The sequence below is a fragment of the Fringilla coelebs genome, assembly GCF_963513975.1.
Source record: "Fringilla coelebs genome assembly, chromosome: 1".
NCBI lineage: Eukaryota > Metazoa > Chordata > Aves > Passeriformes > Fringillidae > Fringilla > Fringilla coelebs.
This window is the reverse complement of record NC_140028.1, coordinates 57,253,304-57,319,759: the sequence shown is the minus strand read 5'-3', so window position 1 is coordinate 57,319,759 and position 66,456 is coordinate 57,253,304. Positions and strand designations below refer to the sequence as shown.

At 37.5% G+C, this 66,456-nt stretch overlaps 2 protein-coding genes across 2 annotated transcripts in view; one reads left to right on the top strand and one right to left on the bottom strand.

The window, feature by feature from the left end:
• Positions 1-12,598: 12,598 nt before the first annotated feature.
• CD226 (CD226 molecule) lies at positions 12,599-32,079 on the top strand (the record flags this gene model as incomplete). The annotated part of the gene is given in 11 exon segments (XM_084204943.1): positions 12,599-12,769; positions 16,469-16,504; positions 16,507-16,646; positions 16,648-16,704; positions 16,706-16,760; position 16,763; positions 30,964-31,050; positions 31,053-31,066; positions 31,070-31,210; positions 31,214-31,302; positions 31,869-32,079. Coding segments are annotated over 11 exon segments (1,002 nt in total).
• Positions 32,080-51,444: 19,365 nt separating this feature from the next.
• Positions 51,445-66,456, bottom strand: part of DOK6 (docking protein 6) — a gene marked incomplete at both ends in the record, with an annotated part of 240,067 nt that continues 225,055 nt past the window's right edge. Inside the window, one exon of the mRNA XM_084213089.1 lies at positions 51,445-51,584. Coding sequence (XP_084069215.1) covers positions 51,445-51,584 — 140 coding nt within the window. The remainder of the gene's footprint in view (positions 51,585-66,456) is intronic.

The following is a 66,456-nucleotide window of genomic DNA, read 5'->3' as shown; positions in this document are numbered from 1 at the left end:
ATGTCTTTTTTTGAAGGACAGCACTTCCTTCCATCAAATTTTCTCATGAAAACTGGGAGCATAGAGTGGCTGCATCCTGTCTTTCTGCATGTTAACAAAGTGAGTTATAAAACGTCAGTGACCCTATATTTCCTGTTCACTGGCACATAGACTACCATAAATAGCCTTACAATAACCTTTAGTCTTAATCAATTTCATGAAAAAGAGATGTACATATTCTGACTTCATTCACAGTTAATTTTCAAATTTTAGGGATCCATCTGTCTTAAAGGATGGGGTTTTTGTCATGTTTGTGTTTTCAAAGAAAATGAAATGCTTAAATACCTTCAAATTCTAAGAACTGTAAAATAATTTTTTGCATTACAGAGGAAAGTGCAATTAAAGTGGAGATGGATTTCCTGAATAAGCTGCAGAATTTAAAAGGTAATATTCAACTTTCATCTAGTTTCCCTAATAAAAGGCACAGCCATGCAAGCTAGGAGTCTCTTGAAAATCCTTATCCAGGAGAATTCAATTACCATTTGTGCTAACTGCAGATATATCATGCTCTTACTTGGTTGCTTTATCTTTTATAAGCTTGTAATCAAGAAAGAAGTTATTAAATTCAAAAGAGGTAAGTGCATAAAATCCACTAATAATGAGGCTTTCAGATTCTTTTTTAAGATGGATGTGTCATCTAGTGCATGTTCAAAACTTTCACAGAAATAATTTTCACTTAAGTGGTATAATATTGTAGATTAAGCTTAAATAATTTCATTTTGATTGTGTGTGTTCATGCAAATAGAGACATTTAGTCATGACTTACTGATGAAGTTTTCAAACCTTTGAGTAATAGGTTTTCAAGCCTACTTGAAAATCCTCAGGAAAAATACTTCATTTATGAGAAAGGGACTATTTTTTGCTCTTCCAGCAATTTGGACTTATAGATTCTCCTCACTCAGCAACTATGCATCCCTGGATGATGTTTTTCATTGATTCCCCTGCATACCAAACTTGCAAATTACAGCAATTATGGGCTTGTGGCAGCAGTACTGGCCAGACTGGGATGGGGGGTTTTCTCTACTTGAGAGTTCAGCCCAGCTTTTTTTAAGGATTTCCCTTCACAGTAAAGTAGAAGCTGCTGTGACAGCTTCTCAAATCTGCTTTTCCTTCAGAGAAATGTTTTAATGTCTTCTAGGGGAGAAAAAAATGGTTATCAGCCACACAAAAATTACTGTCCACTGGGGAGTCTGGGGCCATTTCACATTTCACTTGAAGTTTCTTCTGGTTATGCAAAAAAAAAAAGTGATTCCTTCAATTCTCCAAGACGGCTCCTTAGGTAATTACTTACACCTCCACTGCTGAGATAGCAGTCACACTGCCATTGCTTTGGGATAGACAAGGAGTTGTGGTAAATGCAATTTCCCAACACTGCAGTTCTTCTAGGCTCCTGTCTTGGCTCCTGGGCTGCCCCCTGGAAGATGTGCATTCTACATTTATCACCTCATCATTATCATCTTTTTGTGATTACCTAACCTCATTCAGGAATTCTGTGTGGCTTCTGAGCTTCCTAAGACCTGGTTAGTCTCCCTGTGTTAGTCTCCCATAAGGGTTTGGCCCCATGATTGAGGGTCAGTGTGTGCCCTCTGGCCTCAGTTCCAGCTATTCTTGGGCACATCTTTATTCTTATTACTGGTATTTTAGGTGCTGAACATTAAGTAGTTGGGATTTTATAATTAAGTTTGGTATTCAGGGTATGTTGCCCTCCACTCCTCCTCCAATCAGCCACCACAACCTTTTAAAAAAAAAAAAGTAAAAATGGAAAAAGTGATTGCATTTTCACTGGAAGAGGAGAATTCTTACAGCACCCACTTTCATGCATCCAAAATGGTATCAGTCAGTGTTGAATTTACAGCCAACCTACAGGCTTAGGCTCACAAATGTCCTCATTGCTCTTAAACAAAACAAATAGACCTGCTTTGAATGGTCAGTCTGGATGTTATGTCTTCATTCCAGCTTCTTGATTGCTTGCCAACAGGCCTGTAATATAAATCTGTATTTTTTTAGATCCCAGTCCTTAGCATTTACTATGTACATGTAAGTCTTTGCTGAGCAGAACACAGGATGGCACACAGTGCAGTAGGTAATACATTAGGTACATACAAACAGTAGGTAATTCATTATTTGCTTCACATATGTGACTTGCAAATTTCCACTGTTGTTGCAGATCTTTCTTTAAAAACTCAGTTTTAGTAATGCTCCCTAATTGAGAATATCTTCAGAATACTGACCTGGAGTTGAAATACAAAGGAGGTCAGCAGCCACAGGGGGATTGCTTTTAAACCAAAATAGTCTCCCTCACCAAAATATCCTTCACTAACCCTAAATGGCAGTGCAGAGCTTCAGAGAGAGCAGAACAGGATACGGGGAGGATGTCAGCCTGTGGCCCTCTAGCTAAAAAATACTGGGAGTTACAGGATCACCTGTGTCTGTGGTTTAGATCCAGGGGGTAATAAAATGCATGTTATTGAGAGCTTTCTGGCCAATCTAGATATGTCTGCTAACTGAGTTTAACAACAAGGTAATAGCTCCTCAGTTTCTGTGTTATGCTGCATCACAGGCTGCCACTGACTTCAGACACCAGTTACTTATCTGAACAAAAAAACCCCAACAAAACAAACAAATGAACCCAAAAATAACTCTTTTGAGAGAGTACAGTTGTCATCTGGCTTGACATCTAAGTGAGTGGAGAAGGATGCACTCTCAGCTGGGGCAACACCAATCAACATGCAAGCGTCAGCATAGTAGTGCTCATCACATGAATACAAGCTAAAAGTCTTGTGGGCAAGCTCAAGGTGATTACACTTCTGAGGTGGATTTCACCAAATCAGGATAAGGAAAATTGTCATTCTTCTTGGTTTCCATTCTAGGACTCTGTAACTGAGGATTTGCAGAAGGACTTTCTCACATTGCTGTGGCAGCTGGAGAGTGACTCACTCCTTCTCAGCCGGAGTTTTTCTTGCCCATTAGGATATTTTTCCAGAAAGATGTATTTCACAGTTGAGTAACAGTACCTGAATAAAAACTTTTAGCTGCTTCCAATTAAAACCACTTTATCTGAACTTCAGAGCCTTCCAGAATCTCGAGTTTGGTGAATGGGGATTGGACTGCACAATCTTCAGAGGTCTCTTCCAACCCTAACAATTTCGTGATTCTGTGAGTCCTGTAGATCTACCAACAGGCTTTAGTGCATATATGATTAAATGCTCTGCAGTTTCAAAGTTTTTCATAAATGGCAAATAACTGTGAAGTTTCAAGGGCTAACACATGCTGCTCTTGCAGGTAGCAGCAGTGTTACTGGAATCCTCATTTTTTCTGAAAGTTTTGGTGAGATTTTTCATCTGTTTGTGTAAATTAAGACATCAGCTGCTCATTATTCCACAGCTCAGGAGACTGTTCCTTAGAACCTCTAGTGTTGCTGCTTCATGCCTGCAAGATGTATCATTTCCAGCATTAAAAATAAGTTTAAAAAAGGAATATTAAACTCACCTGCATGCTGCTTTCTGACCTAATAACTGCTACTCTGGAGTGAAAAATCTTGCATTGTCCAAAATTATTCTGCAATAATTAAAGGTTGGCAAAGCATCCCTCAAAAAAAATGCTTATTAATACAGGAGAAGGAGTGAAGCCATACAGCAGGAGGTTGCCAGCAGCTGGCACAGCCTGTGGGGAGCCTTTGGGGTTCTGTGCAGCCTGTGGCTGTCTCTCTGTCTCAGGAGATTTATAGGAGAAAAATTCTCTCTGCTCACTTTGGGTGTTTGTTGACAGTAATTTGCCATTGTATTGTTTCTATTTATTACATTTATCATATAATGACAGCAATCTTCCCTCTCCATTTTGATGAAAACATTTTTACACAGTTTTGTGGGGCAATATGATTGAGGTGTCACAAGAACACCTTAAGTACTGTTTTTAAAGCTGTCTTAGCAGCAGAAATTTGCATACTGTAAAAATAAAAGGATTAAAAAAATTGTAGCACAGCAATGAATTATAAGGTTTTGTATTCTTGTATGAGTATTACTGAGTCACTATGTGGCTAAAAATGCAGTTTAACATAGTGAGGTTTCTCCAATATACTCCTCAAAATATAGTATGACAAACGGGGAGCATGGAATTTTTTTTTTTTTTGAAGTAACAACAACTGATTTTAAGAAGCAAATGACCATAAAAATCAATAGAAAAATCTTATTTTAGGTGGTGTTCGACTAGGTCCCAGCAGGGGAAACATTATTGTATGGACAAAGTCACTAGGGAATATAGCAGGAATTGAGGTCAAAATGTAATCACCCAGAACACAGCTCTTTGGGGTGGATTATTTTATTCTCTCTCTGAACTGAAATACCTTTTAATGGTAACAAATCCTCCTTATCCTGTGCTGGGACTGTATTTGCCATAATGTATTAGAAGAAAGATCCTTAACAGCCTACACACTTTTTCATATGATTATCAAAAGTGTTCTGTGCTTTCTCTCCAACATGCTGGAATAACTTTATATTCAGTTAGAGACAAAATGGCCACTTGGAAGTAGTGGTAGATGGTAAGTGCTAAACTAAGGGTTTGAAATCTAACTAAAACAGAACATTTAAAGAAACAGAAAAGAAGAAGTAAGGGAGACAAAGAGAGAAAAATAAACATTAAAACAGGTAAAATAGCCTGGTGCTGTAGAAAATCAGTTCAAAGGGCCATCACTATAAACACCTGTGAAAACAGCAGCTATCATAGCTTGTTTGAATTTCAATTATTTAATCTTTATTTTCCTTTTTTTTTTTTTTTGTGTGTGTGTTTAGCAACAACCTGAGATGTTCCACTGCTGCTATTTTAGAAACATTTGTTGGCTCTTATTCTAAGAATGGCAGTTTTGTGCCGACCACTTGAACGTTGCATCATTTTATGCCAATGTGGTTGTAGTAGGCTAAGGTGGGTTTTTTTTTAATACCAGTGTAACATTATTAATAGTGACACTCTTACAAACATACCACAAAGAGGTGACTTCCAAGTGTGTGTTCAGCTTCTTATACATGAATGAAACAGTGGGCCAGGCTGGCTCCTCATGGCTGGTTCTGTCTTGTCATTAGTGCATGTTATTGCTGCATTCCAAAGGAGTTAATTTCTTCCTACAGAAATCCCCCCTCCCCCACCAGAAGTATAATCTATGTTTTGGTGAAATCATTGGAAATTCTTACTTGGTAATGTTAAGGGTAAAATTTTTTTTAGTTTCGTTTAATTCTGATTCCTGAGATTTTCCTTGCATATATCAGTACACCAGCCATGACAGCCTTTTTTCAAATGCAGCAGAAGGTCATGTAAGTGTCAGAAATTTCTGTTAGCAGAAGTAATTAATACTGTCAAAATCTTTTCAGAAAAGCAAACTGAGCTATTTAAGATGCTTTTAATGTTACCCGTCCTATACAAAGAAAGACTAATATCAGAATACCAGGAAATTGTGTCTGTGTTCTCAGAAGAAGTACTTATTCACCATTTGCTGAATTCATTCAGCAGCCATTTTCTATATATTATTTTATATGTATACATTTGACACAGTAGAATTTCTATTTCAGTGAAAGGGGAACATGTCCGGGTCGGCTGTTGTCTGTCTCTGCCCAGACACGCGTAGGGGTGGTTCGTTCAGATCGGGCTTCAAAGGACGAGACTGGACTCTCTGATATTTGGTCTTCAAAGTTGTTTATTATTTCTTATCTACAAAGTTTTCTCTCTGCCCAGCCGGGATCTGACCAGCAAGGCAGCCAAAGGCACTCTGACCACCCACGGGGCAGTTGTGTTTTTTAATAGTAAAACCTACGTAAATCATATTTACCTTTTATCCCCAATACCTTTCACCCTTGTTAGCAAGTGTACCTTCACCAAGAACCTATCCACAAGTGCCTACATCACACAGAAAATGGATGACAAGAAGAAGGAAGAAGAACCACGAGATAGGCCTAAATTCCTCCATAAACCCCCTGTACCAAAACCTCAAAACCTGTGTTTCACCTTGCAAATATACTGTTTTTACATCATTCAAACCCCAGTGATTCTCATATCCTCGTATGCAGGTGGCACATCCCTAGAGGGATCAAAGTCAAGCCACCAAGTGCTTTTGGCAATATTTCAAGACCTCCGAGCCCCCCAAGGGTTCTTGCGGTAGCTCTGGACATCCGGAGCGATGTGCTGAGTTCCCACAGCGACACACATGTGTTTGTCTCAGGCTTGGTAAAGAATGCAGTTGATCCAATTGTGTAAAAAAAGGTCCATGGAGACTGAGAAATACTGTCCAGAAAATATAATTTACTGTTACCTACAACAGAAAGAACAAAAAACAGCACACAAAGCATACAAAACTTTTAATCCCAGGAATCCAGGAACAAAATTCAGCTATAAGAATACAGTGTATCTTTCATTTTATGTTTTGAAAAAAAGCCCCAAAATATTAATTCTGTATAGCCACGTTTCCCATTGCAAAAGAGATATGGTTTGCAATGGATACAAACACTGGTGCAAGTAAGCTGAAAAATGCAAATTTTGTCTTGGACCTCTGGATCTGAGATGTTAATGTGAATAAACCAAAACCTGAATTTGTGTGAGTAACAGCCCACCATGTGCATGAAGAGCCTTCTCCCATAAGATATTTAGGAATTAACTGCCTGCTAAGTCAAGGTCTCTTGTTATTTCTGATCAAACTAAATGCAGACAACCAACTCTTTAAAACCATCCTAGCAAGGTTTACCTCAGATTATCTGTTGAAATTCCTGTCTGTCTAATGCATCAGATTATTCTGGTAAGCCTTTGAACACTCACACATCATAAATTCAGATCACTACCGTTAAAAAAAATCTCTTTCACTTTAACAAAAAATAAAAAATCCACTAAAAATGGAAAGACGAAGTTGTACAAAAAGAAATATCTGCAATTTTTCCACTTTGAGTCTTTCAAAATGACAGAATCATTTAGGCTGGAGAATACCTCCAAATCATCAAGTCCAGCCTCTGACCCATCACCACCCCTTCAATTAGACCATGGCAAGTAAGTGCCACGTGCAGCCAGTTCTTGAACACTTCCTGAGATGGTGACTCCAACGCTTCCCTGGGCAGTCTGCTCCAACGCTTAACAAGCTTTTCCATGAAGAAATTCTTCCTGATATCCAACCTGAACCTCCCGTGGTGCAGTTTGAGGCCATGTCCTCTCATCCTGCCCCTTGTTGCCTGGGAGTAGGGGCTGACCAGCTGACCCCCACCTGGCTCCATCCTCCTTTCAGGCAGTTGTAGGGAGTGATAAGGGGTCCTCCTTTTCTCCAGGATAAACACCCCCAGCTCCCTCAGCTTCTCCTCGTTTGGTTTAGTCTCCAGAAGTCCTGTGTGTTGTATTTAAACTGGCAGGGGCTTCGCACATGGTTTCGACTAGGGGGAGTTCAATTCAACCATCAAAATAAGAACATAATGTATTTGACTGATGGCAGCATCAATATGTTAGGATGGTTATGTTGGGATAGTTGATAAGCATTTTTTAAGCAGATATGCTACTTCACAGACATTTTATGATTCCTGTGGATTGTAGATGTAATTTTAAAAAAATCTGTCAGAGATCGGTGCCTCTTGTTATGAACATACAATGAAACAAAAGATCTATGCAGTCCCAGTAATTCAATTTAAAAGTTAAATCTGCCTAAAAAAACTTGTGATGATTTTTCAGGGGCGCTCTGAGGCCCTATAGATGTAATTAAACTTTCAGCTTCTTAGAAATTTGTGAACAAAATTACAGGCTAAATTTTGGAAAATCAAGAAAAATCTCTGATACTCCTTCTCAAACTGAAGACACTAATTGAGAATATGACTCACCACAGCTTTATGTCAGTATAAATATCATTGATTTCTTTGGAACTACATTAGCATAAAACAGATGTAATGTGTTGCAGGGGATAAGGCAGGAGTTTATGGCACAATTATGTTACTTCTACTGAAACAAATGATTGCAGCAGATATTCCTTGGCTCCGTTTATTCACAGTTGACTGTGATACCTTTCTTGTAAAAGCTCTACTGTTTTGTTTGGCTTTGTCTAAACAAATGAAGTTCTGCAAAGCAACAACATGCATAAGAAATATCTGTTTTGAATTTTAGTAGGAAATGGAATTTTACTTGAGGAATGCTATTTAGCAGTGTTTTGGGGGTGGAAAGGTAAAGAAAAGCCCAAACTAAAGCCAAAAATATCCAGTTTTATTCATTACAATAGAACAGATTTTTTATTTCTTTAGATTTTGGTTCTTTTTTTAATTTCATTGTAAATGCAAAGATTTAGTAGGATATAGTTGTTTTTACACGCTTTCTGTGTCATTCTTAAACCCTTTCCAAAGTTTAGACTGGGTAGCATTTGGTTCATGATTAATTCAGAAGTTTCCTAGCAAATGATTTTTGTTTTCTGTTTTTAATATCTCTAAGCAGGACAGTTTTAGGAGAAAAGTTCACTTGTTTGTTTTGAAGACTGCCTTTTTCAAGGGGCAGTTGTTTGAGTGGTTGGCTTTGTACCTCTTCCAACATTTAAATCCAGTCCAAGATCAAAAAGTGGAAAAGAAAGAAGTGGCCATGCATTCTGCCAGGGCATTTATCTGGAAACCAGGATATTTGTGTTTGGCATTTGGTGTTTGGGGTGGTCTTATTTGCTTTCCTTTTCCCTTTATGTGTGTGTTTGTGTGTGTAGAGGGGAGATTTTAGATAGCACTGTCTGCTTGAGTTGATCTTGTAGGGGAGATGGGCACTATCAGAAAATGATTAACTGTCACTTTGCTGTTTACCCAGCTTTTTCCCAGTTAAGGTCCACAAAAAGGGCTTAAGAAAAAGCAGATGCATGAGATAGCTTTGCTAGAAAGGTAACTTGTCAGGTCCTGGATGCATCAACAAAAAAGGGTTAAGAATGCCAAATAGGAAAGATGCATTGTTTGCTCTCTTTAACTTTCTGGCTCAATTTTGAAGGCCATTTAAAAACTCATAAGCTTCTTTGCCTTATAAAAGTTAGAGGTCTTGGAGAACTTTCTGGGCTGACAACATCCTATAATTAAGGATAGCCTCAACCTTAAGTGAACCGCCTCTGCAGGAAGTTTTCACATTCAGGCTGTGTTTGAGGGCATTGTTTAGGAAACAGCTCTGTAAGCCTCTGCCAGAAAGAGAAAAAAATCCAGCAACGTTCATTTCCTTAAGCAGACCTTTAACAGGGTTTTTTAGCAGCATGATGGACATAGAAAGAAGAGTTGAACTAGGAAAAGAATAATTCAGGAAAAATAATAGATGTACAAGGATGGCTGTACTCTGAAACAGAAAGTTCCTTTTCCTGTACCAAAACCAGATTTTTGTGAGAACCTTGAAGCCTTTCTGCTTTGATTTTTCTTTCATTAAAATTAAACTTTCATGTCTCTGCAAAAAACATCACTTCTTGCAAACTAATAAAATGAGAGATTTCAGCAGGAATACAAAAATTCAAGTGAAAGAAATAAACATAGTCAACTATGCAGAATTAGTACATTAAATACTTTGAGACCCAAATGTACTTTACTTTATTTTGTGAATTAGATTTTTTCATGTTTTTCAAAGGCTTTCTTTCATGTTATTACTGGATAGAAATTCTTAGACTACTTGTCAACAGATTTTGAATAAAAATCCAGTACTATCTTCCTATTGCAAAAATATAAGAGTTCATAAAATGTTTCTTAGGAAATTTCTGCTACATTATTGACCTAATCAGTAGCAAACTTTTACAGTCAAGATCACTGAAGAGAAGAGGCTTAGACTGAAGGAAAAAGTGTTGTGATAATTTTTAACATGAAACAATCATGTAAATAGAAATAGAAACAAAATAAATTAAGTGGATATTTTATTTGGTTGGTTTGTTGGGGTTTTCTCTCTCTTTTCTAAGTAGGCTTTGTTAATTGTCTTCACAAGTATCTTCATTTTTCCCTCCTATTTTTCATTTTTGTTTTATATAAATGCAGAGGAATAATCTGAATGGCTGCTTTAGAGGTTTCCCCTTCACACTCAGACACATGAACTTCCCTCAAGTTTGACAAGTCCTCACAGGCAGACACTGCAGTCATGAACATATCAAAAGAATGTTACTTACACATGGAATTTGAAAGCTTCACCAACTTTCTTATCTCTGACCAACACACCTTTCATTCAAGAATTGGTAGCAGTAGTGCTTCATGGCGTTCAAAAATTGCTCAGCTGTGATGCTTCTTCCTCTGCTCAAATCAGAGGTTTATACCATTGGTACATCTCACCACAGCCATCTGTCACTAAATGCATCTTTTACAGGTTCAGATGGCACCCATTGCACATGTATAATCTCCCTGGAAAAGCTGTAAAAATGCTCTTCTCTTAGTGCCCTCTAACCTTGACATCACAGTGTCACAGCTTAACCTCATCCCAGAGCTCATCCCCACACAGCCACTTGCTCACTCCCCAGCCAACGGGATCAGGGAGAGAACTGGAAGGGTAGAAAAGCTAGAAAACCCATGGATTGAGATTAGAGAGTTTAACAGGAAAAGCAACAGATGTGTGTGTGAGTGGAAGAAGTCCATTCCCCCTTCCCACAGCAGGCATGCTCAGCCATCTCCAGGTGCAGTGGGTCTGGCTGAGGTGGAGGCAGTTCTCCCATAGCTGCACTCACAGTGACTCTGATGGTGTCTGACCCACCGAAGCACCCCCTCTGAACAGATCTTTGGGGATACCTGGAACTGGAAGCCACCTGCTGTGACAGGAGCTAGAGATGACAGAAAGGTGCTGCTGTTGTCCCAGCGCTACCTCAGACCCAGGGGGAGGTGCGCTGGTGAGCATTTGCACCTGAATTGCTCACCTCTCTTGTACACTTTTGTTATTAATATTGTTACTGCTGCTGTTTGTTTTCTTATCTCATTGCTGGTTCCAGGAAACTGTTCTTATCTCAGCCTGTGATCTTTACCTCTTGTGCCTCCAATTCTCCTCTCCAGCCCAATGCAGGGGAGGCGGGGAGGAGAACACTAAATTGGAGAATACATTCCTAAACCGAAACACTGACCCATTGAGGTATTCAGTGTTATGTCAGGATGAATAGCCAAAAATATTAGTAATTTTCCAGTTCCAAAAATGCAGGAGCATCAACATTTATTTAAGATTCCTGAATTCATATCCTCTTGCAAATGTTTTTGGTTTTTTTTTTTTTTTGGTTGAAACATATTATCATAAAACTATGGTTTATATAACATTGCCTCTTGCAGGCCAGTGTGTTTAGGAATAAAAAAATTATTGAGAATTTGAGCATGTAGATTCCATTTTCTTTATTTTCTACATTTGGAAAAGTCTTTAAGATTCGATTTTTTCCCTCTCTGAATCATCTTTATCAAGATATCCCCAAAATGTATCCATATTTAATTTACAAATATTTTCTTTCTCTTTGTAGGAATGTTTAATGTCCATTTAACTTCTCCTTTGAGATGAAAGAATACATACTGAAGAATCCTATCCCTAATGTTTTTGAATAAGGCATGCCTATAGATTAATCCTGTTTGGGGTGTTTGATTGTTCAATTAAATTAGATGCAGAATAGGAAAAGGCAAATTGAATTCTTGTGCCTTTATCCATCTGTACCATTCAGCCATCTCACTTAAAGGAACAGAGAATGGAGCACGGAAAAAGATTTTTCTTGATGGCGGACCCTCATCCACAGAATTTTTGCTTGTCACTGAATTTTTGCTCTGGATTAGTTAACCTGGCTTCTACAGGGTCAGAGCTAAACTACAGGGGTGCTCACAGCAGGTGTGAAATTGCTAAATCCTCCCTCTTCCCAGCCCACTCTCTTCATTACCTTCACTGAAAAGTCATTGCAACTAAAGAGCCTTTTTGTCCTGGCCTTTTTCCAGTTGCTCATATTTGCTGGTAAAGGGATGGTGGCTGGGGTGGTTTGTTCCCTTTCTGAGTGTCTCCTACTTCACTGCACTGCCACACTCAAGGCCCTTCTTTCTGGTGGTAACAGCCTTCTGCAAGAATATTCACCACTCTTTCTCCCTTATTGCTACAGGCCTATCTGTTAAATCTTAAATACTAATGAATCATTAAAAAGGGTATTAACATATTTGCTGGCCCTATATGTGTGTCTTATTCTTCACAGTTTTATAGCAATTTCTATTAAAAACCTCATTACAGAGATTATTGTGACATGCTTTGAAACAGCAGCATTCATTACATATTATCTATGTATTGGAATTTGGAAAATTAATGCACCAGGAAATGAAATGACTCACCCAGGGTCTCTGAAGATGTATGTTCAACTCATGATTAAGATCCAAGCTGTAGATCTGCATTGTGTTTGCTGCACAATCTTTTTTTGCTGTTTCTGTTTTTTTCTTTAAACCATATCAGTTTTACATTTGGCTGGAAAATTCCACTGTGCTGCTTGTGTTGTCAAACGATAATTGGCATTTGGCCAATTACTTTAGTTAAATGTGGCTTGTTTGTGAGCATTCCTTCCCTCTGCTTGGGGGTTCAAAACATGGAGAGAAAATGGGATAACTGGGACAGAAGAGCCAGGCTGTGGGGAAGGATGGGTGGAGAAATGGAGAGTCAGAGACCAAAGAACTGCTCAGGTGATGGATTGACTGTGAGATGTGCTGCTGCTGCTGCTGCTGCGAGTCTTGTATCCACAAATGGTCAGTGTGACACAGATTTTCCAGCCTTTCAGTTTGAGTGGGATAGGGAGAAAAGAGGGTTAGAGGTAAGGGGGGAATGAAGAGAGGCTGTGAGGGAGCTGCACATTGGGTTTTTCCTCACATCACCTGCTCTGGTGTGTCACTGCCCAGGTGGGTAGTGTGGAGGTGGCAGATATTTATTTTCACAGGCTACATCTTCTGAACAAATATGATGTTTTATGTGTCTGCTTCCAAATTGTGTGAGTGGAGTCAACTCCCACAGCACCTACGGCTTTCTGATTTGTGTCTTGCAGACATGTTGCCCTTGTCTCTCCAGGGGACTTGTACTGTTGTCCAGAGGGACTTCAATTGCAGCCTTGAGGGGGCAGACCCAGCAATGCCCTGGTTCAGGGTATTTTTTTAGCAGGTATGATGAGGGATCCTTCCTTGGGGCCAGCTGCCCAAGAATTCTTGACATTTGTAGTAATTTTGTCTGTTGTAGAGCAAACAAATGTCCTTAGACATCAACATATCGTCAATACTTAGTCATCATAAGGAGTTAGAAATTTATTTCTTAACTTCTGTTTTCCTTTCAATGCCAGATGGAGAGAAATGAACAAGAAATTCAGAGCAATAAAATTGCAATTTTCTATATAGACAGATAAGTGAAGAATAATTTTCATTTAAGGGAATATGTCTTCATTTTGGAGATGTCCTGAATATATCTTAGCTTTGGTTTGAGAAAACAGATGTGTGGAAAAAAATCATCTGTAATAATAATCGTAAAGAAATTAACATATGCTTATATTTTTCATTCCACTTTAGCTTTTGTGGAACACCACTCATCTGTAAACTACTATATGCACATGTATTATTGCATAAAGAATAATATTTCAGGTTAGAGATCCGCTTTTTTTTTTTTTTTTGCCTCTTCTGCAACTGCAGTGTGAGAACTGCCAGCCAGAAGGTTGAAGATTTAAATGTGGGATCCATATAGTTCCAATGTAGCAGATTTAAAGGCTGTAATGCCACAGAACATCCAGGAATCTGACCAATTTGACTCATAAATCCTTTCAAATACAAAATCTGCTGTATAGTGTCTGAAGCTTCCCATTTCCTGCTTTTCTTATCAGTAATGCTTCTCTGTTTCCTGAGACAAACTAAATGTGAGTTAATCTTTTCATCTGTTTGAAAAGATAACTTTGTCATGCAAATAAATGAGGCCCAGTCTCCAATTCAATTCTCTTCCATTTAGATTTTTATACTGAGCACCAGAGGGACTACTGACTATCTAGGTATACCTTGTGAATCCAGATTTTGGATTGTCCTTGACAATTTCATTAGCTCAATTAAAATGTAAGTAATTAATACTCTTAGGAAATAGGAAGCTGCTTAGAAAAATTGTGTCCTGTCGTAAGACTTTCTTAATCCTCAAAGCCTGCACTCCTGTGAAGTTCCAGTACTTGAGGAAATTCCCAAAATATTGAAGTAACTGTGATAAAAACAATACACAAATAAATAAACAAAGTCAGTAAAATAATTTGGAAAACTAAGCTCAGGCTTTTAACAAAATATTTAGCATAAAATATTTCTCTGTAATCTAGGAATTTTTTCAATTTGTAACATATCTGGTGAATCTGTGACTGTGGTGAGGCACAGGAGTAGTCCTCCCTGAAAAATTGTGGATGTCCCATCCCTGTAAACATTCAAAGACAGGTTGGATGGGGCTCTGAGCAACATGGTCTAGTGGCAGGTATCCCTGCCCATGGCAGGTGGGTCAGAACCAGATGTTCTCAAGGTCCCTTCCAGACCAAACCATTGTATGACTCTGTGATTCTATGGTTCTATGAATTCAAAGAATACCACTTCCTCATAAAACAAAATCCCAATCCTGTTTAGAGGAATACAGGATCTGCAGCAATTTCACTTACCTACAACAGTGAACATGATTTCCCACGCAGGGAAAAATAGAAAATCACTTGCAAAAGCAAATAAAATCACAAGAAAATAAAAAGGAAAAAAAAAAGTCAAGATTTATTGACATCTCCCACTGAAACTCAGATTTCTTCCCCACAGAGTTGCTCTCTGTAAGAAGAAAATTTTAAAAATACTTGAAATTTCTGTGAAAATTGTTGCAGATAACTGGACGACAAGAATCATGTCAGCTTAAGAGATTGAAAAGAGTAATCTTTTAAAGCTTTTTCTAAATTTTGACAACAAGACACATTATTAATAATATATTTATATAAGTATGTTAGCTTTTGTTTCTAAAAGTAAGTAAATTCAGGTAGTAAAGATTTTTGAGTTAAAAAGTTGCATAGATGATATTTCCTTATTCATCATTTGGTGGATTCTGTTTGTTGGTAAGGTGAAGTAGAAATAAGTGTAACTGTAACAATGAACAATGTGGAATTACAGTGGCAAAATGGAGTCATTGGAAAATTGAAAATCGTAGAATCATGTAGGTTGGAAAAGAACTGTATGTTATATCATCCTAAAAGATGCCTAGTTTTGTACAGATAAATATATGCACATTCTGATTTCCAGTCAGGTTGCTACATAGTGGAAGATGTTTTAAGCAGCTGTGATGATGAGTCCTTCTCTAGCTTGTGCAGGCTATTATTCACCTGAAATATTAATGTCTGTTGTCAGCTTTTGTTCAAATTACACTTATTTATTCATTAGAGAATTTTAATGGGTTGATTCAAGCCTAGTTTTGACTTCAAATTAGTCATATTATTCCAATTTCAAGCAGCTCCATAAAAATGTGGTTTGCCAAAGTGCAAAAATACTTGCAGTTGTCCCAGGAAAAATCCATTAAAAATGTAAGAGTGAGGCTTGTTTTGACAAATTTCAACATGAGTCATGAATACTCAGGATTCTTACACCTTTGAACATGAATTTTCAAGCTGCATAATTTTGATCCCAAAATAATATCTCATGACATATTATCACAAATAAATCCTCCGACCTTAAGATGTTGCTTTTTATAACCAGTCACCAATTTATGACCTATAGAAACTGTCTTATCTTCTCTTTAGATTATTTTAATCCCTGAATAATAGATAAGTGTTGAACTGCGGTGTCTGAAAAAAACCAGTCCATTTTGGATACATAGCATGGAAAATTTCTGTTTTCTTCTGGTGATAAACTCTGAAGATCCCTGCTTCATCAGTTATAGTATCCATGCATCTTGCAATAGATTCATTGGTAATGAAAACTTTATTCTGAGATTGATTTTGGTGGGAATTTAGACAATTTCTGATGCAGCTGCACTGAGGCCTCCAACTTGGTGTTTCTCAGAATGTGAAAGTAAAAAGCACATGGTGTTTTTCAGATTCCAAAAGTGAAAATATCCTGTTAGGGGGTACTAGATATGCAGAGATTGAATAAAATCATGTCACACTGTAGTCACTGGTTCCATGGTCTTTGAAAGGGACTACACAGTTCTTTTTATTATTGGCCTGCAGCTTTGTGGAAGTACGGTTGCTTTCTTATTCCTAGTTAGCATCTTTGGTTTTTTATCATATCATAAGAGATATAATCAAAATTCACTACTGGGGCTTGGATAAATTTTAACAGTATTCACAAAATAAAAGTAATAATAATTTGTAGGCTTGGGGTTTTTTCAGCAACTTTTTTTGCAGTGTTTGGCTTGTAGTGCTATCAAAGTTTTTTCTAGGTTTCTCTATGAATTTAATTTTCAGTTATGTTAATACTGAAACTGAATTTCTGTGTGTGCTTTAGCCAACATGGAAGCATAGTTTGCAGATTCATCTGCAAAGCTTACTGAGAAAGTGAAAATGCAGTGCATATATCCAAAAAAAAAAAAAAAAGAACTGTCATAATCCAGACATCCTGGATGAAACTTAATGTAGCTCTTAGAGAAAATACAGCTGTCTTGAATCCAATCTATAGCATACATACCAAAGACAAATACAATAGAAGAATTTATTTTGAAAATAATGCTCTTCATCAAGAGCACTTTGGAAGATGATGGTCTCTGTTATAACCAACATTTTCTCCATTGTAACTAACCCAGATGGAATTTTGAGAAAGGTAATAGAAATTACTCAGGTCGTAAAATATCTGATTTAAAAAAAAAATTCAGATATATGCAAGACAGAAATCTGTGCCAATTCAGGGAGCATCTGGTGCTGCAACTTTTTCTTTAAGAGAAATTTTTTTAAAGAATGGAAAAGGGAAGAAGGAGAGAAAAAGATTAGCTATGCCCATGTACTTTCTGTGTATCTGTCCATGTACTTTCCAAAAACCCTGTAATTACCTAACCACTCATCCCATTCCTTTCCCTTTCAGTCCTATGACTAAGAAGAGAAAGAAGTCTTTTCTAGTAATTTTCCATGCATGCCTAATCAACATGGGTCAACTGAAAACCAGAAACTTAGAAGAATCATTATGTACATACGACAGAATAGCCTTCAAAAGATAAGCAGTTGGTCTTATTGTTTTGTTGATTTGTTAGTCATAATGTAGAAAAATTATAATCCTCTTTCCCATTCCCCCAAGTGAAAATAGATGCCCTTCAACATTTGATTGTATTTCCCAGCTAGAAATAAAAGATCAAAAGGAAATTTCAGTTCCTAGCATTTGACAGACAGGCAAAACAGATCTCCTATTTGGTTCAATCCCACCTGACTTCTGACAGTGCAAAGCCCTTCTACACAATGGGTCCATTTTCTATATAATTCTGGAAGTTAGATGCAGTAGAGATGTGGAAGTTCTTGTAGCCTGTTTTCTGGCCAAGGCAGCACTGATACCAGCTGTTTGTTCCTGGATGTCTCTGCTAGAGCTAATCTGAAATGGTGCAAGAAACAAAGAAACAGTGCAGTCACCTTCATGAGGAATGATCTTCTTCTGTCCAGCACCTCCATTAGGCAATCACCTTACAGATTTGAGTGCCCTCTAAGCCACACAAAAAGTGGATTTGATACCAGAGGTAAGTTTTTTGGAAATGATTCTGTAGGGTTCAGTATTCTCGGCATGTGGGATTTCTCTCTTGGTTTGAGCACACTAAAAATGAAACCTTAATCAACAGCAAACCCCTCATGTTTCAAGTATGTCTATTTAAATCAAATACAAAGGTAGACAATAATTTTGAATAGAAATTAATCCTTTTCCATTTAAAGAATCAAGATTTCTGAGAACAATCTGGTTCAGCTCCTGGTAGATATGTATAAACATGATCTGATTTGAGGAAAATGAAGTGTATTGCCAGTAAAGATAAATATTACAACTTTAATCTACACTGCAAATTAAATGTTATTAAAACCAAACTCTAGAGAATGTATTTTATTTATGAAGCAGTCATAGTAGAACTGTTTTCAGTCAGGCTTTATCTTACTTTACCAGAACCTTTGTCGGTACAAAGTATTTTAACTCCTGGACATGTTGCTGAGACTAAATAAACAGTAAAATTCACATCCATGTAGACAGTATTTTAGCTTGCTGCTGACACCAGATACATGTTTTTTCTTGTCTTCCAAATTGTAAAATCAGGACATTGATGTTCATCTTTAAAGTGGTTTTTTTTCTGCACCAGGGTAAGACTATTGAGAAAGCTGAATGTTAGTCTCATATTTTACTGTATATGAATCTTGTTGTAAAAGATTCACATAAAAAATAATTGGGGTCCTGGTATATTAAGTGCTTTCTAAGGTATCTTTTTTTCATAGAATAAAGAAATCTGGCCAACATACAGGAATGATCATTTTGTAGGTAATTAAACTTTTTTTCCAATTTTAGTGTGGGGTATTTTTTGTTTGGATTTATAAGTTATTGATTCTCAATAGACATTACTTTTCTAAAAGCGATAATTTATCTACAGTCCCCCAGACAAATAAACAACTCACTGCAAAATCCATTTCTTCTTCTTCAGTTAATCAACAAAAATTTAATAGACTAATTTCTTTTTCTTGTGATTTGCATGGTGTCTAATGCATTGTAGTTCATGCTTTTAGTTTTAAATATGGATTGGCTGAGCTAAAGTTGTGAAGCGTGTGCCAGTAAAAGCATGCAACTTTGTGGACACATATATTCAAAATGAAACTTAAGCTTGCTCTGTGAATTGGCTCTGTGAAGTTAAGTAGGTATTATTAAAGTTTTTGTGTCAATCAAAACTGAAGCCTGGTTTATAATTTAAATCATGCCACCAAGGCATTGAAAATTTTTAGGATTTATTCATAATAACCTCTTACTGTTGGACACAGGGACATTCCTGCACCAGCTTAAGCAGGTAACTATGCCATTGAGGAATCTGCAGTGCATACTTCAATGAAAGCTGACAGGAGACTATAGATGTAGAATATATGATGGGATTCCAAAATTTCCATTGAAAGGAAATAGCAGAAATAAATGGAAATAATGCCATATGGCATTATGCTCATGATGGAGATTTCTTAACTAGACTAAATGTGAAATGTTCTTCACATGTCAATCATATCTACTGGTATTTACATAAATTTGAATAAAGTATCTTGGGTTAACTTTTACTGTCTTGCAAAACAACGAATGTTTCTGCACTCAATCGGTTCCAAGTTGCTCTAATGCTTCATTCCCGGTAATCAACAGAAGTCATGAGTCTGATTCTGCTTTCCCATGTGCTTTGTATAATTTTTAAAAATTTGAATACAAAGTGAGTAAATTTAGTGTGATTCTGATCTGCATAGTTTGAATCCTTGAGTGCTGACCCTTAATGAGTAAAGATTTCAAAGAGTATCTAATGGTGACAGCAGTGCCACTAGATCTAGAAACTCACATGGTAACAAAACCCTGACACTACGAGATGAAGATGTTCAAAAAGGTTGGGGATCATGGCTTGCTTTTCAAAACAAAAACAGAAAGAGAAGAAAGAAATCAGGTATTTGAAAAACATTAAGCATGTTTTTCTTGTTATTTTGACAATATCTCTTTTCCTTTAGACTAAAGGTGTCCTTATAAAAAGAATGTCCGTGGTGGTTGCACTCTTCCATGCGGGGTAAAGATGTATTGAATGAATAAGAGACCACAACATATTTATAGTGTCTGAGGTGTCAAAATAATACTGGAGAAAATCTATTTAGGACTCTTCTTGTGGCTCAGTCCCTGGTCACAGAACAGCAATTCACCCCACCATGGTCTGGGTGGGGTGAACCCAGCTCTTTTTCAATCAAGGACAAAACTGAGGAAAAAAAAGAAAAGTGATGGCTGAACTGGCATAAGGACCTGAGATCCTAGGAGACACAGGAGACTATAACTTTCATTACAGAGATCATCTCTTGGTGTTCTGTCTTCCTTGTTGGTAGATGGAAGACCCTAGAATTGTTGATAAATCCCCACTTATATAAATTTTTTTGATGCAATCATTCTAGTGATAGATTTTTTTTTTTTTTCACTAGATGTGGTCTTAACTTAGTCCTGGAGATTTATCAGAATATATAATAAAAATCTTAGACATATATTGTTCCTTTTGCCATGAATTTTGGCTGAAGCTTTCCTATGGCATTTGTGAAATAGGTGAGAGAGAACTCTTGCAGACTGCACAATATTATCCATGCTTTCTTTATGCCCAGTGACTGAAGCAGTTACTGAAACAGACTGACAGAAAAGAAAAAATATTCAGGATATTATATCAGAAACTTGACAGGTTATGTAGCTACAGGATATTCTTACATGTGGATAGAGTGCTGAAATCCTGCACCATAATTACGAAGAACTTGAGAGTTCGTGCTGCCTCTTTTACACATGAATGTATGGGGAAAGAACACTTAGTTATCCCACAGGAAGATACTTGCCAGCTGGGTGAATCTGAGGCTTCTTTTTTTTTCCTCTTTGCAGAGTGAGCATATATCCAACAGTTTTCAGAAGTGAATTCAAGGGACTTTTTTTTCATCCTCAATGTTCCCACATTTTATGAGTCACAAATCCTCCTGCACTAAGCAGACAAAACACTTACTTTCAGAGAAAAATTCTTTACATATTTTCTAAGATACACTGATTATGTAAGAATAGTCAGTATCTTTTTTTCCATCATTCTTAATGAACAGTTTAAAAGTCATCTGTAGTTTCTTAGGTACAATGGGTAGGGATGTATGTCTGAAGACTGATTTCAAGTTCAGTGTGAGGAGCAGAGATTGAAGTCATTATTACTAGAAGAAGTATTACAATTGAAGACGTCACACAGGAATTGTGTGAAGAGATCATTAAAGAGATGTTAATTCATGCACTTGCTGACTGGAAGAAAAGGTATTTGAAGCTGCAGATGTTGAAACTTTATGTTTTTTTTTAATTTCAAATGGAAGAGAGCAGTGCACTGGGACAGTCCATTGGACAGGGCTGCATGGAGGTGCATCTTATGCTTTTCATACCCAGGTGACCACATTAAACAACAAGTGACATTTCACCAGTTGCCAGCCATGTATCTAACAGCAGCAAAGCAGCAGCAGGAATTCCTGCAATCCTTCTTTTTTTTGTTTTAAACTATCAAATTTTGCAAAGAAATGTGTGTGAGACAAGATATGAAAAAAGATATGTCCGCAATCTTTGGAACGTGAAAAGGAAACATTGAATGACTTTAATTTACAAAAGTGTTGGAAGAAGTATTGGGAAGATTCCTTTTCTTTATATGATGTGCACTTTCTTTTTCTGGTTTATCTGGTATTTGATTACCTTTGGCCACTTGAGGTATGGATAAATTTATTTACTTTATCCTCTTCCAGACCTGTCTTTAGTCCTTTGGTTCTTTTCTGCTCTGTTAAAGCCATCAGTACAAAAGTTACTCATCTGTGATGGTTTTTTTAAAAGTATGAATAAAGTATCAATTTACAGGAAAAGAGTTTAAGGAATTATTCTGGCCAGGAAATTCAGGTTTTGTCATGTTATCTACATATCTGCCTTAAAGTTCTTAGTCTCTTGTTTTTCAGCTCTAATTGACTCCATAGAGCATTATAATGAGGGTGCATAAACAGAAAAACTAAGATGTCAGCAGACAAATTTTGGGTTAAAAATATGATTTCCATTAATATCTGTTCATCTAGAACTTAAGAATTCTCAAACCTGAAGTGTATTCCTGTCTTGTTCCCAATCTGGCAAAATAAATTAGTGATAATTTACATGCAAAATGTCTTCCAGGTCCAGGGCTCCGTTGAACTTGACAGATATATTTTAAGCTTCCTGTACAGACACTACGCACAACTTTCTTCCTCTTGCTCTCTCATATCTGTGATGATACATCGTGTACCATCACTGCTTGGTTAGAACTTTCTATTGTCATTGCCCATAATGATAATCTTACCCTTTTCTGCCTTGCCCTTATTGAAAGCATGAAGATTTTCTTTGTCAGCTGCTGTTCAGCGCAATAATTTTCCCATTTCCAGACCACAGTATTAATGCCTCCTACACAACCACAAACTATCCTCTGACTCATGCTGCGTTGAGAAGTAGTGGCTCATCTGGCTTCATGTGCTTCACACATCCTTCCAAAACCTCTTGGCCTTATTAATAGTTAGCTCTCTAGGCTGCATTGCTTCAAAATGCAGTAGGCACTGAAAAAAGTTTTAAAGTTTTCATTGAAATGTAATTAGAATGTTGATTATTTCAAATTTAACAGAAGCAGAAATGATTGAACAATTTGCAAAGAGCTTTGTTATGCAGAACTCAATCAGCTAAGATTGGATCAGAAATCTTAAAATGGATGATCAGCAACTTTACAATGCAAATTTGACTTAAAATACCCATAAACTGATATTGATCTACTATGCACCATGCTTTGCTACACATCTAGATAGAAATTTGAAAGTCTTTAGTAGTGAAAAATTATATGATACATCAACTAATTAAAAACTGGCCTTTATGGCAGAACAGTGTGGTATGTTTATTTACATTAAAAACAAATGAAGTTATAATTACCTGGAATAATTTTGTCCCGTGTTTGTATATTTGCCTTTACAGAACTGTTAATTTTAACAGGAATTTCTATATATTTGGAAAACTCTGTTTATTTTCTCAGGAATTGCATTTTGCTTAGGTGTTAATATAGTGTTAGTTTGACTGTAAAATTTCCGTGCTATGCTCTGAGTGGAATGGGAAAAAATTATTTAGATGTAGTGGCTTTTATAACCACAATGTGAATTACTCAGACTTGCATAATTCCTTAGGGCTTTTTGTTGGTTTTGGGGGACTGGGGGATGGGGTCTTCTTTTTATTTTTTCCCCTTCTTTATTGGGAGTTGTCTGGTTTGGGGTTTTGTTTTTTTTAATTTGTGGGTGAATTGTTGTTTCTGTCAATCAGTGAAAATGGACCATGTTCTCAGGGGATATGTTTTGCTAGGAACTCAGAATAAGAATGGAAGTTCATTAATAGAGTATTTAAATGCCAGATGTACCATGAAGTACTCCAAATTTTTAAATAGAGTGATCAACCTCTTCTGTGATAGCAGAGACAGAGCTTTTCTATTCTTGGCTAGTGTGATGATATCCATGCCACTCAGCACTTACTTCTATATTAATGCTCTTCTGCCTGCCAAAAGCAGCACGTTGCATAGCTTTTTTTCAAGTCCCTATTCACCTGAAATAACTTGCTTTCTATTTATCTCTGTCTCAATTTAGAATGTGATTCATAGGTCTACAGTGAAAAATTATCAGACTTTTAAAGCACATGGAAGCAAGAACTAATCTTGAGGGACCTTCATTCTTTGGCTCTTGGATGCTGAGCTCCCCAGAGCCAGAATTATCTCTGTATCTTACACGGTGTCAGCCGCATTGTCAGCACCTAATTAGAAAGCAAGAAGACAGAGACAAGTGAAGATGCCTTTTTCACACTTCTGCTGTGATTATTGACCTGTTAAATGCTGCTTTTCCTACTTTTTATCTTTTATGATGAACTAAAGACTGGATCTCCCTTCACTATAAAACGCTAAAAGGAAAGAAACCAAGCCAGCTCTGTTGGGAGCACAAGAGATAGCTCCTCTTCCTTTCCGAAGGAAAACTTAGATCAAAAGCAGTTGTAGAATTGTGGAAAACTCAGGCTGGAAGAGACATTCCAAATTCATTTCATCCATCTCTGCCTTCTGAGGCAGGAGAAGCATATCCTTAATGTGTCTGAGAAATTCCCACATTGGAAATGCATGCATAAAACTCTTGTGAGGTCATACTAGCATGTGACCAGCCTTACAAGGAGATTTTTTCCTGTTATAACTAACCTAGATATCTCTTGGTTAATAATGATTTAATTAATTGTTGTTCTCTGAAAAAAAAAGAGAAAGTGTCATGTCACCAACCTTCATCCTTCATTTTTTTTGCCCAGAAGTTGTGGATGTCACATCTCTGGAAATGTTCAATGCCAGGCTGGAAGGAGCTCTGAGCAACTCGGTTCAGTGGAATTTGTCTCTACCCACTGCAAGGGGGTTGAAATTTAACCATTTTTAAGTTCCTTTCCTACCCAAGACATTTATGATTCTATGCTTCTGTGATACCTCTGCACTAAGCAAACACAGTTCTTTCAGCTTTTCTTCTCAGTTCATGATTCTAAATTTAATCGGCTCTTGTTCTCATCTGAATTTTCTCCCATTTGTCTAAAACCTTATTAAAATAAGATAAATAGTATGAAGTCATGCTCCGTGTAAGGTCTTGCCACTTCTAAAGGAAGCAGAGAAATGCTTTCTTTGTCTTGTAGGTAAGTCTCTGTTGACATACCTGAAAAAATTTGTGTTTTGGAAACAGACAACATGATAACATTTTCAATATTATTTCTCTAGCAGTCAGAGCATCCAGACCCTTTTATTAATCTCTGGGGAGGTTTTTTTTTTACCTTTTTCCCCCATTTTCTTCTTTTTAATTCTTAACCTTTCAAACATTCCGTTGTTACTACGAGTAATGATGCTGTTAGGTACTCTTGGTTACTTTGTTGGCATTGGAATGTGCTGTGTTAAGGAAAAAGTTGTAACATTCAGTACCCATGAGGACTGCTGCGCTTTTACCAAAGTAAGACAAGATTAGAAGGCGAGTTTTATATGTTCCATACGAGCACTGCTGTGATGAACATGTGTCAGATGGCTGCTACGGCTGTTACCTGACCTTTATCTCTTTTGGGATACTTTGGAGACGACCCTCACATTCCCTCTGTTCCTCTGCTGACACATCCTGCTGTCTGGGGAGATTTGCTGCTGCCAGGGTAGACCTCAGGGTGCTGCAGTGACACCTGCTGCTTTTTCACATGGGCACAAAAGATCAGTCCAGGAGAGATCTGGAGCACATCAGGCACAATTACATGGTGCCAGAGGGGGAGAACAAGGACGTAGGCAGCTTAGGTGGCATCTTCTTCTTGATTCTGCTGAGGAAGGGAGAAGTCCTGGGAAGAGAAGGACAAGTCCAGGGGCCAGGACTGAGTTTCATGGCTACTGTCAAGAACAAGTTGCTTTTTATCACATGGGCTCTTTTATTGATCAAGGAATGCTAGAAAGAGACAGGACCCACCTGAGGACAGAGGAGAAAAGCATCCTTGACAACAGACTGGTGAGGGGAGCTTCAATAGGAAAGCAAGATGACAACCCACATGCGAGCAAGGGAGTGGGTTGGGCTGACAAGTGAAAGGTGTGCAATTATATGGGCAGAAAAACACCTTGAAAACAAGAAAACACGGTACAAGGGTGCCCATTCCAATTATGCCTACAGAAGCAGGGGAATGCTAAGGGAACACAAGTGGAATCTAATGGGTTAATTTATTTTTTTTTTTCAGGGCAAGTATTCTGCTACCTCTGTAAGCCAAAAATACTTCATCTTCTCAGCTACTCTTCATAATTTAATGCTACTGCAGCCACCACTTGGAAATTCAATTTAAATAAAGTATGGTATTATCTCTACTATCCAGCATAACTGCTGTGACACCCAGTAGTTAAATCCAGATCCAAGAATTCTGTAACTTTGTTTTTTGTTTCCCATATAGTAAATGTGATGGATGAAATTTTGAGATAATGCAATTTGGAAATCATCATAGGATGGAATTGCATGGGAAAATAGAAAGTCTACAGTGACAGCTTTAAAGTATTCACAATTAAGGAGATAGTTTTGTCTAGGACAGATGGAATAATATTTTATTTGGGGAAATACAAGATAACTTATTGAATTAACACAGGCAGACAAAAAGCAGAGGATAAAAGGAATTAAAGATTCAGATATTTAAACTTCCAAATACTCTAAAGGAAATCACTAACAGGTGAATGCTATTTAATGTCTGAAATGTTCCTATCTGCAAAAGCTTCTGCAGCTGCATATATTTCTGATGCTGAACCTTTCTTTCAGCTGGCCTTTAAGACAGGAATAGAGTTTATAAGTCAATAAGGACAAAAAGAAATGTGAATATATTGTGAATACTGACGATGTATTGATTTTTTTCTGTTTTCCTACCAGGTACCAAGCTGCATAGCAAACTTATTATGAAACAAATTAGGTATTTCTTTCTTCACCAGTGTCCTGAGTGCAGTGTCCTGTGTTAACTCCTGTCTGCTCCTCTAACTCCTGTTGCTAGTAAAGTTCTCTTCATCCTGAACCAATGAAATTCCTGGATGGGATGAAAGTCTGGAAATCTGACCTCTCAGATCTTCAAGACCTTCTGCATGTAAATCTTGTCATAGTGCTCTGTATGATTTTAACAGATGATTTCTTCTCCAGCAACCAAATTCTCCTTGCTGGAAGTTCATAACTGTGTATACCTGAAGAGAGAATGATTTTCTCATTCTTATTAGAACTGTACTCTTTCTCCCTCCCTCTCTTTGACTTCTCCCTTTTCTTGCACTCTGGGCCACTAAAGTTCAGCTGACAACAGGAAAAAAATCAATAAAAATGGAATATATACAAACAACTGCAGTTGGCAGGTGAATTACAATTGTGTGCTCAATGCTTAGTGTATAATGCAGAATTAATAATTTGTACACAAAGAGTCACCAAATTTTTCACAATATAATTTAATATGTATTTAAAGGGATGTTTTAAGGATATAGGATTATAAATACTTTCATTTCAACTTTCATGATCAGAACAGCTGCAGTTACGTAAAATGCATTCTTCAAACACTACAGTACTGCTAGTTTCTAGTCTAATTGTAGAACTGGTGTCAGTAACTCATTAAAACTGAAAAAAATCGTTTCTAAAAACCTGTGATTTTAGAAACTTAACGAAATCATGTAGTATGTGCTAATACAGTTGGAAGACATCAGTTTAGGACCTAAATATAATGCCTTATTTAGTCTATTCAGGAGGGGTGAAAGGGTCACTCAAAATATTTTCTCTTCTGAAAATTGATTTACTTGGTGAAAAGAAGAGCCCCAGAGAAATTTTTCTTCCTAAAATTTTAAGCCTCCTTTTCGAGTGCAATTATTTTCTTTTGTCACTGCTCATGACAAGCAGATGAAGAAAACTGTGTGTGTGGAGCTCTAGCAAACCGAGTGGAACCTGGGAACCTCTCTCTGCTGTAGAGCTGAGATTGCTTTGCAGTTTTGAAAAGTTTGCTTAGGTCATTAGTTATTTCTGATAGAGAGCATTGCTTTTTAAGAGAAGGAAAGAATTTCTGAAGAAACAGTATCAACTAACCATTGGAGGCCAAAACAACAACAACAACAAAAACCAAACTGAAATAAATCCAAAACCCCAAACCAAACAAAAATGAGGTGGACATGAAAAAATTGAGAAAGTCTGAAAATCTCTACCAATGAATGGGGACCAGACTTTCACATAAGAGTTATTTTGACTTCTAAGTGCTTGTAGCAAGGGCAGGAGGGGATGGGGAGAAATTATACCATTATTTTATTATTCCTTCAGAAGATTTTCTCAACTTCAAATATTTCCCTGCCGCAGAATTTCAGTTCAGTTGCTTGATTTTTTTAAATCTCGGAGAGCTCCTTAACACTCTTCTATGCCTCTATATTCCTGATATTTGCTTTCCAAAAAAAACATTGAAAGATAATATATTTTGAAAATATGAAATGTTGCATTTTTTTCTCCTTTAAATACCCAATATCAGATAGGCATAGGTACAACTGCAAAATATGATGAGATAACATGCTGCCAAAAGAGGCTGGTGGAGGATAACAAGCATATGAGCTCTTCCTTCCTAAGGAGAGGCCTCTGGACCTATCCTGAATACTGTCACCTCCTCCTACTTTCTGTTCAGGAAGGAGGATGATGTGACCATGGGCAGAGCAGACAGCAATGGCAGTGTCTGGCATGAGCAGCAGAAGGGCAGAGTCTATTTTTATCCGATGCAACAATGAACTTTTATTGAACATTTCAGAACAGCTCACACGTGGCGTGTCACCCGGATCTGTGCGTGGCAGGGGTGAAGGGCTGTGGGTGTGCTTCTTTCCCAGAGAAGGGTTTGTGGGAGCGGGAGGTTTTCATCCCACACGTACCAGGCTGAAAGCAAAGAAACTCTGTTTAGAAAGGTGCTAAATAAAGTAAGTGACTGAACAGAGGAGAAAGAGGATGAAAGGACTATGCTGATGCTGCTGTCAAAATAAAATGGGACAATTGCTTAAAACAAAAGCCTGGAATGCTGTAGCGTACTTAGAGGATTTAATTAGAACTACGTAGGCCTGATTTGCCATTGTTTGTGCCTTATATAATCATATAAATTGTTCAAGGTACCATATTATAATAAGGGGAGATATTAACATTATTCATCAAGAGAGAAAATACATTAATGTTGCTGCACACTTTCAAATTTGCAAATTTGCAAATATGCAAATATGCAAATATGCAAATATGCAAATATGCAAATATGTAAACAAATAAAGAAATTTAAAAAATGTTATGATGTCTGTGTTTGGAAATGGCCATGATAGAATGTAAAGCAGCAAAGACTCTCCAAACTGCTTCTATTTTAATTTGGCTGCATGTACCTTGTTCTCATTAGGAACATAATATTTCTTATTTGTATATGTGCAAATTATACCGTTATATCAAGATTTCTACATGGAAAATCTTCACTGAATTCGCAAGGCAACCTTAGCTTTGTAATGTACCTGTTATAGTATATTGCAATGTTGTAATATTATATACTATCAAGCAACTGGGATATATTTTTTGGCAAATATAACATGGGATAATTTTAACAGAGAATAAATTTTAAGACAGAAGGGATTTTCATCTGTCTGGTGGAAATGTTTTATCTCTTTGTTCCCAGTTGACCATATGTGCAATGTACAATTTTCTAGGAAATATATGGCAAAGCAGCAGGGAAGAAGGCTGGTTGTTATAAGGTCCTATCATTAGGGTCAGGGGGAAATGCTCTGGAAGGTGGCAGGCAGCATCATCATACACAAAATTCCCTATTAAGCATGTTTACATAGGAGAAACACCTGGAGTTCAGGGTGACCCTCTAATGAAACAATTAGGACAGCAAGGATGCCCCCAGGAGAAGATGGGGAGATGTCAGCTCTCCTGAGGTGAATGTGGGTAGCAGTAAGGCTTGCTCTCCTGGTGGAAAACCAGAGCAAAGACTGCACAATGAAAGGCAAGACTTCTTTGGCAAGAATATGTGGTTTATTGTAAAGCAGGCTGTTGCTGAAGTTAGTGGTCTGAGGAAAGGATCTGACCTTTAAGAATACAGTGTTCCAGGGAGAGGATGGGTTTTGATCCCTTTTTCATTTACCCCTCTTCCCTAGCAAATCTCAATGAATCTGCTGATCTGTATCTGCAAGGTATTAAAAAAAATTTACCTGATTTAATGTAGTGAATTTTGGGGGACTGCACTTTAAGGAACCTATTTTGTAAGTGTAGAGTCCCATCATAGCAGTCATTCAGTCTAATTTGAATAATACTCAGACTTCCATGACTAAATTTTTGCTGGAATTTGCATGATAACTTAAATGTTTATCCAGCCTTTGCAGTCAACTTCAGTAATAGAAATTTAGCTGTCTTTGACAAGCTGTGTAAAGAGTTAATCAGCTTCACTGTGCTACACCTTCTGTTTGGTTTAGTGAATTTATCTCTCTTCTGTCCTTGGCTGTCATTAACTTTCAGTCTCCTTGATTGCAGTCTACATGGATCTTCAAGTTCTTTATTAATTATTTTAGGTAAACTCATTAGACAGTGTTCCTTTTGTCTTTCCACATTTCAACATTTTAATCATATTTCAGGTCTCCAAAGGCAGAGGGAATGTAATTTTTCTGTGCTGTATTCCATTGATAAAAAATTGCAGGCTAGACTTTTTCACTCCCTGTTTCACAGAGACTGAGAGGCTCTCTGAAGTTACAGATTCCCACAATGGAGTCTCCATCCTGTCAACATGAATCACTTTTTCCTAGGTAGCCTACTTACCTTCCAGTTGTTGCCACAGAGAGAGACAAACACATTAAAATTATATTGTAGTGACTTTTTACTTAAAAACATCTAATTAAAAAAAATATTATTGAAGAACTTGAAAGATTGATCCTTTTATAGTGTAAGAAAAACAGTGTGATCATTAATCTTTTCCAACATTAAAGTCTTCAGCAAAGTGACAGCACTCATCCTAGCTTATGGGATGCAGGCATTACAAAGCTGACTTTAGAAATCAAGTGGCTCTGAATGTCAGAGAAATTGACAATCTTTCTATTGCAGACTTTTAAACATTTATTTTCTTAAGTAGAAAAGAGTACATTATATTAACAAAGACAATAACTCAAAGGGATTTCAGTCAAAATTATTTAAGATATATCTATGGTTTCTAAGTGGTTGAAGTCTTGAATTTGTCTGGAAGTCTTCTTTCATACCACAGACAGAGAGACCATACAGATTTTTCCCAAGTAGAGTATATGAATTGATAAGATTTTTTTTTTAAATTTAGGTGGTGTGAATTTTGTGAATGGGAGAATTGCAGCTCTTAGGCTGGAATGTCTTTTAACATAATTTACTAAAGATGTCCTGAGGGTCACATCAAACCATTTTCTTAATATAACTAGCGTGAAAGAAGAACAAGATTATGCCAAGTTTAATTAGATTGGCCCCATAATTTATGCTGCTGAATATTTGCTGAAACTGTTAACAGAACATTCATGTACTCAAAGTTTACAGAAACAGCCTTCTTGCAACGTCATCATGGACTCAGAGTTCCATAAAGACTGTTTTGTCTAAACACGTGCAAAAGTAAAGTCATAGGTAGGTATAAATTATATTTTTCAGCATTTCAAATTATTTCAGTATCGTTCTGCTGAAAGTCAATTTCATTAACATTTGCTGTGCTGGAATTGTGGGTACTAAACTTCCCCTGAATTAATTATAAGCAGATTTTTGCTGGGCTTTGTGTTTTTCAGCAGATGCTTTTGAAGTATCTGAGAAACAAAATAATCCCATGTTTACCAAGCCAGGAGGAAATGTTGCTTTTACTTGCCCTGATAAAATCGAGATTCAGTGCAGTGAGCGATGTGGGAAAGGATTAAAGCAGATTGGGTAGATATTGTCATTCTGTGCAACTCGTCAGGAAAGCAAAGCTTTGGTTTAGATTTCAAAGAATGTACACCAGTGGTTTGCTCTGATCAGGAAAAATCCAGGATTGTCTTTTAAAACATTACAGCCTCTGACTTTGCGATGTACTTCCATGTAGCTGCTGGGAGAAACAAAAACTATATGATGAATTTTACTGTGGCTGGTAAGTAAAGGAGAAAATGGTAAATGTTTTCAAAATAGGAGGCATTAGCACTTTTATACGAATAAAATAACTCATCAGTAACAAGTGAGGATTTATTTAAATACCACATTCCAATTAGCAGCATGTAAAAGATAGCAAAGTTAACAATAAATCTTATTTTCTCAAAAATACGCTGGGTTTAAGCTTGTCTGATCTCATTGCAGGACTTCAGACCTGTTTGTGAGAAACTGGTTTGAAATTAACAATCACAAAATAGAATAATGGACTGGAAAAAACCTCCAGGAGCATCAAGCTCAAACTTTGACTGGGCCCTATCGTGCGAACTAAATAATTCCTGTTGTTTCTTGAACACTTCCAGGGACAGTGGCTTCATTGCCTGCCTGGGCAGACTGTTCCAATGTCTGACCACCTTTTGCTGATGTCCTACCAGAACGTCCCCTGGTGAAGCTTCAGGGGGTCACTTGTCCTGTCACGGGATGCCTGGGGAAAGAGACCAACCCCCTCCTGGCTACAGCCTTTTCAGGTGCAAGTACAGAGAATAAGGTCTCCTCTGATCCTTCTTTTCTCCAGGCTAAACAACCCCAGTTCCTTCAGCGGCTCCTCATATGCCCTACAAGAAGGAGATGCTTTGGAAGGGGAGCCAGGGTTTGCAGGAAGAGCCTTTACCAAAGAAGGCTCAATGACAATTCCCCACCATCACATTGTACTGCAGGGCCTTGGGGATGAGACCTGTCCTCCAACAACAGCAAAGAGCACACTCACAGTCGTATTTGTCACATAGAAATCTGCAACTGGGCTCCACCTTTATCAGGTAAGGGATTTCCTCATGGAGAGCTGAGAAGCTCTCTAGGTTTTGCTGTTGCTATTGTCACAGCTTGCTTATAATGGTACCTACATGCCCCAACACATAGACACTTGAAATTTCTCAAACTGTGGGTTTAATTCCACCTTTACTTCTATTTTTTGTTACGGCCATTCCCGCCCCCCTCCACCAAAAAAAAAAAAAAAAGTAGACTTGGTTTTGCTTCTTTTCTGGAGAATATATTTTGAAGATCTAATCCTTGCACCACCCCAGACCTTCTTCCCTTCTTCTATTGCAGCATTCAGTCCAGCTTTTATTGCTCTGTCCTTGTTCCTGGTGATACATGAGTGTTTGGTAGTGCTGTGGCATGGTCTAAAACTCCAGAATATGTTTAAACTGTGATGTGGTTAATTGAGAAGAGGGAATATGCTTGGAAAAAAACCCCATGGTGACCTGCTTTACTTTGAATACTTGATCACAAAAATCCATGAAAATGAGCAGAATGTGGTAAAAATACAGGAAACAGGACAAAAAGTTCTCACCTTTAACAATTTTAAACATTGAAAGTACAAAATTTTGACTATATTGATGTAATCAAGCATGTATTACTTGTGGAACAATAGAAATATTTCCTTCCTACTCCCAAGTGCAGTACTTCTAATACCAAAATGAAAACACATAGTTGCAAAAAATACAGTAACCTTCAGAATGATCAGTTCTACCTGTACAAAATATTTATTCTCCAAAAGTAGAGAGTTTAGTTTCCATGCTGCTTTTGCTCTTGAAACAAATTCAATTTCTGATTTTAGTCCTAGCAACAGTAGCATAGTTGTTGTTGTTTATTGGAGAAAAGAATATGAAAACATTGAAGAATACAAAGTACAATATGATTCAGAAAACACTCCATTGTATCCCTTTTAAGCCTTCACCCTGTATTATTAAGAGCATTTTTTTGAGTCCTCATTAATTTCAAAGAAAGTGAAATATCAAGGATTTCCTATTATTTCTCTTCAACATTTGGAACTTTTTCATAAGACACAATCAATATTTCTGGTGAGATATGGAGAAAACAGTAAGTGGAGAGAAAGACAGGTCAGGCATGAGCTCCCACTGCACCCTGTGGTACAGACAGTGAAGTCTCTCACAAACTCATGAGTGACTTGCTCTGCTTGATCCAACAGTTGTGGCTAGAATAAACAAACTGCTGCCAGAAACTTGCTGCAGTTTTTTTTTTTTTTTTGGTTTTTTTTTTTTTTTTTGTGCATGTTCTACCATTTCAGTCATGTCATTTTCTTTGGCTTAGCATTACAGCTGAGCCACGCTCCAGCTCGGATTTTCTACCAAACTCTTCCAACGCTTTAAGCCTGTTGGTGTGATTCTGCATGGGTGAAGTGATTCTTCTCGCCTTGCCCAGTTCCAGAGTTATTTTGAAATACTGAGTCTAGAAGGTGGGAGGAGAGCAGGAGAGCTGCTGTTTAGGTTTTAGGTTGAAAGAGTAAGAAAAAAGATAAGAACCCCCCCCCCCCCCCCCTTTTTTTTTAAGCTCTTACTGAGAGGAGCTCAAGAACTTTTGAAGAGCAGGAATCTTAGGTGAAAGGCTGTATTAAGAGCACAGGATTATTTTCAGAAGAGGTAGCAGTCCAAAAAGTGCTGATTCTTAGAGGTGGTAGGGTAGAAAGAAGCAGCTTGCTTCTTGCCTAGAGGTGAAGGAATTTTTGCAAAGAAAACAGCATGGAATTCTTGTTAAGAAAAAAGGGAGAGGGGAAGGAATAGATATTCAAGCATCACGAAAGCAGTTCTTGTAGCTGTATCAGTAAAAGTCAGCAAGCTGCATTTAATATTTTTGAATGCTAGTGAAAATTAAACCATGTGATTAATTCAATATCACTAAGTTTATCCACTCTATCCCACTAAATATTGTGACTATTGCTTTCCAGAAACAGGAATTTACAGGTTAAATTTGACTTCTGCAAATATTTTTTGACCTCAAAACCAGGAACATTTAAAGCAATGTATTTGTAAAGTAGTGTAGTTCTTGTTGGACGACTCTTACAGAAACAGCCGAATATTGCATATTTATACAATGTGTTCAAGAGATTTTGGATTAATTTCTGATGTGTTCTTCACCATATCTCTCCTTCTAAAAATTCTTTCAATTTGGAGCTCAGTCATAATACCAGATTCCACATCTGAACCCATTTTCTGTGCTTTTCTTACCATGCTTTTTTCTTTGAGACAGTCTTTGAAGAAAGGAAGCAGACTTGCAATCCACATATTGTCTTGGTAGATGATTGGGAAAGAATCAAAGTGTCCTGCAAAAAAAAATTTGCCCAACTTGCAGAGAAATACTAATACTTGACAGAAATTGTACTGATGCCGAAAATATACTTAATAACCTCCTGTCAGCATAACACCTTTGTTGAGAACATAAGAACTAAAGAGACACATGACAAGCCTCTGACATGTTTCTGCAAAATCTTGACTGGGATGTTAAAGTCAGTAATTACAAAAGGTTTTATGTAGTTAAAGAAAACAAATGCCTAAGGGAGGTTTTGCTCACTCCAAACGAGAAAAGGCACATGGGCTTTCAGTTGTTGTTAGTTAAAAGAAAAATAATCTAATGAATCTAATGATTTTGCTCATCCATATTTAACTGAGAGCTGATAATCTCAGCTCTCAAACTCATTAACTCAGAGATTGTAACCATGACCTGATAAAACTGAAGGTGAAACTTCAGAAAAAAAAAAATTAAGTCTGGAGCAGTTAAATTGAAGGGTAGGGATGCTGGTGAAATCTGCAACTCTGTCCAGAGTCACCCATCCTTGATGACAATCAAATAAAAGATTTAATTTTTTTTCCCTTGTTACTTATAGGATGTGCTTTTTTGTATTTCTGTAAGTACTCCCTGGCACAGACAATGGCTTTCTCTGGTGGGTAGCATAACAGCTGGTAAAAAAAGACATGATAGTTTTTCCTGAATTTAGAGGTAGGTATATGAACCATTCTATCATTTAAGGTACTCATGAGCTGAAAACATTCTGCAGTAGAGTGATTTCATACACAGTTATATCACAAAAGGTGTTGATTTGTGTTATCAGGCAGCCTTCTCTAGTGTCACACACCTTCACCAGTGTAAACTTCTGAGAGAATTTTCCTTTTTTTTCTTTCCAGTAAAATAGCATAGGATTCAAGGATAAGACTCTCCTGTAATCAGTATTTTTTGTTATCCTTTCCAACAAGCACATTAATACTAAAGAGGTGTACCTGAGCAAGTCTCATGTGGGATTCAGGACAGCCAGATAAGAAGATGTGAACCTTTTTGATCCTGGAGAGGAAAGCCACCAGGTGATGGCTCAGCAGCTGGTTGGCTGGGATTACTGTCATCAGTGGCACTGATTGCTTTCCTTTGCCTGTCAACTAAGCACATAACTTGTCTACCCCAATGGAGGTGCTTTGGGGCAGCTGGGGTTTCATTGCAGAGTGAGCAGAACATTAAAGAGGGAGTACACCTGAAGACAGATTTTAGCTCCCATTCACCAATGAATAGCTGAGAGCTTGAGCTGTGGATTACTTATGTGACTTTGATAATATTACCTCTGTTCTTTTCTCCAATGCTTTTCACCTAAAAAATAGGTATTACCTCACCACAGACTTAGCACTATAAGAATAAATCGGCTTATACCTTGAAGCCATTTTCTTGTCTGTCTCTACCTTTAGTTATTACAGGTTGTTATTTAGTTTCATTTGAAGATATGACTCCATTCCAAAGAAATCTATGCATTTCAAGCAAAGTTACTCTAAGTTTAACTTTTCTTTGAAAACTGCAACTGTCTAGGTGGCAGTTTTCAAAGAAAGCATTTTTGCTTAGGTTAGAACAAATGGGGCAGGTTTCCTGATATCCATCATCAAGGCAGGTACAATACTTGGTGATTAAAAAAAGGGGATGATGCGAGAAATTTTTGTGAAATTTTTTTTGTTAAAAAATGAACAGATTTCTTTTTGAAATAAAGCAGAAAACAACGGATACCATTGGGTGCAGTACTGAACAGAAAATCTCTTGAGCATTGAGATGATCTTCCTGATACTCTGAAAAGTAACTTGCTGCCCATGGAAACACTGAATGATTGTTTGGTGTCTCCTATGGGACAGCCTTTACAATCACAGAACCACAGGGTCACGTTGGAAGAAACCACAGTGGGTCATCTGGTTCCACCTCCCCACTCAGGGAGGGTCATCCTGGAGCACATGGCACAGGACTGGGAATATCTCCCATGAGGGAGACTCCACTGCCTCTCTGAGCAATCTGTCCCAGTTCTTGGGCACCCACACACTAAAGAAGTTCTTCCTCACATTTAGGTGGGTCTTCCTGTGCATAAGTTTCTGCCCATTGCCTCTTATTCTATTGCTTAACACCACTGAGAAAAACCTGGATTCATTAATCTTCTTGGCATCCTCCCTTCAGATACTTACGGACTTACAGGTTGGACTTGATGATCTCAAAGGTTTTTCCCAACCTATTCACTCACCTTTGGTCATCCCAGTCACAACTTTGTTAAGAGATGGTTCAGCATAACAAAGGCTTTTTAGAAATGAGGAAATTGCTGTGAAGTTTGAATATTGAGCATGAGCTGCCATGGAATAATGTCTTTATATAATCATTGATTTTTCAGCTTAGTTTGTAATAAAAAGTTCATGCTGATTAATATTTTTACAAATTACCAATTGTATTTATTGAAATAATATTTTAGCAGCTTGGGATCACAAATAGTTTATTACCTACCTAGTTGAAAGGATTTCTGCTGCTGTTTTGGTGATCTTCTGCATCACCACTGCTTATCACAAAAAAAGTGAGTAAAAAATTAATTCGAATAATATACTGAAGCAGGTAGGTATGGATGTGTTAACAGCTCATCCTACTATCCCACTCAGAACAACAACAACAACAACAAAAAAGTAAAAGTAAAAAATTGAATTTTCTCACCAATATTTTAAACTTGAAAAAACCTATCAGTTCTACAGCCTACGAAAAGGTGGCATTTTCTTGGTTTTTTCCTCTTTTTTCACATCGGGAAAACAAATGGCTTACCCAAGTTCCTTTGTAAATGCTTACCGTGGTATTAGCTGAAACATGTTAAGGGTGATTTGCCAGGAACAGCATCAAGCTAGGCATTGCTATTCCTATTTTGTGCACAGAGGACAGGTGATATCTTGAAGTCTTCTACATCTTCTAGCATTTTTTGTCCTCTGATTTTATGTTCCAGATTTACAGCTGGATCCAAATTAATGGTTTAAACCATTATCCAAGTTTGCTGTATTCCCTGCCAAATACCTCTAGCGGTCTGATTAAGAATCTCTCTTCTTCAAAAGGAAAAAAATGGTGAGCAGAAAATGAATTCCTTCCCCTGTCACAATATATGATGCTGCTGGAATTTCAGGCAACATACTAGGGTTTCCCCAAATCAAAGGGCCTTTTCAGGCTTTTATGATATGGTGCTAATCTCATGCACGTTGCTGTTTGCAAGTCTACCTGGATTTTTATTGTGTTTATTGGCTTCAGTGGGAAAGTCAGCAATATCAGCATTATATTGGAATTAGATATTTTAGACTATACCACCATGTATGCTGCAGTTTCCTCCACCATGTTTCTGACTAAATGTATGTCTTCAGAAAGAAGAGGAGGATCACAGAGGCTTTATCAAAAGTTTTGTACTCTACTCAGATCTGGGTAAGCTCACGTGTTGAGTTGAAGCTTTCTCATGGTTTGCACTGTATATTTATTAAGATCTTTCTCTTCTGTGTCTACTCTTTATATCCCCTGAATCTTATAGTCTAATCTTAAGCTATATAGAAAGGAAAAATTGAAGATTTTAAAATATGATTACTACTATTCATTATTTTTTGATGAATACCCCTTAATTACCTCTTTTGGTTTGATAGCCTTTTTATTATTTGTGTCTTTGTTTTTTTCCTCAAGTCTTCACTTGTAAAACAGAGGCAAAAAATCATATTGTATGATACTTTTTATCTTACTGTTTTTTCCCAGTTCAGCTTTACTACAATTCTTTAAATTCTTTAGGATAGATGTTTAGGATAGATGTTTCAGTGCATCTCCTTTTTTTTTTTTTTTTTTTTTTTTTTGGTATTGTAGCAGTCTCTATTTTGGAGCAATGAGTCTTTTTGCTTTCCCCTTAATAATCCTATTCAAGCCCTGAAGTTTAGAGGTGGAAAGACAGGAGCCAATTTCACTGCTTCTGCCTTGTCCCTTCACACCCTTAATTGGGGGTGTGTTTAGGGGAGTGAGTGTGCTTCACGGTGGATGTGAGACTCTGCCTTTCCACCTATCTCCTGTCAGATCTCACTCCTGTATGATCCAGTGACAAGCTCCACTGTCAATGTCACTGTCAATATGTCCTGAAAAAGCCAATTTCTCTCATTCTGACTGTTGGGTCACTGTTTGTACCAGAATGAAGCTCTTCCTAGAGTGGCCAGGGTTAGGGACCAGTCTTTTGCTTCAGAAACCCCCTTTCCTCCATACCAGTTTACCCAGGCACTGCAAAATTTAGTTGTCTTAATGAAATGACTAATTCTTAGCATAGTCAATAGCTTCAGAATAATTCATGTTTTAAGATGGGTGTAGGAGAGACTGCGTCAGTACCTGAAGAGTGTGTGTGAGGGGAAGGGGGCATTTCACTGCTGCTTTACCAGGGGCAAGATGTGAGACAGCTGGGAAGCATATTCAAGCTGCAACTTCTTTTTTTCATATGACTTGGATCTGAAATGTGTTCACAGAAAACAAGAAGACAAAACCCCATTTTTATTGATCGTTTCGTACTTCCCAATGATAGGTCAGCATCTGAAGAGAAATTTTTCTGCTTTTTCAAAGTGGTAGCTGCTTTGAGAAAAGTCCTTCAACTTTTTTTTTTTTTTCCCTTTTTCTTCCTTTTAATGTTCTTCTAGCCTCCTTCCAACAGTTATGGAAGATCCAATTTTCATGGCATGCACAGCAGAGAAAGGAGAGGAGAAGAATCATCACTCAGGCAGACAGAGGAGATTTATGTCAACTGCAAAAACATCTCACACAAACATAAGAAAAGATCATTAGGATCTCTCTTAAGAATGAAGCAATCAAAGCACAGGCCTTTTATTTACAGAATAGACTTCATTTTCTCTGTGCTGGCAAGATGTGGAAGGTCAAACTGGCTGGGCTGGTATGGCCTGAGCTGCTTTGGCAGGACAGTGACGAGACCCTGGCTGTGTTGGTGTTGTATTGCAGCCTGCAGAGTTACCCTATCCCTTAATTCATACGCAGGATTAGAGACTATTTGTCCTTCTGCAATAGAAACCCTATTTGTCCTTCTGCAATAGAAACCATATTTGTCTTTCTGCAATAGAAACCCTTTTTCCTAGTAGGTGGACTCATGAGGATCAATTTTAGAACATCTCTAATATGCAGAATGGAACTGCATATGTTTACATAAAGTTAATTTGGTCTGAGAAATCTATGTGCATGAGAAGCCTATGTGACAGGGTGAGAAAGAAAATGTGTTTGATGTTGTCTATGTTCATGGTTTTTGCATCTCAAATTGAGAGCTCTATGGAATAATAAATACCCATGATTTTCCACACAGGAGGTGTTATTTTGCTGCCAGGCAAACAGTGCTATTCAGCTGACAAAAGCAAATGTATCAGGGTTCCTTGAACCTAGATTTAAAAGTATGAACAGCAGCTTGGTATCTGACAGCTTTGTGGTTTTACAGGCTTCTTGCCACTCACCACAGCAATTTCAGTGTTTTCTTTTTGGGGATGCAATTGAAGTGTAGCCCCTGCTCTCCTCTCCAACTTCTTCATTCCCTTCATTCCCCCCCATGCCCAGAAGAAAACAAAACAGGAAGACTCTGTCACTGTCAGGTTATATTTAATAATTTATTATAAGGTTTAGTTGCACAAAAAATAAATGAGAACATGGAAGGTATATGTGTAAATGGTGCAAAGCAGAAGAAAGCATGACTGAGAACATTTACAAAACAATACACATACATATGTGGTTGTATGTGGGCATACGTATATATTCTGCTGAAACCTACAAAAGAAATCACACAGAAATTGAACAAACAGACAAAAAAATAAATCCTTAAACAAACAGAACTAGAAGGCAGACCTGAGAATTAGGATCTATGCATCTTTTGGCCTTTTACAAATCTGCTGAATTACTGAGGACAGAATCCCAGTAAATGAAGGTGTTACCATGACAGCTGATAATCATCTACGTCAGCATACTGCAAACTGTGTGCCTGGCCCACCTGTACCTGATTCCACTTTTCTCTTGAAGCATATGTAAAAATGTTTTTGGATACAGTGTTTGGGGTTTTTGTTTGGGTTTTTTTTGGAAGGGGTTAGTGGTGGAGGCATCATGAGCCTGCCTACAAGTCAGGTGCTGGCTCTGCTTGGCTGGCTAGGAGGAGCATCACAGCCTGACAGTGAAAAGCACATTTTGCACAGCCTTCTCCAGGGGAAAGCTTTCTTCACGTGCACAGGAAAATAGGAACCTAGTTTCTTCTGAGAATAACATGGACACAAGGCTTCTCTTCACTATCTGAGCAATAATAGCATCGTGTGGTTATCCTACACTTCAGCTAAAAATCTAAAATCCTAAACTAAAGTGTCCTTTCATCTTATGCTGAAGACTTCAGTTGTTTACAATGTCATATGCCATTAAAAACATCTTGTTTTGGTTTTCTGTACTCCTGAACAAGGACACGTTGCAATGGATGTTTGGTTTTCTTTAAAATTTCACTTGCTGAAGGTTTTCAGATATACAAATGCTTGAATGTGAAATTGATGAGGATACACAGAACTGTACTACTAACAAGTTGGTTTATTTCCTGAGTTATCAAATGTCATAGCAGATAATTCTAAGTTGTGCACAGCCTTACAAATGAAACCTTGTAGCATTGGGTCATTTCTTATGGTCCCCCTGATAGTAAAATGCCAAAATAACAATGTAATGGATTTGATTACACAGGAGGTCTCAATTGGAGAGACAAATTGGAGATACACAAACATCCATAAGCTGAGAAGATGGTATTCTTTCACTGCTTTTAGAGACCATCAGAATACATCCCTGCTTTACTTAGGGTAAAAAAAGGGGAGAGGTGGTGGTTAAATATCTGGAATACCAGATTGTTTTGATTATTTGTGGTACTGCCCTTATTTCTTTTCTCTCTTGGTACTGTCAGCTTGTCTTTTTGAAACAATTGCTTATTTTTGAGATTTGAAGACAAAACAAAATCTATAGTGCACTCCTTTGCAGGTATGTAATCTGTTTTAATTCAAATTCCGTAAACATATTAGTTCTACCAGTAGGATAATCCACAGGGAAAATCACATCACACATAGCATAATAAGAACAATGTTTTTTTTTTTTCAAAAAACAATCTCAAAACAACAGCTTCATTTTTGTACCATAGTAATATCAGTGAACAGCAGCTGAACAAGTGACAAATTAAAACCAAAAAGAAAACAACCCCAAACTTATCAATATTCTTATTGGTTTAAAAACTAGCAAGCTACACACAAGAGAAACTTCCAAAAGCTCAATTTGAAATGCAATATTAGAACTCTTTAAAGATTTTATGAGTCTGGCAGGTTGGGACCCAATATTTGCTGTCTGGATTATGTAAATAGACTTTCCAGTGTAAACAAACCATTGTTTATTGCTGCTTAGTTTCAATATTTCCCATAGATTTGTCCTTTCCTTTTGGAATTTTAAAAAATTATTTTGAATGAACTCCATCAACTGTAATTTGGGAATTTTATGTTGAACAGTTACTGTGCTATTTCAAGCTGTTTCACTTGCTCAAATAGTTAAGAGGGAGGAAAAAAGAATCAATGAAGCAAAATGACACAACCATGGATAGCAACCAGCTCAGCATACCATCTAAACTGTAAAATAGTTCTGTGGGTTTTTTAACGTCTTAGAAACTTCGCTGAAAGGAAATAAATGTAGTGAAATATATTGTCATTAAAAACTGAGTTTTGAATACCTTGAAGGGTATTCTAGGGTAACTGCCAACTGTGGGATTTGAAAATGAATATATCAGATTAAAGAAAAATAAAACCTTTTCCATAATAATAAAAATAATCTTTTTCATTGGGTCAAAAAGGGAAATCTTTAAATTTAATGTTCAAAGGACTATTCAATGATCAATGGTACAACAAAGTCTTTAAAGGGTGTAAACTCACATCTCTTTGAAAAAGACTTCTGAATGTAGGAAATGCAGTCACCAGAGTTTGGATCAACAGGACGAAAAAGAAACTCACGGTATATGAAAGAAGGTGAAAGTTAGAACCTGTTATTTTCTTTATAATATCAGACACATCCCTTTACCTTAAAGAACTCCCCTGACTGTAATATGTTCATGATACTGCTCCTTCTGCTGGTCTTCTGCTCTCCCTCGGCTGTGTGTCTCGGGGTAAAACAACGTTTCAGTGAGAACACAGGCTGTTCTAAGGGCTGGACCCACCAAGGAACACAGGAATCTGGACACTCCCTCCTTTGGCAGGGTAGTTCAGCAATTAACCTTCTTTATGACCTCCCCCTGACCTAAATTCCCACCCACCTTCTCTGTTTGGCACCTAAATGTTTTGAAGAATGCTCAGAAATAGCTTGTTCTAACTATACTGTGCAACTTAGCCACCTGCCTCCTCTCCAGGTCTTATCCCAGGACTAGGGGACAGGAGGAGAGGACCAAGGAGACGCAGCAGGCAGAACAGTTGAAGTACAGCTGCCACCAGCACTTGCTAGTTTACTCCTGGGAGTTCCAAATAAGAAAACTTACTTCAGAAAAAGGAAAAATTTAATATTCAGAGGATTGTTCAGAGGGTTGATCTCACCACCATTTTCATTTCTAGGGGTGTTTTTTTTGTTTGTTTGTTTGTGCGCTTTTTTGTGTGTCTTTTTTTAAAGCATGATGATTATTATTTTTGGAATCATAAAGATATCAGAGCACCAAGACCCTGATTTTTCAAATTTACATTTAAATCTTATATGCATCGTGCTCCTTTAAATATGCTCTGTTAGGGAGCTCTGTGAAAGCCCAAATCAATGTTATTTATTTACAGAAGCTGAAACTCTGCCTCAGTGAGTACTCCCTAGTGCAATTTCCTTCAAAGCTGAGATGCTCAATAGGAGTTAATCCTCTGAACAGCTTTGTAAGTCTGACACTAAAGGTTATTTCCAAAACCAGCCCGTCTGTCTACAAGATAGGTGCTAAAATGTTCTTTTAGGCTGCAGAGCCCAGGAGTAGAAGCTGTCCGCCGAGCTCTCAGACTGTATTGTTCAAGGTGTAAGTAAGGCAACATAAAAGACATTTCCCAAACACACACATTCCTGGAGAACCTGGTTAGGCTAGGGCACAAGACACAGCTGTGCCTTGCTGGGGCGTGGTGTCAGGGCATGGGTGGGCTCAGGGTGACCACTGCTCCTTTGGTATCTCAGGCAAGTGGTTCCACCCCCGGGCTAGAGACCCATGGCAGTCTTCCAAACACTAAACTGGACCAGGCTTTTCACTGCCATGTGAAATGTTGGTTCATCTAGCATCCTACCTGCCAAATCACTCAGGAAACGGGAGCCCCTTCCCAGTTGTCTCCCAGCCTGCATCAGACAAGTAAGCACACTCTCTGCCCTGCCCTCTGAACCTGCACAGAAACAACTCATATTTTTAGGATGAAGAAGAGCCTGCAGGGCTTGGTAGGACACTCTTCTCCCAAGAGGGTCCTTGTCTCTGCTTTTGTCTATACCTTTTTTTAATGTTGTTGTTCTTTTCTAATTGTACAATGCACTGAGAACTATAAGAAGAGGACGAGTATATGGATAACCATGGGATAAATGAGTGATTGCCAACATTTCCTTTAAATCAGGGGAGCCTCAGGAACACTGAGATAGCCTCAGCTGTGTGTGCTCAGGTACTACTGGGGCAGGCTACCTCCATGCCTCAGGACTGACTGGTGCCACTGCTCTAATTTCTTGGCCCTGATTAGGCTTGATTTATAAAGCTGTAGATTTACCTTACTATCTGTGCTATAGTCTTATATATCCCTACATATAACTTAGGGTAGAATGCTTGAGCTAGAAATATCAAAGGAAATGTACAAAGCTATCTAACCCAAATTTCAAAAGATTATTTCCACACTATCCACATTGTTAGCCTGTACAGTTAGATAAAATAATTAATATGAATTACTAGCCATGGCTGACACATTTCTTCTAACCTTATGCTTACTTAAAAAGACAACTTTCTAATTTTACAAAAAAAGCATCTCAGTGGTTCTAAAGGGTATTTAACACCTGTCTTAACAGTTTATTCAATTAGATTGTTACACTAAATAATTAATTTGGAGCATTAACCAGTAAATTTTATAAAATTATTTAAGTGATCAATAGCTTATCATACTAAGATAGAAACAAAAGCACAGTATCTTTCTTTTTTCTGTATCAGTATCTTTTCTTTTTTCAATACTTTTCTCTGTTCATGCCGATGTCTATGTGTGTATTTGAAAAGAGGAATGTATGTTAGAAATATTTGCATGTTTTAAAATTAATCTCTTTTAATACTCTTTTTTCCCTCTGAAATAAAACTGTCTTAAACAGACATATATTATTTTCTTTGAAATGTCTATAATTTACCCAACAATGTTAGAATGGGAGGAACCTTCCTACAGAGCTCTGTCAGAACATTTTGAAATTAAAACCAAAAAGGTTGAGCACCTCTGTATGTATTTTTATGGATCATAAAGGAAGATTTCACCCAGAACTCAATGAGCTGTGAAATATTCTAAATTATACTTTTGTCAATACCTGGCTGCAGTGAATTCCACAAAGCTGTGTGATAACATTGGCGGTGCATTGTGCAAAATACTGTTTTTTCTATATTGCAAATGCATGTCAGGCAGACTGGTGACTTGGTTCTTCCAGCCAGGTTAGGGAAAATGAGCCCATCATGCTTTGTACAGAGTAATGCAGAGCTGTGAATCAGACTGAGCACACAACATCGTTTCCAGCTCCTGATGAAGGAGAAGTTGAATGCTATGGGAAAGTGTTTTGTGCTCAACATGGCCCACTGCTGTGTGCTTAAGTGTTTGCCAATTTCTCCTAATCTTTTTAAAGATTACAGAATCTGGTTTTATTTTTGTTGATTTCTTACCACATTTTTCACTTCTTTTCATAAGTTTCTCTACCTTTCTATAGTGATGACTTTCAAAGAAATAAAAGGTTAGCATGTATCATTCTTTGGTAAGAAGTCGTAACACTTGGTTTTTTCATGTAGTTTCTGTGTTTTCCTGCATCTGTCTCAAACCAGAACAATTTCAAAAAAGCAGTTCTGGATATCTCCTGCCACAGCCTATGGAAACTCAGGAAATGTGACAATTAACATCCACAAGAAAAATTTTATTTTATGTAATTTATTCTAAGTGTAGGAGAAGCGATGAGAATAAATGTGAAACTGAAACCCTTATTTTGGTTATTGGTATGGAACTGCCAAACTAATAAATTAATTTTGTGCTATTTTCTATGCCCACTCTGACTTGCTGTCATACAATTTTTAAAAAGACTGAAAACAGTGTGTCAGCTGATTAAAAATTAACTTCATTCATGTCAAATATTCTCACTGGAAAAAATTTACTGTAAAATATATTAATGCACTTGACAAGCTCAGGATTGTAAGAGAACATAGTAAATCTGTTGAACATCATGAAGATTTCTGTATCAAAGCAACAAAAAACAGCAAGGAAATTCATTCTTTGTGACTTTAAATGTGATGTTTAAAAAGATTAACTTTTGCCTATTAGGGAGCCTATTACTTTCTGAGCTTGCTTTCAGTTTAAAAAGAAATATTGCCTCCATTACAACTAGCAATATTCATAACAATATGGACATTGTCAAATGCTTTAATTATATTTAAAAATACTTAAACCTCAGTTACTTTCATATGTGTTTTAATTGTGTCTGTAAAAATCTGTTGAGCTGCATAAGCTTGTAAAAATCTTTGCAAAGTGAAACTTCCATTTTCTTCAATAGCACCACTTCGCCAGCAGATACTAATATTTAGGTTTCTAAGCACAATGCAATTTAAATAATTGCTGAATACACAGGACCTTCACTCATCACCTTTTACTGTCTTTTAAGGACCTGAACAGGGAGAAAAACTTCTTGTTACAACAAGGGAGTCAATATTTTTTGATTTTTTTTTCATTCCACCATAAGCTTATCCTTGTTTCCAGTATACCTCACCTTTTTGTCTAAAGTAAAAAGTGACAAGCATTTATTTATAATATCAAGAACAATCACAGCACCCTTCATTTAGAGCAAGATTTTATAACTGCAGAATTCATATATCCAGCCTTTTGATTTTGAAGTTGTGTCGCTACAGTGGTGTTGCACAATCATTATCTTCTACTTACAAAACATAGGCGGGCATTTTTGACCAGTTCTCTGTGGTTAAAATTGTAAAATTCTAATATATCCTGTTGTGTAATAAGTGTGTTTGGAAAGAGTCACAAGTATTTGAATGATGCATGGAAAAATGAAATTTTCCAGTGCTGTTGGATCTATTTTCATAATCAAAGAGCAGCTTTTCACACTTTTTCCACTCTTCTCTCCATTCCGTGTGTGGATAAAAGCCACACTTATTCCTTTGCAGAAGGTATTAAAAAAGAGCCAAAATACACTGATATTAAACACTGAAGCAGAAATTAATTGGAACTCATTACTCCTTCCTTTTTAGTATTTTGTAAATAATTCTATATTTCATGGTAAAATGCACAGCCATTCAAGACAGGTATATTTTCTAATGGAAAACCACCCTGCAGTTTCTAGGTTACCAGATGAAAACTAGCACACGTGGCTGGTGAGCCAAGTCTGAGTAGAGGTTTATATGCTACAGGCTGATGGTCTTTGTCAGTTCTAGAGATCAAATATCTCAAAAACCCTACTCCTCACTGCCTTTTAGACTGGAAAGCTGAGCAAGCATGAAGTTAATTCCTTTTCTGATAAATGCAGTACACAGATATGATTAACGATTGACCTTTTTTTCTCTTTGCCGTAAGCAGGTAAGGGTCGTCACAGATTGCCTGCACTTTAGCAACTTCTAAATAAATGGGTGCCTGAAGGCTGTATTTTGTACTTAAATTATTGCTATAGAGAGCACTTTAAAACACTTTTGCCCTCAGACACTCAATTTCAACCCCTCTTCCAGCAAAGTCTTATTAACTTAGAACAAAACTTGATTATAGTTTTCTGCATCCCAACAGGATTTCTATACCTGCATTGTGGAATGAAGTATTTTTCCTGAAATGTCATGGTAGACTTTTGACAAAACAAAAGAGAGCAGCTATTGTCAACATCTCGACACACTCCTTTGGTTTGTCAATAGATTTTCAAGTTTTACTTGTAGCTTTTGTGGAACCAAAAAAGAAGAAAACAAACACAGCGAAACCTCCCAAGGACAGAACTTGATACATGTGACCCTGTGTCTGTCACAAAAAGTAATGTCTGAATAGTTACTCAGTAAAACAGCAAAGTCCCCGCTACAAGAGATTCTCCTTTCTTTTTCCTTTACATGGGCAGATGAAATTGTTTCCAAGGAGTGTACTCACAGACAGTTTAAACTATAAATAATGACATGTGGCTGTTTAAAAAATGGGACTATTCAAGTTCCTTAGCACCATTTGATGATTTATTAGCAGTCTCTTTCAATTTCACCTTTTCTGCACCAAGTGACTTCAAAATCAAAAGTACCAGCATGCATCAATCTATAATATTCACAGTAAAGATATATTAGTAACTATATTTAGTAATGCCATGTGTTATTGGTTCATAGGGATGAATATATTGTTATCAAAGGGTGATTTCAAAAAAACGTAAATCACGGTTACAATTATATATTCATATCACATCCTCTGAAACAGAAATAAAAGCAAAAGCTTTGTTTTATTTCTTCTCTTTTATCATGTACTAATGCCGTTCCATTTGTACCAGCTGCACCTGCTTACCACTGAAGACATTTTGTTGCCCTCCATCCCTTCACAGCTCATTAGCTGAAAACAGAGAGCAGCTCTCGGGTCAGGAGTAGTCTGTGTGCCTTGCACAGGAAGAAAGCCGAGACTGGAACAGGGTCCCGTGGGGTCCCTGGGTCTATTTAAAGGCCACTGTAGTCTCTAGGCAGGCAGCTCTACCATGTGCTCCAAAAGAGAGTTTTCCTTCTGGTGGAAGCACTAGGAGCTGCACAAAGTAGTCTCAGTGGCCATCACTTAGGTTGTCAACAGGCACGTGCCAGGAATTAAAGCAATTCCATGAAAACAGAATTTTCTGGCACACTGCTGTCACAGTGTCTGCCTGGTTCTCATGGAGCTTTTCTGAGGAACATTTGTGGAAGCTGTGTGAATACACCAGTGATATCATCTGCTGTTCTGGAGTGGCACTAATGGCAGCGTCCACTGGCTCCTGAATGCTTTTGTGCTTCAGGTCACCAGTTGTCTTCGACTGTGTTACAGTACATTGTAAAGTTGCATCCTCAGTTTCAAATTCTAGTGTGCTTGTGTTTGGTCTCTACAAGAAATAGGTTCCCAACAGGTCAGATTTGCTATAGATTGGTTGTGTTCTGCAGCTTTGTTCAATTTTCTGTGCATTGTATGAGAGGGACCTCACAGGTATTTTATAAATGTATGAGCTGAGAAGATTGTTGCATTACTCAATGAAAGCAAAATATTTAGTAAAACTGCTATATATGGCCATATATATAGCCAAAGCTGCTATAATGCCCTCTTCCCTCCCCTTTTTTGTGTGTTTTCTTTGAAAATGGCATCTAAATTTTCATTAACTTGACAATACTCAGGTACTGCATAGGAAGACGAAGCCACAGACAGCAACTGCTCCCCAGGAAACAAAAAGAGAACATTATATAGATCTTATGCTTTTTATAGGAATACTAGTTGAAGTACTAGCTTGAAGTTCTTCTAGTTGAAGTACTAGGTTGAGGATTTAGATAGGTTATTAAAGTATATGGACATTGGAACTATAAAGCATATTCTCCTGTTTTGCCTTTTCCCCACTTTTGGGCTATGTAGAATATGTAATTATTAAGTGACTGCCATTTAAGTCACAGAGGAAGAAAGTTACTTGGACACAGCACTGAAAACTGCAGAACATATTGAAAACTTAATCTAAGGAGTTTCAAAGAAAATATTTATAATTTTAGGGCAAGTGAAAGAATCCCAGTTGCAAATGAATAAAAATAGCTGACCATTTCCCCAAAAGGCAAATATTTGGCAAAGCTGCACTGAGTAACAGAGTTACACCATCACCATTTTGTATAAAATTTCACATTTAAAGTTTGGAAATTGGAAATTTCCCCTAAGCAAAATGTCAACTGAATCTTTTTCTTAAATGAAAGTGTGAATGAAGCTTCCTTGATGGGTACAGCTCTGAGAGCACCATAGGTACAGTGCCCTGACAGCGTGGGAGAGCAGTTTTTCATTTTAGCTCATCAAAATACTCTCTGCAGGGAGCCATTCTATTCCTGAGTATGGCAGCACTGTGAGAAGGAAAAGAGGTAGTGAATGAGACAAGGAAAAACAGGAAAGATAAATAAAGGTGATTGTGGTGGGGTAGAACTGTTTCATTCAAGTGGATCACAAAGCTTTTTTATTCAGCAGCCGTTCACTGAAAGCTGTAAGTCTGCAAGGTCTCTTAGCCAGGAAAGTGGTTGGAGAAAAGCTGACCATACTGTATCGTCAATGTTTAATCAAAAGCAGAAGTTTCTTCCATACCTTTTAATACATATATATATAATGTGCATATATAAAACAACCCAACAGCACTTTTTCAGTTAAATTATAGTACATAAAACTGATTGTTTAATTGGAAAAGAGTCTATGTGTTGATACATTTTCTCAACCTGTCCTGAGAAACAACCAATGAACTGCATCCCTCCGGTAATCACGGCAATAGTTTCACACTGGGAACAGAACACAAGGCTCCTCAGATCATACAAGAGGGCAAATTTTTCTCCTCACAATTTCAAACATTTCAGGGCATCACAAGGAGTACATAAATATTTGATAACAGTTACAAAAATCTAAATGTTCAGGATAGATAAAATTCATTCCCCACCTACAGGTATGCCTTCCAACTTATTCCCTCATTACTGATTACAAACATCTACTACAGTTCGTTTTTTAAAGACGTCTTCCAAAGACAGAAAATTTCCATTGAGAGGTACTCATCCTCCTTTTGAGAGTAAACAGATGCTTGACACATGATCATACAAGAATGTGCATCTAGAACGGAAATCTGAGAAGGAAACACAGAAAATCAAAGTAACGCTGACCAGAAAGACAAGACCAGAGCTCAGCTCTACCATGTCTGGCCCAGCTGTGGCACGGGCATTTGCCAGCTGGGCAAGTGGCCCACTTTTTTTTGTTTGAAGAACAGTTTTCCCGCTTTTTAAAGTTAGGCTTGCAGGCATGGCTAACTAAATAATTTGTGAACAAGAAGACTTTGCAGCAGTTCTGAGGACTAGACTGCGCTGCTTATAGGGATGTTCACAGCTCTTAGGGGCATAGTGAAAATTTCACGTGTAAGGGATGAATTTGCGCCCCAGGAATTTATTATTAGAGCTGGACCAGGCAATAACCTTACCTTGATGCACTGAACCCTATTCCCAACAAAACATATCAGCCTGCTGCTCCAGTATTTGTGGGTGTCTGGCTCAAAGAACACCCAACCACCCTCTCGGGCAGCGAGTGAACCTGCTCGGATCTGGAGGTGACCCCCCCAGCACTGACACCGCATCTTGAGCAGGTGACATTTCAGTGCCTCCAGTGGGAATTGTAGGCTGTGGCAAGGACCTACAGAAGTTGTGGGTGACGACAGGCTGTCCTGCTGGTGGGGGCGGGAAGGAAGGCCCCAGTGTCAAACGCGCCATTGCAACGGAGCCCCAGAAGGGACCTTCTCCGGTCATGCAGAAACCTTCACACCAACCAACACAGTTTCATTTGTTTCCACCACTTTCTTACAACACAGACATGTCCCCCTTCCTCCCTCCCCCCAACCCCCCAACCCCCTCCTTTCTGAACATATCGACAAAAGGAACGGCAAAATAAATAAATAAAGACTTAGCCTCTGCTTCGGGGAAGCCGCCTCTCCAGGTTCCCGCATCGGCGGCGCCCCGGCTGGAGCTGGTAGGCATCAGTTTTCAGGGCAAATGGTGGGTGCAGAGGGGCCGGCGGCTCCCCGGTCCTGGCGGGAGGCTCCAGGCTCAGCTGTCCATGTCCAGCCCCCGGCTGTCATTGCACCAGCCCCGAGCCGTAGCTGAAGGCGTAGCTGCTGGCCAGCGACAGCGGCTGCTGGTGCTCCTCGCCCTGCTCCGACGGGTAGCTGGGAAATGTCTGCGCCCGGGACACCTTCGCTGAGCCGAGGTTGTGACCTGGAGGGGAGAGACATGAACACACAACACGTGAGTGGGCTTTCAAGCTGTTCACCATAGACACAGACTCCAGTGGATTAACTTCCTACTGTCCCACGGTGCCAGGGTGCCCGGAGAGCAGAGTTCCTTCATTGGGCCCTTCTGGAGCTGCAGAAGAGGGTATTCCCTGTGGCTGAGGGCACAAGTGGCTGGCAGATTCCCAGCCAAGACAGAAGGCCCCAGACCCAACTCAGATGTAATTTAAGGTCAGAATTATTTTTCAGAATTTCAGAGTGTCGTATTTGTGTATTTTCTACTTAGTAAGTCTTAGTGATGTCAGTTAGAGCTCACAAATAACTAGAGCACATCTTTTTTACCTGAAGTGCTGCCCATGAAGGTAATGCCAGGGGTTTTAAAGGGATTAGTCCCACAAATCCCACTTCATTTGCTTTCTGTCCTTTGAACATGATGCCAATTTGTCAGGTAAGCACAGCACCACTGTAATTCCAAAAGGAACTGGCGGTGGGATATGGTGCACATGGCAGAATACTGTTTGGGAGGAGGATGTGCCAGGATGTGCGCTTTTCCAGATGGGCTTGTGAATCTCATATAACCATTGCTTTAATCAGCAAGATGGGAAACCATGTGTGAAAAGCCAATGATGAAATTCAGGTAACCCCGATGACCCAATTTTATAACCTGAGAGTTTTCCTACCTCATATTTCCTTTTGAAATTGAAATTTAATAAGTAGCAAAAAACAAACTTCCAAAATGCATACCTTCGTGCAATGTATTTTGTTTTTTGGAAATATATATTGAAGCTTGGATTTAAAATGGTTTTACATAATGCTTTAAAAAATATCTTGATACACACTATCTGTAGGAACGCAAAATCATATTTTTATGTCAACCACAGAGATATTAAAGAATAGCTGCAATGGTATAGACTCAAATACTAAAGAATTCAGCTCATGCTGACATGTTTCAAAACAGTTAGCAGCTGGCCTAGTAGTGCTGGAACCAAGGATGATGTTCACCAGACTTGGGAAAACTTTTCCTCACTTGCATTTGGAAAAGTTTGATCATAACATATTACTGACTTCCTCATGAAAAAAACCCCACGGCTCCCCCTGAACATGAGACTATCAGACCAATGCTGGGACCAAGACAGAAAAAAAATCCAACAAAATGAAAAACAGAATAAAAGGTACATCTTAGCAACACTGAAGACAATAAAACCAGAATCTGAATTCCCAGTGGCATGTTACAGATCAGTTTCACGGCATAAGCGAGCAGGATGAATTTTTTTATGTGTATTTTTACTGTTCATTCATGAATGGCTACCAAAACTTGACTGAGATGAAAGGTTGAAATGTCTTCTGCTTCGAGAAGCTTTTGCATCTAACTGAAGTAGTTTATGGTGACTGTGAGCTCTGAGCTACACAGTAGCTGAAAATGTATGTGAATAGTCTTAAAGGTTTTATTGCTTTAACCAACATTTAAACATGATATTATATAAGGCCTTTATTAGTTTTTTACTTTTATTTGGGATGACATCACAATTACTATTACTTTTTTTCTTAATCTAATGCAAACCTAAACATGAGAAGATGTATGATTCTAGATTTTAATTTTTTTGTTGCAAATCTGCCGCATTTTCTTCTCAGGATGTAAGATCTTGCTTTCCTTTTACCCAGGAGAGAATGATATGTCTTTTAAATGCCATAAGGAGCTGCTAAACCAGGCACATGGTTTCCCGTGTAAAATTTGTCTCTTTCCTACTAATAAAGATAAATAAAACATGTAGAGGTATAACTTTCCTTCATTCTCTTAATGTATTTTATCTAAAGACTATAAAACAATCCCTGTGACAACGAGCACTTAGTAAAGAGGCTTACTAACCACAGAGTTCCCTAAACTCAGGCCTATTTGCATCATCTGCTGTATCTTGTATAATTAATTTAAAATCCACTTTTGTACAATAGTGTAGCTTTACACTGATGAAGAGTGCCCCTAATACACTAAATTCTAGCCACTAATTTCTAGCTAAGGAATTTAGGCAGTGTTCTAGAATGTAGAAGATGAATTTGAACCTATTAGGGTTAAAAAGGAAATTAAATTCAGGTCTTCCATTTCCAAAAGCTAACACATCCCTTGCTGTTCTTTAAAGGAAAATTTGTGGATGCTAAATGTCACAACAGGGCTAATTTTTGCCATTCTGTAGCCAAAGAGTTTAAGGAGGAGAGTTCTTCTCTCCTAACTTCTAGGATATGTAGTGAAATAGAAGAGAGACAGACAGATCGAAAAGATTAAGGCACACTTAACAGAGCCGAGAGGTCTAAGATGTCTGCTTGAGGTTCAAGCTGAAAAGTATGACATCAGTCTATGAAAATAATAACAAAAAGAGTAGAGGACATTGGTCCAAAAGAAATGGGAGAGCTATGGGTAATAGAAATGTTACAAGTTTGGAAAGAATGGATCTAGGCAATATATTTACTTTCAAGTTATATTTAAAAAAAACCCAGCAATTAACTATGTTAATATACTTCAATAAATGAATAAGAAAATGATAGTGGCAAAAAAATAAAATAGTCAAAAAGGTTCCAAGTTGACTTAAGACTGCTAAGTAGTAAATTTCCAAAATTTAGGGCACTTTTAAGCTTTTTGTTAAAATTCTGCATATCACATACTGGAACTTCTATATTATAATAGATCCTTTTATTTTCATTCCTAAATATTATTGTAAGATTCATTCAACTGATCAGTCTTATCGAGCTCTAGGTACTGCAGTGTCTCCAAAGTTACACTTTATGTCAGCAGTAAGGATTTTGAAACTAAAGATACAGGTAAAGTTTTTGCAGTGAAGGATTCAAGTTCCACAGATTTCTAAGTTTCCTGCTTCCGTCACATTTGGGCCTTAAAAGGTTAAGAGAGAATAAGAATAAGAATACTGTTTGTGGATTTTGGAGCTCTTTGATACTGCAGCTGCTTTTAAGAACACAAAACTAACTCTTCCCTACAATTCTTCTGAAGTCAGCACAAGAGGAATTTGATTCACACAGATTTCATGACCTGAAGACAGCGATGGAACTGGGGGAGGCTTTTTCCCCCATGGCTTACAGAGGAAAAGTTGCTTTATTTTCTGTTCCAGCACAGGACCTTGGAAACATAAGTATTATTCAGCCTGCTTCATCCTTTATTCAAATTTACTCTCAGGATTATAGAATGCAATGAAGCTGCAGTCCAAAGCAATTAGGTATGAATGATCCATCAAGAAAATTTAATGTAACCCAGTAAATTACATTAAATTAGATTTTTCCTGATCTTAATTATGTTGGAAGCAGAGGAAGTATACACAAGGATCTTATTTCATGGCATGGTGCTTATTTATAACAATTCTTTAGAGGAAAAACCCAATGGTTTCCTAGTAACAGCAGTGACTGATGTACATATAAGCAGATCGATCACAACTTCTGAGAGAAAACTTGCAGTACTAAGCTAAATGAAAAGGAAAAAAAAAAAAGAAGGGAAGAGATCCAGGGATAAGCTTTAAAAGCTCCCTTACTGCTGCTTATTGGGAGATGTTTCTGTTTTAGATTCTGAATTCAAATTCTTAACCAGAAGGCAGGTGCCAACCATTTTTCTTTTCTAAATGAAACAAAGGTCGCTTTTTTTTCAAATACAAGAATTCAAGGGATTCTCATCTGATGTTCATTGGTTAGAGCCCTCATCTCTGATGTACAAGTCCTGTGTTAAAATTCCCCTCTGCCTGTGGGTAAGGCTCATCATTGCACTTTCTGTGGAGAATCAGCTGAAAATGTTCCCTTTCTGCGCTGCACTGACACTGCTGCTCACCGTCCCTCAGCCGAGCCACTGAGACCGCAAGGCTGCTTTGTAGACTAAAGCACTTTGGTCATCTGCTTTGCAAGAGCCCTGAAAATCTCTGCACTGGCAAAGCTGAGGAGCAGGAACAGGCAGCCAAGGGGAAGAGATGGCAGTTTTTCCTCAGGCTGGTTTCCCTGCCAGATGGTTTGTTTGGCAAATGATGACCCGTGAGCAATGTGCCACCGAACGCGGGCGAGCGCCATCGCCACCAGACTGCTCACAGCTCTGATGCAGTTGTGAAACCCCGTGACAAAGCTTTTCCCATCCAAGATCTAATATAAGTTTATGTTTTTGCAGTACAGTGATTAAAAATTAATAGAACCAGAGGCTCCTGTGTTTCAGCTTCTGTTGCAGGCCTTTAATTACTTTATATGAGATAGCCATTAGGTAAAAATAAAGACGTTTGCAGCTGCACAGCAAGCTTTCATCTGGGATTTCTTAACCTCTGAACAGATGACTTTACAAACAAAAGTACGTACTTCTAATGTATTTCTATTTTTCTAGGTAAGAATAATAAATTTATTTTTGAAAATAAAATTTGGTATTTCCATTTCCAAGATTATGAGCACAAAATTGAAGTCATTAAATTAAAGCCAATTGGATATCTTTACTAGTATTGTGTTTTGTATTTGGGAGTCTCCAAGACTTAATGACTGCAAGAGTTCTGCAATTGCTATAACTGTTTCTATAAATGCTATAGAAGAACATGCATGCTCAAAAGAAATTTCTATGGATCAATCAGTGCAGGCTAAGAATAAACAAAGTGAATCAATTTTTCCTTTGTAAAGCAGTTGTTTCTTTTTAGAAATATTAATTGTAAAATTTTATTGTTCACAATAAACAGAACCGTCTGGGAAGCAGGGAAACAGAGATGATGAGATTTTATCATTGCACAACAGGATAGTGCAAGAAGGTGGAAAAAACCCAATTAGCTAACAGATGTTTCAAGAATGAAACGTTAGTAAGAAGGAGTTAGCTCTATGTTGTTTCCTCACACAATTCTCACTGGACTAAATGCAACTCTTGAGCCAGAAAAGTTCCCAAAAGTAGTACCAGTCTTTAATCTAGATGTGCATTCCCCAAGGACTTTCCCAACAGCAGTGAAAGCTCATATTTATACCAGAGGAGGCCCAGAGATTGTACTGAGGATATTGTTTGAATGGGAAAGCTTGTCTCAAAGTGCTTCAACCTCAGATATTCTTTGCAGCATTTTTGTTAGGACACAGGACAGACTGGGAAAGGCACTGTAGCTATGCACTGAAATCCTACTAGGGAAAATTAAACTCTTACTGAAAAGAACTAAATTTTTATGACTGCTTATTTCAGATGGAAGCTTTTATCCTCTAAGAGCTTTTGTTGCAAAGAAAGACTTCATATTTTATTCTGGATTAAGAAAAAACATTTCTCAAAAAAAAACCCCTACTTTGGCCTCAAATCAGTTAAGTGGCTATTATTGCATCAAAAAAGGATACTTTCATTTAAGGCAGAAAATAAATGATTGCTGCTATCCTATTTATAAATTGATACTGGTTAAAATTCTGCCAACTCGCTGTATTGAATATACAGTGTCTTCTATTGAGCTACTGATGACAAAGCAGCTTTTCCTTTTCTGCTGTTAGATGATTGGAATAACTAAAGCAAAGTTTCATAGCAGGACAAACTGCTACAAAGCAAAACATTTATTTTGCAGTAATGATGCAGTTGGAATGGAAGGGCATTAATTGGTACAGCAATTATTATGCTGTCACTCACAAAAAGATGCAATGGAAGGCAGCAGATGGAAACTGAAAAACAGCATAAACTACATTACAGCATATTGATTTCCATATACGTATTGAAAGTGAAACTGTGGGCCTGTTTCAATTCCAAATAAAGAAATACAAATTTTCCTTTGAATCTAACTGCAGTTGGAATAAAACCTCCAGGGAACACAGCTGGGCTCCAACTTTCATGTATTCTAAAATAATTTTGGATTTAATTCCATCAGATACACATATCTTTCTGAAGGGGGAAAGAGTATAAAAAACCTAATTTTTGGGACAGATTTTTAAGAAAATGGTTTAGTTTGTTTATTAGAAATGCTTTTGAATAAAGTTAATTTAAATTGAGGATAAAATACATAGGAAATATATGAAGAGAATGAATGACAAAGCCTCCCTTTTCAAAATATTTATTTTCCATTCTTAATTGAAAAATAGTTTCATTTTCCTCAGAATTTGAAATAAAAATAGTAATTTTTAAACTGTACAGCATCAAAATTAGTAAGTACCTGAGTAGATACACATTTGTTACAGAGCCATATCACTTTCCAGAATTGGAAGGCTAGTACTTAACTTAAAAGTCTTCTGCACTGTCATCAAGTCCTCCTCCAGAAAAGAAGGAGCTTTACATATGCATGAAGAAGAGACTGCAGGATTGCCAGTTTAAGACCAGTACATTTACAATATGCTGATTTTCAACATTCCAATTTTGGCACAATAATGCTGGAGTTTTGTGGAGAGCATGTCTGCATGTCAATATTTTGAAAAACAGAAAAATTGTTTCAATACCTACAATGTGAATTGCTTGTAAATACATGCACAGGAAAAACAAGTATTATTTCCACTGTATCCCTACCTAAAATAGCAGGTATTTAAAAGCAGTATCTTGAAATGTGTAATTAAAGCCAGTGTATTGACTGAAGGCCAGGTTGGCTTAATTGCTGCTGTGTTTTTCTGGGAAGTGTTTTTAAATACTTGCTGTCCTGCTGCACTTAACCTGTGAATCACCTGCTTAGACTATCACAAATTGATGTAGCTCCTGTGGTAGAAATATTAGAACATCAATCACATCTTCTCAAGAATGAGTAGGTTTAACTTGCTCTCTACTTGTAATTGGTTTCCATTAAGATTTTTTTTTCCTAATAATGCATTTAGATGTGTTTATAAAGGGAGGAGACACATATAAATACCTACTACCTAACATCTCCACCCAGGGCAGGCAAAAGAAAATTATTTACACATCTCACATTACCCAATAGTCTTTTCCATTTTTGCTCATGTTTCTGCTGCCAAAATCTGACACATATTTGGAAAACTGATCTGTTTTACATATGATATCTCTTTGACTGGTGCTCTTCTATTTATCATCTGTAACTGTAGGCCTGTGTGTCTGAACTTCAAGGAGATTAAGTAAAAGAAACTGGAGCAGCAATTTTTTAGTTTTGTGCTCTGAGCCAATGTGCAGGTAAGCATAATAAGCTTGTAGTTAGCTTTCTTATATTGTCTTCCATATAAAGACCACACCAGTCCTTGCAGAGATTAATTCATTTTCATTAATTCATTAATTCTTTGCAGCTTTTTTGCACTTGTGCTAATGTTGGAGTACTAAACCAGCCCCTCTCACCCTCTGTCCCGAGTCCAGCTCTTTAACTATGCCAGCACAGTCGAAAAAGGTTCAATCATGTTCCCACTTGACACAAAATTAGGCTAAGGTCCAAATTTGCTACAAAACAAACATCATTTTCCAGCTGAAGACTCTCAAAAAGAAGGATTTCTGAGTTTGGTTTCATGGATTCTATAGAAGTGAAATTTTCTGCAGTGATAATTTGAATTTTTAGTTTATTTTTTTAAAAGTATTTTCAGGGAACCCTGATAGCCCAGCATTAGGCAGCCTCATCTTGCAACCTGAACTATTCTGCAATACAATGAAATACTTTCTTCTCAGTCATTTTACTTGTGAGAGAAAAAAAATCCCCTATTTAAAAAAAAATCATTTAAAGAAAGTATTGAGCTGCTCTTCCTGACTTGCACTAAGTTAGGAGAGTTGCAGGTTTTCCTGACCCATTACACAGATGATCCAAAATTTCTGTGTATGGAGAAGTTACTACGGTCAAGGATTTTGTTTTGTACTGAAAGATACAGGCATCACGACCTTGAGGAAAAGCTTTTGAGAGGAAATGTGGGCAGTTTAGCACTAAAATGTATCAAAATGCCAGCCAGTTAATTAACAGCAAATAAAATCTTGAATGAGTGCCCTAACAAAGCTACCTGAAAAGGCTGAGTACTTTGTCCAAGGTGGCCTAATTTATTCTTTAAACCACAGGTTCAGTCAGCCAGAAACTAATATAAAACCTAATATAAAACATCTCCACAGAAGTTGTAAAATCAAGGTTCATAATGAGAATACTAGCTGCTTCTGAACTTGTGCCTGTGCCAAGTAAATTTATTTCATTCACCACAAAAGTAAACAAAGACTAAGCATTTTTATACATAATGCTATATACATATAGTTTCACCTATTCAAGCTCAAAACTCAGTGAACTTTTTAAACAGAAACTTCACAAAGCAGACATTCCATGTTGGAAGTACTAAGGAAAAAAAAGGTAGAGGAGAAATTTCTGCAAGTGACAATTTCCTTCACCCCAAGGAACATTTGAATGAGATCCAATTGCAAAATGCAAGAATTGACAAGAAAAGAATGCTCTGATCCTAAGTGCATATGGGAAAGACTAAAGTGGGGGGAGGAGACAACAGCTAGGGAAATTATTTTAGTGTTTATTTTGTATCATGGAGACATAACAAACCAACATAAGAAAATATTCTGAAAAAATAACCTGCTCCTGGAATAATTGAAAAGCAGGAAGAATATAAAGCTACTGGAAAAAAAAAACCAAAAATATGAAGGATAGATAAAATAGTGTAGACTGAGCTACCTTTTCTTAAATAATCTTCTACCATGTCTAAGTAGGTAGAGCTCCACACTTGGCTACCTGCTTTTGACTCCTGGGTTGAGCCTGAAGTCATTATGACAGCCAACTGATGGTAGATCTCCGGGCAGAAATTGGAGTATAATTTTATTTTACATCCTTGCAAAGTACAGGTACCAGAATAATTTAATGCTGGTAGCTATGTATGTAGTGTAATCATCCTGGTTTACCAATCTGTTAGCTCAGTGTTCACTTTTCCCTTCCTCAAAATGTTGTGGTTTTTTTTACAGCCAAACTAAATGCTCCTTCAAAAGAGAGATTTTATCAGATAGATTGTTAAAAAATCAATGCCTAAATCTATCACTGATGCAACAGAAAGCATCTTACTGAAAAATTCAAGGTAAAAATGCAAATTTATACATTGCATATCACTTTGATGATAGGAATATGTCACTGTTAAATATTTATTGCATTTCAAATCATGTTGACATTTCCCCTTGGATACACTATTCCAGAAAACTCTATACAGGTCTGATGAAATTCAACTGATACTACAGACATGGAGTGAAACAGCGAATTTCTAATTTAATATTAGAATATCTAAATCAAAATAAAGGAAAAAATTACTTACATCCATAAAAAGTGTGTAGTGTGGAGACAGTATACTGCTTTTGAAAAGGGGGTGCTATTGCAGGTACTATTGATTGAATAGTACTGTTTAATCCTGTGGCTGTTATAATTCTGCTGATCTTTATATTGACCAATATTTCCTGGCCTGGTAGTATTTTCATTATAAACACTCCATTCACAAAGATTTATCACTAGCCTATAAAAAATATTGCCATAAAATGAAACTCAGCACATGAGGTCTGAGAACACAGCACATGAGGTCTGAGAACACAGTCAGAGAGCAAATTTGGTCTGACAGGATGGAGGGAATATGTTTTTCACCACATTTTATGTAGGTAAAATACAGCCTCGATTGGGAAAAAAATTTAAAAATTGAGAATAATTGGCAGGCAGTATTGCTTACGTTGCTCAACACAGAGAAAAATGGCGATAAAGGATTTATGCCAGATGAAATAGATATCTATTTTACAAAAACTATATATAAAAGACAATTTTATTATGTGAGTAGAACATGAGAACTAAACACATATAAAACAAAGTCTAAGACATGCAGGTGGTTCATCTGAGCCCTCCCTTTTGCACTCCCAGCCAGTTTCTTTGCACACCTGAAGAGCCAGGGAAATAGGGAGATTGATGTTAGCAAAACTAACCCTTATCAAAAACAAAGACACAAAAAAGGCAAATCAAATTGCAAAATACATTTTATGCATGTTTGGTTTCCTCTGTGAAGTCAGATCTGCTCTACTTCTGAGCTGCTCAAAGAGGCAGGAATGCCCGGCTGTTGGGAATGGTTCTGAGGTGTAACAGGACCATCACTTTAGCATCAGCTGTGCCTGAGATTACCTCAGCAAATGATTACACTGCAGATTCAGTCCCATTTGAGCCAGGCTAGAGTTTCTCCCTGCACAAAAGCAGCAGAATTAATCATCTGTTTTTGATAATTTTCCTCTACCTCTGTTACAAACCTCAGAGCTGTCCCATTACCACACTTCCATTGGAGGAAGGCCCCTGAGGACAAAATGCCATTCAAACTGCAGACAGTGTCGTCCAAGAACAGGAAAAAGTCTTGGACTCTGGTAAAAAGCATTTCCTTCAAGGAACTTTGTATTTATGTTGTAACACAGGGAATTACCCTTGCTTGTGTGTATTTTGCTGGGAAGAAAAGGAGGAGGGTGGTTTGTGGGAGATAAAAAGCACCTTTCCCAGTTTGATAAAATGAGCTGTTTAAACTGACTAAAGATTTCCCATTTGTTTTTCTGCCACCAATGAGAAAAAAATCAGAGAAGTTCTCACATTAATATATACAGGGATGAAACACAGCTTTCAGAACTTCTACCTCTCAAAATCTACTTTTTTTACCCATATATTAAACACATTTATTAAACCATATGTTATTCAGATTTGGGGTCACTATGAAATAATTTTCTATGAAATTGTCATTAGAAGTATTCTTTAGAAGACCTTAATGCTATTTCAAGTTCAAACTAGATAATAATAGTAGATGCCATGCAAAAGTGAAATATTGTATTAGCTGATAATTAGCTCCCTGGAAATGTTAAAAAGTTTCCTGAAACACTTGAAGGCAGGAAGACACACCTCTCCCCCAATTCTACAGGAAAAAGGATTTTTGGGTTTTTTTAGAGTGCAATTTGAAATTATAGACTGTCCTTAATAAGACTTGAGACAGCAGGCACAGTACACAAAAAATGCAGAAATGGATTTTATGACATGCATTTGAGGTATGTTTTGCGGTGTTTGGTAGTAGCCATTGCAAGTGGTTGAACAATTTATGAAATGGATGGAATAAAGGAAAGGTTTCTGTCTGTACTGAGAGTAACAGCACTCTGAGTTCTTTTGTTCCTTGCAGAGATTGCATATAGAAAATATGTGGCAATAAGGCAGTTCACAGAGACGAAACAAATTATTTTCCTCTATAATTTATTCTCTAAAATAAAGAAGTTTATTGATTTTTAGATTATAGAACTTTAATTGGAATAAAGTAGACGTCTAAAACATCAATGAAGCACTCAGGAAAGTTAATCCATTTTTCATGACTCTATAAATAATTTCTTCTAGTTGTAAAAGCCTTCAATTACCCACCAGGAAATCCAAAACAATGGCTCTAATTCACTGAGGGATGCAAGTGATGTTATTTTGCTTTTTTTTTTCCCTGAAAGGGAATTCAGTGTGAACAAACTGTGCCATTTTTATCACACTTGTGTAAAAGTAGAGGAAATGAGCAGAGGTAAATCTGGTAAGGGGCGTCAAGGAACTTGATCTGCTTGTTACTGGAGAGGGGAGGAGTCCCTTTTCCTTTTTCAGACAGCAGAATAAACTGCTTCAACTGAGGTACTTCCTTCCACACCCATCTCCCCTCCACAATAAGCAAATAAACAGAATATGAAAACGAATGATAATAGTAAAAAACACTGAAAGTACCACCCACATGCCTTCCCTGGAAGATCATTATTAAAATTGTAAATATTCTGTCCTGTGTTTTTCTTTCTTACATTCCTTAACTGAGGATAGTTTTTTGTCAGCATTCCTTTTGTGGCCTCACAAATCACAGAAGCTGTTTGAGCAGCTCAGCAGCAGTCCCTTCAAAAGATTTCCTTAATTCCAGGTGCTGGGAAAAGAGTCCTGACAAACCCAATGGAATGATCTGCTGAAGCAGGAAGGGGTAGAGAACTATCACCTCTTAAATGACATTCCTCCTGTCCTCTCTCACTGCCTGTTAGTTAAGTGTTACTAAAGCAAGCCAGGAAATGACAAAAAAGCATGCCCACAGCACAAGACAATAAGCAGCAATCATTTCAGAACATGACATGTACAAAGTAATTACACTTCCTACAGACATTTGGAGAAAAGAGTGTGACATTAAAGCAAGGCACGTTACTGATGGTGATTTTGCCATTGGCTTTAACTGTAAAGAACTGTAACACAGATTTTAAATTCATTATGATTGTCTGCAGTTGTAGCACACAGGTAAGAGATGCTGAGGTGAACAAAGAGGAATTAATCTCTCAGAAGGGTTGAATGCTTCAGATATTGGTGGTTGGTAGCAGTTTAGCTAACAGCAAGATGGACAGCATGGAGCCATCAGCAGTAGAAAGGAAATTAATATAGAGGATCCACTTCACAGTTCCTGAATGAAATCTCTGGAATTTTTTACATGTGGCTAGACCATCCAGTGCTCCAGTCATTTTCAGCTATTGGTGGTCACACAGTGGCATGTGAAATCCAGAAACTGCAGCTCAGACACAAAAGAGATTCAAACCAGCTTCTGCCACCACGGCTTGCTGCCTTCTGTGCTATTATTTTTCCTTTCAGTGCCTATTATAGCAGAGCAGCACGTAATGTGGAAGCATACAGTATGAGACAGCATTCCTGAGTTATGGTTCTACTTCTCCATGAACACTGCAAAAATTATTACCTTGCATGTAAATTTTTAGGTTTACTAGTACAGTTCCAAAAGGAGGGAAGTAAATAATAGAATATAAGTTGCTTTCTGGCTTGACAAAGAAATGGGAATTTAGAGACCCAAAATACAGCTGTGATTTAAAAAGAAGCTGAAGTATGAATTCAGCAGAAATGACAACTCTGCAGGTACCATACCTGGTGAAACATGATATCATACTTTTACACTAAGGCAAAATGGCAGCTTGCAAAACTGTGTTGTATGAGGTACCAGCTTCAGGTTGTAAGAGGCAAGCCAAAATAAAATTAAACATATATATATTCTCTATTTTAATAGTACAATTTAAAAAGGAAACAACTAATAAAACAAATTAAAAAAACCCTCAACAAATAAAAAATAAAAACCCCAACAAATAAAAAAACCCCAACCCCACTAAAAAACAATTTCATAAAGCAAATGACTTTTACCAGTTTCTCCAATTTATGTCTTTATAGTGTACTCCTCCCTGGAGCAATACTAATTAAAATTAGAAATTGTGAGGACTTTTACTCGCTACTTTTTATACAGAACAATGCAGTAATGTGTGTTCCTTAGCTGAGTCCTCAGGCTGAGGTGTGACATAACTCTTATAGAACAGGTATGCTATTACCAAAATATAGATGGGTATTTATTCCACAACCAGAAAAAGAACTAAAATCATTTATGTTATAGCTCACACCAGTGATGACTGCACAATCCTGATTATTCAGGACACTGATTCTGCATCACAAAATTACCATATTTACATCCTATTGCTAGAACTTGCAGTTAAAATATTTTCTTTATATAGTGTTGCAGCTGCAGACATGAGCACCACTAAAACACAGAAGAGGGAGCATTCTGTGATTCTTGGAGAGCTTTGTCTCTCACATGATCTTTGCATTCTTTTAAGATTTTATATTTTCCTTCGTAAGTGGGAGAAAGGGATCCAGTGAGTTACCCCCACTAATGTCTCTTGCCATGAATATTTGATTAAACACAGCAATGGCTACAGAAGCCTCTAAAGCAGCTCAGAAATTGAGGTACTACCTCAAAATGTCTGCCAGTCAGTACAGCAATACCTGGCTTCATAAATGCACTTTGAAAAAACAAGCATTTTTTGCCTTTTGAGAACAAACATATATCAACAAAGGAAATTTTCTGGGATGTGAAATCTGTCTGTCCATTTACCTTAGAGGATAATCTGGAAACTGAATTTAAAATGTGACTGGGGAGCTATCTAAATTTTAGAGGATATTCAGACCTGCTGCTGAGGGCTGTGAACCATATGCTTTGTGCCTATAAATGTGTTTCTCAGACAATACCATGGGATTTCCATAGAAGCCATGAGCAAGGGGAAATCCAATTTTTATGTCTTTGGTAGAATGACTAAATAGCAATGACTCAGGCAACTGGACCATCATGATCCATTACAGACTCATCCTAACCCTACTAAATTGTTACTTTAAGAGCAAAAATGAGGAAGCATTAGCAGCAAGGAACACAGAATGCAGTGTTGCTGTTTGTACTGACCAGCTATTATTGTCTTCATTTTAAAAATTAATTGCCTTGAAAAAGCAGCAGAGATGTATTACAATATCTTGAATTTCCTCCCCCTGCAAAAGCAAAGAAAAAAGAGAAGGAAAGAGAAGGAAAGGAAAGAGAAGGAAAGAGAAGGAAAGAGAGGAAAGGAAGGAAAGGAAAGGAAAGGAAAGGAAAGGAAAGGAAAGGAAAGGAAAGGAAAAGGAAAGGAAAGGAAAGGAAAGGAAAGGAAAGGAAAGGAAAGGAAAGGAAAGGAAAGGAAAGGAAAGGAAAGGAAAGGAAAGGAAAGGAAAGGAAAGGAAAGGAAGGAAAGGAAAGGAAAGGAAAGGAAAGGAAAGGAAAGGAAAGGAAAGGAAAGGAAAGGAAAGGAAAGGAAAGGAAAGGAAAGGAAAGGAAAGGAAAGGAAAGGAAAGGAAAGGAAAGGAAAGGAAAGGAAAGGAAAGGAAAAGGAAAGGAAAGGAAAGGAAAGGAAAGGAAAGGAAAGAAAAGGAAAGGAAAGGAAAGGAAAGGAAAGGAAAGGAAAGGAAAGGAAAGGAAAGGAAAGGAAAGGAAAGGAAAGGAAAGGAAAGGAAAGGAAAGGAAAGGAAAGGAAAGGAAAGGAAAGGAAAGGAAAGGGAAAGGAAAGGAAAGGAAAGGAAAGGAAAGGAAAGGAAAGGAAAGGAGAAAGGAAAAAGAAAAAGAGAAGAGAAGAGAAGAGAAGAGAAGAGAAGAGA